General features: G+C 44.7%; 1 protein-coding gene across 2 annotated transcripts; it reads left to right on the top strand.

Annotated features, from left to right (window-relative positions):
* The first annotated feature begins 21538 nt into the window (after positions 1 to 21538).
* Positions 21539 to 71085, top strand: MOCS1 (molybdenum cofactor synthesis 1). Of its 2 annotated transcripts, none has more exons than XM_054162422.1 (10): positions 21539 to 21675; positions 33826 to 33958; positions 40616 to 40783; positions 56660 to 56721; positions 58463 to 58574; positions 58895 to 59007; positions 60170 to 60280; positions 61109 to 61229; positions 63444 to 63491; positions 69609 to 71085. In XM_054162422.1, exons 1-10 carry the CDS (start codon positions 21553 to 21555, stop codon positions 70469 to 70471), a joined length of 1854 nt encoding a protein of 617 aa, XP_054018397.1. In that variant the 5' UTR covers positions 21539 to 21552; the 3' UTR covers positions 70472 to 71085. The 2 variants fall into 2 exon arrangements, with proteins under 2 accessions (XP_054018397.1, XP_054018398.1); XM_054162423.1 differs by having other exon boundaries at positions 21541 to 21675; positions 63444 to 63506; positions 69609 to 69721.
* The last annotated feature ends 472 nt before the right edge of the window (positions 71086 to 71557 follow it).

The raw sequence follows: 71557 nt of genomic DNA, 5'->3' as shown, positions 1-71557 counted from the left end.
GAGAACGTGGTAGAGTGATGTAGTCAATCTGCCAAGCTTCACCATACCTGTATTTGGACCATCTGTCACCATACCACAAGGGCTTAATTCTCTTTGCCTGCTTAATAGCAGCACAAATGTCACAGTCATGGATGACTTGTGTGATGGCATCCATGGAAATGTCTATGGATCTGTCACGAGCCCATTGGTATGTTGCATCTCTGCCTTGATGTCCTGACGAATCGTGAGCCCACCGAGCTAAGAATATCTCACCTCGGTGTTTCCAGTCGAGATCAAGTTCAGAGTCCTTGTCTACTTGAGAAACTCTTGCAGCTAGATCTGCCTGATGGTTGTGCTGCTGTTCCTCAGTAGCTTTGCTCTTGGGAATGTGAGCATCAATGTGTCTCACTTTCACTGGAATTCTCTCGATTCGATCAGCAATGTCTTGCCACAGTTCAGCTGCCCAGATGGGTTTTCCTTTCCTCTGCCAGCCATTCTTTTTCCAGTTCTTTAGCCAACCCCATAGAGCATTGGCTACCATCCATGAGTCGGTGTAGAGATAAAGCTTTGGCCATCTCTCACGTTCAGCCACGTCGAGAGCTAGCTGGACAGCTTTTACCTCTGCAAACTGACTGGATTCTCCTTCTCCATCCTTCGCCTCTGCAACTCGGCGTGTTGGACTCCACACGGCAGACTTCCACCTTCGCTTGTTCCCGACGAGACAACAGGAACCGTCTGTGAACAAAGCATATTTCTTTTCATCATCAGAAAGGTCATTGTAAGGAGGAGCTTCCTCAGCACGAGTTACTCTCTCCTCTGGAGGTTTAGCACAGTTGGTATCTTCAGGCCAACTTGAGATCACCTCCACCAGACCAGGTCTTTCAAGATTTCCCATTCGAGCTCTCTGTGTTATCAGGGCCATCCACTTAGACCAGGTGGAATCTGTGGCATGATGTGGTGTGGAACCTTTGCCTTTGAACATCCAATTCAAAACTGGCAATCTGGGAGCTAAGAGAAGTTGTGACTCAGTTCCAATTACTTCAGAAGCTGCTTTCACTCCTTCATAGGCAGCTAGAATCTCTTTCTCTGTTGGAGTGTAATTAGCCTCTGAACCTCTGTAACCTCGACTCCAGAAACCAAGAGGTCGTCCACGTGTCTCACCTGGAGCTTTTTGCCACAAGCACCAGGTTGGACCATTGTCACCTGCAGCCGTGTACAAAATGTTCTTAATGTCTGGACCATCTCGCACAGGTCCCAGACCCACTGCTTGGACTACTTCTTGCTTTATCTGGTCAAAGGCTGCTTGTTGTTCAGGTCCCCAGTGGAAACTGTTCCTCTTTCGAGTCACATCATACAGAGGTTTCACAATCTGACTGTATCCAGGAATGTGTAGTCTCCAAAATCCCACTATCCCCAAGAAACGTAGAGTTTCTTGCTTGTTCGTGGGATTTGCCATGGTAGAGACTCTATTTACCACATCCACTGGAATGTGTCGGCGTCCATCCTGCCACTGCACTCCCAGAAACTGGATCTCTGTGGTAGGACCTTTCACTTTGTCTCTCTTGATGGCAAAACCTGCATTCAGGAGAATGTCCATGATTTTGTTACCTTTCTCGAAGACTTCCTCAGCAGTTTTACCCCAGACGATGATATCATCGATGAACTGGATGTGTTCTGGAGCACCACCTTCCTCCAGAGCATCATGGATTACTGCATGACAGATGCTGGAGCTGTGGATCCAGCCCATTGGCAGTCTGTTGAAAGTGTACTGGATTCCTCTCCAGGTGAAAGCAAACTGAGGCCTGCATTCCTCTGCTATGGGAATAGAGAAGAAGGCATTAGCAATGTCTATGGTAGCATACCATTTGGCCTCTTTGGATTCCAGCTCATACTGGAGTTCCATCATGTCTGGTACTGCTGCACTCATAGGCGGAGTTACTTCATTCAGGGCTCGGTAGTCCACTGTCAGACGCCAGTCTCCATTCGGCTTTCGCACAGGCCACACTGGACTGTTGAAAGGTGAATGAGTTTTGCTGATGACTTTCTGACTCTCCAACTGACGAATCAGATTCTGAATGGGCAACAAAGAGTCACAGTTGGTTCTGTATTGTCTGTGATGCACAGTCCGAGAAGCAACCGGCAACTTAATGTCCTGAATCTTGTGTTGTCCCACAACTGCAGATTCATCAGAAAGCTCAGGTCTAGCAGACAGCTTCAGTTTTTGTCCATCAATTTCTACAGAAGCTACTCCAAAAGCCCATTTGTAACCTTTAGGGTCTTTGAAACGCCCTTCTCTCAGAAAATCAATTCCCAAAATACAAGGTGCATCAGGTCCGGTCACAACTGTATGCTTTTTCCATTGTTTACCAGTTAAGCTTATATTAACCTCCACTTTACTTAACTCTTGAGATCCACCAGTGACTCCCAGAATAGTTATGGACTCTGATCCCTGATAATTTGATGGCAATATGGTGCACTGAGCTCCTGTGTCAACCAAGGCCCTGTACTTCTGAAAGTGTGAAGTGCCAGGCCACTGGATGTACACATCCCAATAGATTCTGTTATCTGTATTACCCCTCTCCTCCCCCTGGCGGGAGGCAGGGCACCCCTAGTTATGGGGAACATGTCCACAGGTGCAACGAGCACACTGTGCAGTGTTAGAACTGGAGCCACTGTTGGAGCTACTAGAGTTGTCCTGGGAAACTGTAGAAGTAACAGCTACCCTTCTGGTATTGCTACCTCGGGTTCTGCCACTTTGCAGTTCTCTCAGTCTCCTGAAAAGATTAGAAGTTGGTTGACCATCCCACCTGTTCATGTTCTCACCAAACTGATCACGCAGGGTAATCCAAATAGTCCTACGTGACTGCCTTGGTGGTCTGTTTTGGTTTGATCTGTTTTGGAATGACCTCCTTGGAGGATGTCTATTCCTCACAGATGAAACCTGTACCCACCTGGAGGAAGAATTGGAATCATCTCTTTGTGCCAATTGGGAGATGGTGTTTTTAAATTCATCCTTCAGCTCTTTCATGCAATTCTCCAGTTTTCCAGACAGAGTTTCAATGGCTGAAACCAAAGAAACACGTGTCATGCTATCATCCAATTGTCTCAATTGATCAGTGAATTGGCCAACCGTAAGAGGAGCTCCACCATAATTTCTTGCTACAATTCTGCTTGCCAGAATGTTTGCATAATTAGAAGGAGCAAGCTTGATGAGCTTTTTAGTAAGACCATTTCCTACAGGAACATCATCAGGATTCAGAGATTCATGTTCACCATAGAGTACCTCTCTAACAGCAAATTCTCTCAGACGCTTGATTCCCTCATCTATGGTAGTCCAGGGCTTAGGATTCCATGGAAGATCATCTCGGGAAGGGTATCTCATGAGAACCGCCATTAGAAGGCGTATCCACAGATTAACCTTACCGAGAGCCTTGCCTAGATGTCTATCTATTCCATTATCCTTCGAGAGAGTTCCTAGCTGGGCTGCTGACTTGTCTCCAACCATTAGAGCTGGAGCACCTGTATCATAACATCTACCAAGCCAAGCGAGAACTGGCTCCTTATCTGCTCTGAGATAGTCTTTTCTTACATTTCTAAGCTCCTCCCGGGGTGAAGAGCAGTCGGTTATGTCATCTTGTTCTTGCTCCTCTGCCTCCTGTTCCTCAACTTGTGGTCCCAACAACCTCTCAAGGATCCCTTTAAGCTGAGAAGCACCACCACTAGCTGCTGTCCTACCAAGAGATGCATCTCGATCCTCTGATGATCTCAATAACTCAGCTATATTTTTAAGACAGATTTTCTCTTCCTCCCCAGCAGAAGAACCTTGCTGTGCATCCCCGTCAGCTCCTGAATCAGCTTTAGTCTTACCCTTCCTTGTTGTTAAAACTGCTACTTGCTTTACTGGAGCTGTGTTTGGGTTTCCAGCTGCCTTATTATCAGAAGCTGATAAGCTTTGAGACAGATTAGTTGCTTTGGAGGACGCTTCCGCTCCTGCCATGGAAGAAGGAGGAAATGACTTTGCCTCGTTAATGGTGGCTGCCTGGGACACAGGAGCCGCCATGTTTGGGGCAACTGCAGCCCCTGGCTGCTTGCCAGAATCATTAGCAGTGCTATTCAGAGCTGCCTTGCCGATTGACTTTTTAGCTTTATCTTTAACTGACACAGATTCTCCATTATCATCCTCACTGGATGTTCCTGAAACAGAGCCAGGGTGGTGTTTTCGTCTCTTAACCCTCCGTTTTATAACAAAACATGCCTTGGACACTTTTTTCTCCCGGTACAGTGCTACCAACAAATACACATTAATTATCATCATCAGCAGGACTACACACATCAAGAAAATCAGCTTTGGATCCCAGCCATCACTTAAAATTACCCTTTCACCGAGCGGAATCTTAAACTCTTTTATCTCAATAGGGAGTGTGCTAGATGTAACATTCCTGTACTTTTTAACATAAAAGAATTCCAGGCACTGATCATACAGAAGCCGAATCTTGTACTTAAACCACAAATATAATTTTTGCATTATATATTTACCTATCTTATCGATAATCATACCCAGGCAATACTTGTAGATCAATACACCAAAGACCGAGAAGAACAGACGCTCAAAAAGCCAAAACACCTTCATGTTTGCTCGTTCGACTTAAGCAAGCAATAAATCAAACTAATTTGTCAGCAAGCCCCGAGTTGGGCAGCCAATAAATGTAGTGGGTTGAGAGAGAGCTTAGCTCTCCCTCCTCCACAGAGTAAGAAACCACAGCTAACTCAGTCGAAGAGCAAAAGCTATATATTTACAAGCATATATGGAAAGCAGGTTATATATAACACAATATATACAGGTATTTACAATATATACACAGAAATACACAGCAAAGACAAATAACACAACAAAAATCCCTCCCTCAGGGAGGGATCCCCTCTTTGGAACCCCCTCTCTCCCCCCCTTACCTCCCTTTTTTCCCCAAAAAGGGGTTAGAGAGAGAGAAAGGCAAGTTACTAAGGAAAAGAGTTGTTAGCAAGCTTCAAAAGCCCATGCAGGATTAGTGTTTGCTTATCTGAAGGCCAAGTCCAGCAGTTCGCAGAAGAAGCAGGCAGGGAGAACAGGCTGAAACACCAAACTCCCCCAACTCCCAAACCGAACTGCACTGAGGAAAAAATTTTCCAACCGCTTCACAATCTAAAGCTGAATTTTTGTTTATCAACCAATGAAATTCGTTTAGAATATCAGAATGTTTTGGTTCTAGTACCAAAAACATTAGCCAGTGTGTTCCAGCAGTGTTTGTTCTTAAAGGCACAGCCTCAAACGACCACAAATGGCTAACATCTCTCCCTGTGAAGAACTTTCTCCTCACCTCCAGCCTAAACCTCCCCTGGTGCAGCTTGAGACTGTGTCCTCTTGTTTTGGTGCTGGTTGCCTGGGAGAAGAGACCAACCCCCTCCTGGCTACAACCTCCCTTCAGGTAGTTGTAGACAGCAATAAGGTCTCTTCTGAGCCTCCTCTTCTCCAGCTAAACAATCCCAGCTCCCTCATCTTCTTCTCATAGGGCTTGTGCTCCAGGCCTCCCACGGTGACTCCACCACCTCCCTGGGCAGCACATTCCAATGGCAAACAGCTCTCTCTGTGAAGAACTTCCTCCTCACCTCAAGCCTAAACTTCCCCTGGCACAGTTGTTCCTTCTTGTATCCCAAAACAGGGGCATAATTTTTAGGTAGCACTTGAAGACAGGTGGTCTCAATAGTTTGTTGTGCCCTTTGGCACCTAAGTTTCAGGCAAGTCTCAATTCAGGTGGAGTCCCATTCCTAGTCTATTAATGCACAACTTCCAAGGGGATTGTGACTGCAGGAAGATCTAGAACAGAGAAATGAACCTGACTTGTAGAGAGATGCCTGTATTATATGGGAAGATATTCAATAAAACCACATTGCCTAGTTCAGCTGAACTCTTCCTTCTAACAATTGTTTTCCTCCTCTTCAGATTCTGCTGTTGAGTTCAAGCCAGAAGGCCACACACTTAGAATGCTCTGTCAAGTGTGTTCATGTAGTGGTGATGCATTTGTACTCAGTGTTATTTATATTGTGCTATGTAGTAATGAAAAATTAGAAGTTGATGTCAACTTCTCACTTACTAGGGAGCACAGAAAAGATTCAACCGAAATTGTTTTGTGAACCTCAGGAGTGGTATGGAAGTACACCACCTGGAAAATAAACCTTACAGATGTACTTAGCTTGCTGTTTCCCCCAGCTACAGAAGATTTCTGTGGGAATTTCTTAATAGAATAGTTGTTATTTTTGAAGAGTTATGGGGAGTCAAGGAAAAGAAAGTAAAAGATATGGATAACTAATTATGGTAAAGAATAAAATTTAAATACAATATTCAGAAGGGGATCCCCTAGAGCATCTGCTGCCATGTGCACAACTAGCTAAATGTCCCAAGCAAATTGTCAGTGTCTAATTCATTGTAGGACTTCACCTTGCCTTGTTTGAACTGGAGTTGAAGAGTCTAGCATATTTTTGGCAGATATTATTTTGTGTCTGGTACTTGTATGCATGACTTTGAAGAGCCCATAGCCAGTGTCAATATTTGCAGGAAACACCTCTCCCTCTGTCACTGAAGTTCACCATTACTACCTCAATTCTGCTTCTCCACAGAGGGATCTTACTGTAATCTCTATTTGTTTTCTGTGATGGGGCAGAAAGTACTTCTTAAGTGACTGCTATTTCTGCAGTACTAAAGACAACAGAGCAGATTCCAGAAACAGTTTCTCACTCGTAGATCATTGCCTGCTTTTGTATAGCATCAGTCATAGAATGGAAGCCCTCCTAAAATGCATCACTAATTTGATTGAGCCCGCGTGTGCCTATGCCGCCACCTAGCTGCAAACGTTTGTTTATGCTTTTTCACTTCAGCAACTGCCTTTTTAATACAGATAACACTGTCTTAAGATGTAGATGAGGTATTTACTACAAATCTACTTACCTGTTCCAAGTATTCTGCATGTGTTGGCTTATCTTACTGACCCGTCATAGGATAGCACATTAAATGACAAGTTATGTGCGCTGAGTTGGAGGAAAGAATTCAGCTGTCTAGGGATCAATTCAAAGGAGGCAATGAACAAACATGGAAGTCATTTATCTGTTAAATCACAAAATTGTGATATTAATCCAAACACACACACACACACACACAAAAAAAAAAGAATTAGGAAACTAAAACCTACTGTGATTAAAACCTGAAGCAAACAACCAAACAAAACCCACAAAGAAACAAACAAAACCAGAAGAAACCAAACCAAAAAAAAAATTTAAACCCAAAAAAAAAAAAAGCCTTTAAACCTCACAACTCATTTTTCAGTATGACTTACATGAATGCACTTAAACAAAAAGAAAAGAAAAAAAAATAAAAACAAAAGGAAAGAAACCCTGACAAATACAAATTAGTTTACTGAAGTGTGCTTTTTTGTGGAAACTAGAAGTATTTGTTACTTTAGATCAAATTTGGCTATTTCAGTTTCCCAGAAAGGAGTAAGAAACATTAAGCTTCCCAAATGGTCTCTTTTTGCTCAAAACCATGCCAAATATATTTTTCAAAAAATTTTAAAAGCCATATTTTGCAAGTTTAAATGAAAGTGTAAATACAGAAATGAAACAGTTCCTTTAACATCAGCCAGCAGTGTGCCCAGGTGGCCAAGAAGGCCAATGGCATCCTGGCTTGCATCAGAAATAGTGTAGCCATCAGGAGCAGGGAAGTCATTGTGCCCCTGTGGTTAGGCCACACCTTGAGTCCTGTGTCCAGTTCTGGGCCCCTCAATTTAAGAAGGACATTGAGACTCTTGAATATGCCCAGAGAAGGGCAACGAGGCTGGGGAGAGGCCTCAAGCACAGGCCCTATGAGGAGAGGCTGAGGGAGCTGGGATTGTTTAGCCTGGAGAAGAGGAGGCTCAGGGGAGACCTTATTGCTGTCTACAACTACCTGAAGGGAGGCTGCAGCCACGAGGGTGTTGGTCTCTTCTCCCAGCAACCAGCACCAAAACAAGAGGACACAGTCTCAAGCTGTGCTGGGGGAGGTTTAGTCTGGAGGTGAGGAGAAAGTTCTTCACAGATAGAGTAATTTGCCATTGGAATGCGCTGCCCAGGGAGGTGGTGGAGTCACCAACCCTGGAGGTGTTCAAGAGGGGATTGGATGTGGCACTTGAAGCCATGGTTTAGTAGTCATGAGGTGTTGGGTGACAGGTTGGACTTGATGATCTTTGAGGTCTTTTCCAACCTTACTGATTCTATGATTCTCTGAACACACGAAAGCATTCTTACACTATACAAACTGACATTTTTGTCTATTTTCTTTAAATAGATATTCATTTATATGTCAATCTAAACAAATGTGCCTTCCATTTTTGAGATATTTCTAACAGCCACAAACAAAGTTACATACCCTGTTATTTAGCCAGCTCCACAGAGCAACCTGGAGACACATCAAGATGCATTAATACCTTCATTGCTCTTGACAAATTTCCCAGAAACCTTGGCATAAAAGAAATAGTATTTGACGTTTACAAAATGGGGTTTGCATGAACTTGATGGCCTTGGATACACTTGCAGTCAGAAAAGGTGCTTGAGTTGTAATGGAAGGATCACTCATGGCTGAGTGATCATTATGCCATTAACAGTTTTTGTATTTGGAAAGAACAGAAAGCTGACGTTTTCCTCTGTCAGTGTTCATCTCAGACCAAGTTCAGAAAAATGGCTTTCAGGAAGATGCAGCACATGCTTTAGAGAACAAAGGAATCATTTAGGAGTTCTCTATCTTAGAGGTGGCATTTTAGATACGTCAAGTTTCCTTGACTCTTTCCAATATGGACATAAGATTCACTTATGCCATTGTGCAAAATTACTAGGAGAGACCTGTAAACTCTAGAGACTTTTCTTTTTATTTCACTTTTAAAGGTCCTGAAGAAAATTCAAAACAACAGTTTTAGCACAGTTGAACCTGTTCTTTCTTAGGATGCAAATAGCTTCTTCACACATATCCTCTGGCTGGTACTTCAGAAGATTTCTTTTAGAAGCTCAAGGAAGAAAAAGCAGGCAAAACCAAAAAGAGATTATAGTACTGTAGCAGGGAACTTCTGTTAAAAAAGATCCTTATGAGGATGGAGAGAAGGTTTGTCTTAAAGACATAGCTGAATTAATGAGACCATCACTGGATAGTGGAGATGCACGAGAGGATACAGATTTTGGTAGGGCAGCAGTTAATGAAGGTGCTTCTGAACTTAAAGAGGTCCTTAAGGGAGCAGCAGCAGGATTACGGAATGGAATGAAATGGAATGGAATGGAATGGAATAGAAAGAATAGAACAGAATAGAATAGAATTAACCAGGTTGGAAAAGACCTTCAAGATCATCAAGTCCAACACTATCTAATCAAGTAAACCATGGCACCAAGTGTCTCATCCAGTCTCTTCTTAAACACCTCCAGTGATGGTGATTCCACCACCTCCCTGGGCAGTCCATTCTAATGGCCAATAACTCTTTCTGCAAAGAACTTCTTCCTAACATCCAGCCTACACATTGGCCAGAACAACCCCATGCAGAGCTACAGGCTGGGGTCAGAGTGGCTGGAGTGCAGCCATGCAGAGAGGCACCTGGGTGTACTGGTTGATAGTAGGCTGAACATGAGCCAGCAGTATGCCCAGGTGGCCAAGAAGGCCAATGGCATCCTGGCCTGTATCAGAAACAGTGTGGCCAGCATGAGCAGGGAAGTCATTGTGCCCCTGTACTCAGCACTGGTTAGGCCATATCTTGAGTCCTGAGTCCAGTTTGGGGTCCCTCAGTTTAGGGAAGATGTTGAGTTTCTGGAAGGTGTCCAGAGAAGGGCAACAAAGCTGCAGAGGGGTTTGGAACACAAGCCCTATGAGGAGAGACTGAGGGAGCTGGGGTTGCTTAGCCTGGAGAAGAGGAGGCTCAGGGGAGACCTTCTTGCTCTCTACAACTACCTGAAGGGAGGTTGTAGCCAGGTGGGGGCTGGTCTCTTCTCCCAGGCAACCAGCAGCAGAACAAGGGGACACAGTCTCAAGCTGTGCTGGGGGACGTTTAGGCTGGATGTTAGGAAGAAGTTCTTCCCAGAGAGAGTGATTGGCCATTGGAATGTGCTGCCCAGGCAGGTGGTGGAATCACCATCACTGGAGGTGTTTAAAAGGAGACTGGATTTGATGCTTGTTGCCATGGTTTAGTTGATTGGTGTGGTGAAGATACATTATGCCCAGATATTGAATCTTGTCCCAGCAGGTGGACAAGTTCCCCCTCCTTCAGGAGGAACACAAAAGCCAAGGCATTAGCCAGGCCAGCACGCACCCCACGCATGCAGTGCTCGTGCAAATACCAAGTATGGGCTTAATTCTAGCTTCACGTTTTCTGTAGGCTGAAGCCAGTTGTCTATGAGAGTGTCCATTGGTCAAACCCAGCCTCAAGGAATCTATAAGTTTTGCCCCAGTTGGTAAACAAGTTGCCCCTTCTTACACTTTCTCTCTCTCTCCTTGCTGGAGAGGACAATGCTCAAGCTATTAACCTCTGCCACTGAGCTTAATTGTTGTTAGCTTCCCTCATTTACACACGCATGCATACTGAAAGCCTCTGCATCGTGAGAAGCAGACCTGAGAATCATTTCCAGAGGGAGGACCTTTGCTGAGCCCGAGAAGCCCAGCGTCTCCACGGCCAGTCGTACCAACCTGGAGAGCCCACCGTGCCACCGGAGGACTGGACCAGCCCCCGAGGGTAAGATCTACCCAGTTGCCAGGGAGAAAGGACTTGATCAAGACTGAGTCCACATATGCCTAGCCCCACCATAGTGGGAGAGGAGCCACCACGTGTGCTGCTCTGAGCCCTGTAAACCTCAGGCAAGACTAAAGCACTGATCATGCCTATACTGCACCAAACCTGGGACCACTCCGAACGTCCTGATATTCCTTTAAGCCCAGTAAACAATAAGCTGCCGCTCAATGCAGCTGCATTCTCTCTCCGAGGCTGCTTACATCAGCCCCGAGAATCGTCGTAGCCGGGCCAACCCCACAGCCTTGCCTGCTGTTGTGGCTGATCGGAAACATCCAAGCCCACCTATCGGCAACCGTCACCCTGCCCTGCCGTGCAAGCCGACCCCAAGGGCCGAACCCTATAGAAATAGTTCTGTAGATAGTTCAATTAAGTTCTAATCATAACACTAAGCCACTTATGGAATGTATTTCACGAACATGCACTAGAACATGTATATAAGTTAGTTATTCATTGGTTATTAATAATATTATAATTAATAAAAATACTATTTTCATAATTCACATTTCATATTCATAAATTTAATAACCTCTTTATCACAATTGGATCGTGTTGGGTGATAGGTTGGTTTTGGAGATCTTGGAGATCTCTTCCAACCTGGTTTTCTATAGGGCTCCAGAGGGCATTGTAGGCTCCATAGGCCTTCATAGGGTGCTATAGGATCCATAGGGCTCCACTGGTCTCTACAGGGCTCTGTACAGTTTTGCAGGGCTCCATAGGGCTCTATAGGCTCTGTTGGTCTCCATAGGGCTCTATAGGCTCCATAGGGCTCTATAGGGTTTCATAGGGCTCTTTAGGTTCCGCAAGAGTACATATGGCTCATTAGGGCTCCATATGGCTCTATAGGCTTCATAGGCTCCACAGGGCTCTGTAGGCTCTATAGGGCTCCATAGGGCTTATTAGGGGTCCATAGGGCTCCATAGGGGTCTATAGGCTCCAGAGGGTGACATAGGGCTCCATAGAACTCCATAGGGCACTATAGGATCCATAGGGCTCCACAGGTCTCTATAGGGCTCTATAGGTTCCAGAGGGCTCCAAAGGGATCTCTAGGCTCCATAGGGTTCCATAGGGCTCTATAAGGTCCATGGGGATCTATAGGCACCATAGAGCTCCATTGGGCTTCATAGGGTGCCATAGGTCCCTATAGGCACCATAGAGGTCCATAGCGCTTAACAGGGCTCTATAGGGTGCCATAGGAGACTATAGGCTCCATTGGACTCCAGAGGGCACCATAGGGCTCTATAGGCTGCATAGGCCTTCATAGGGTATTATAGGATCCATAAGGCTCCATTGGTCTCTATAGGGTTCCACAGGGCTCCATAGGGCTCTATAGGCTCGATTGGGTTCCATTGGGCCTATAGGCTCCATAGGGCTTAATAGGGCTCCATAGGGCTTAATAGGGCTCCATCAGGCTCTATGGGCTACACAGGGCTCCATAGGGCTCTAAGGGGCTCTATGTGCTCCACAGTGTTCTTCAGCTCCCTCAGCCTATCCTCATAGCAGAGGTACTCCAACCCCCTGATCATTTTCACGACCGTCTTCTGGACCTTCTCCATCAGGTCCATGTCCTTCCTGTATTGAGGGCTCCAGACAAATGAAAGGTAATAAATGGAGTGCAGAGATGGATGCCAAAGCTAGGCCTCTAAGTACTTTGTTTTGCAACTGAGGGATTGTCTGTGGAGGTGAATGTGCTAAAATACTGTTATTAAACTTTGACAGGAAGAATGCAAAAAGGAAATAAAGGGGAATGCTGTTATCCAGCAAGGTGCTGATTCCAAACAGTGGCAATTCAAAACTATATAGAGGTAACTTCACCTGTTTTCCTCTCTGCTTTGGGACTGACAGTCTTTCTTTCACTTATTCCCTTTTTGACTTAAATACTCTCACTGTTTTTCAGGAGGTACTGTGCTGCACTGCAGAGAGTGACAGCTGCAGTTACATAGAGAAAATAATCTCTTGTTAAAGCACATTGGAAGTTTAATGAAAGTGTTATACTGGTTTAATTGCAGAATTCAGCTCTAAAGATAGTATCTTAGGCTCACTTTTGCATCACCTAAGTGACTAAATAATGTACAACAAAGCAATGATCTTCTGTCTGAAAATTCAAATAAAATTAATCCAAGGCACTCTCACATTTTCACCTTTTTAGGAGATGCAGTTTAGAAATTTGTAATCTGGAAAACACTGGGAAGAGAAGATAAGAGAACAAAGTGAATCTGCAAAGACATCCTTTCTGTCTTTCTTTTATGAGATTGTGGTGGTTTGAGCCTTCACTGGGACTTAAGAGCTGAGACTGGGTCCAGGCTGAGAATCCATTCCTTCTCCCCCCTCTTTCCCAGTGGAGAGAAAAAGAAAGGAAAGGAGGAAATCCACCAAGAAATAATTTGGATTCGTCTTGGAAGTAGAGAGGTAAAGAATTTTCTTTAAGCAGTATGTGTGTGTGTGTGTATGTGTAACAATAACAGACAGGGTTCACAAGGGTAAGGAACAAAGATGGATGGAAAAAAAAAAAAAAAGAAAGAAATACAAAAGCAGTCCTTTGCAAAGGCATGGAGTGCAGCAGGGAGGACTGGCAGAGAAGCAGGGGAACCAGCAGCAGTCCTCGTCCAGGCAAAGGCAGGGCCCAAGAGAGCTAATGGCTGCAGTATTCTCCTTTTTACAGCCTTGCTGGGCAGGGAGGGGGAGTGGAGTGGAACAGACTAATTTAGTTTTCCAGGGGGAAAAACACCCTCCAGGGAGGGCAAAAGCTCTCACAAGCCCTCCCCCACTGCTTCCAGGATGGGCATAGCCTATCACAGATATGATAGCCAAAGATGTGAAAGCAGGAAATACTCAGTGAGATTTGGTTTTCTTAATCACAATACTGTGGTTTGAAAGAAAGAACTGAACAGAAGTGCCTAGAGAATTTGAAATGACAGACGTATCTGCAGGATGCTAAGCCTATAACGTAAAGTCTTTGATATAAGCATCTACAAGTTAAAAACCAAACAAACCAAAAAAGGAGTCCACCCAGAAAAACACTCTCATGTTTTTATTGATTTGTCTTAGTCTGTGTTTTTTTAACTGTGTGACTTTCTAACTTGTTAAAGTCCTGTTGATACAAATTAACTTTCTCAGAGTGCTGTTTGTTACAGTTTCACTTTATGGGATACCTAACAGACTGGAAGGTAGCCTTTTTCAGCAAACAATAAGCCAAGCAAGAAGCAGGAAATTAATCCTATCCTAGGATAGGCTATAAACACTACCTCCTAGTTTGAAGGGGTTGAGACATGTATACTTTTGGGCCTTAACAGAAATGAATTCATTTTCAAGTCACATCAAACTCTTTCAGAACAAAAAAGTGTTTGAATGGCTGTGGTCTTGCTTATTGTTTTATTGGGATGTGAAAAAGGGTTCTTTTGCTGCTATTGATGAAATTTCTTGCTTCAGAGGAAATTAAAAAGGAAATATTATCATATTTCATAAGATCCTATTTGACTATGTGAACACAGGGACTAGTGTCAAGAGAGCAAGGCAGCACCTGCAGTGGAAAACAGGCTTCTTTTTCTATTAATGCTTCAGGACAAATCCAGTATAAGGCCATTTGAGGTTTATTTCTCTTCTACTCACCTGAAGATCAACACATTTGTCTTGGAGCAGGGAAAGCATAAGTCCTTCTCTTAGAGTAGATGAAGACCAAGAATGATCTGCACTTTGCGGGGGAAAAAAAAATAAATAAAAAAAATAAAACCACAAACATTTTAATTCTATTTTTTTTCCCCAAATCCAGCTGAATTCTCAGGCCTCAGAATCATCCCACTGACCCCCTGCCTTATCTATCTATAATCAGCCTCTGGGTTTTGTGCATTTTCTAATTCCCTATCTGTACCATGGCTGTGCAAAAGTGTGGAGATTTATCTTTAGTGTGTAAGATCAGTTGGATTTCTTAGTATTCTACAGCTCATTACTCTAGATACTTCTCAATACTGCTCGAACCAAAAGTTCCAAAACTTTCCTCACTGTTACTTTAGTTATATTAAACAAACTTGCTTTTTTTCCTTCCTAGTTGTGAGCAGAGACATTGGACAACATCAAAGAAAATACAGTCAAGGAGGAGGGTAATGAGGAAAGAGAGGGTTTCTCCAGCACACAAAAGGTAAGGAGGGATGGGAGAAGACAGCCCTTATACCTAATTACTCACCAGGTTAGCTGGTTCCATGCCAATGATTTTCAGACCTGCTCAATTAGAATGGCTGGTTGTGTTTTGATTTCTTGTGCATTTGTGAGAGGCTGTTGTTTTTGTGGCAGTCTTGGCATGGATATTTACAAAGTTCCTTTTAGTAACTCTGTGGTTTTTGACTCATGCTTTTTAATTCCACGTTGAGTAGCATGTCCTAGAGAACTGTGGATGTTATTTTGTGCAGCCACTAGAGGAAAGACCACGACTCTTTCTAATGAGAAAAGCAAACTATAATAGAAGCCTCTGCTGTTAGCTACCCAGGATTTCTCAAGTGTGAATAAGAATAATTATGCAATGGTGCACACACACACACAAAAATACACTGAAAAATGCTGTGGTGTGCACTGAAAAATGCAATGACACGATCAACCATGGCATATCCTAGCTAGTCATTCATACCTCACATGTGTCCTAAAGTTTAACAGTGACTCTCTGTCCCTGAGGTAGTTTAAAGGTGTGCCTATGTTGCTCACTAGTGAAAATTGCAAGACATGATGTTCTGCTCTTCCAAGAAAGAGGCAAAACAATCAGCGTGTTTTTGCAAAGTCTAACAGCAAACTTACGCTCAGTTTGCAGGAAGCTGAACACAGAGGCTTTCCCTTGGCTTGCACTCCCTAAGCACTAAGCACTCCCACAGTTTTTCTTAACTGCATTTCAAGCACAAGCCCTAGCTGTGTTCCAGCCCCACTTGAGGATCAAGTCTTCCACTTTGCCTTGGTTTTTGTTCAGGCACGCAGCCTGAAGTTTCAGAAAGATGTTGAGAAATTCTTTATGGATGCCTAGTTTGGACAGTGAGGCAATGGTGATTCAGTGCAGCAGATCCACCCAGCTCACACGCTGTGAGCTCTCTTGAGACTTTTAAATTATATGTCCTTATTTAATAATTAGCATATCTTTAAAACTTCATTAGCACTAGAAGCACTTTAGCATTTTGCATTTTTATATGTTCCGGGATGGGCTCAGAGAGGATGCTTCTACATGGACTGGACTCTGCCCTTCAGCTGCTCATGTAGGGGTAATGCTCTTTGGCAAACACCGTGCAGAGCCTCTTCAATTAACCTCTGAATGTGCAAGAGTGCTGACTGTGATCTGTAATGCATTAAATGTTAACTCAGCAAAATCTTGAAACAAATAAACAGCTGAAAAAGACATGGGTTATCTAGGCTCCCATTAAATCAGAATGGAAAGCAGCAGCAGGAGAGGAAGGAAATTAGTTTATTTCCTTGGAATTTGGACAACAGAATTATTCCATGCCAAACACAAGTGAATGTCTGAAAAATGTCTAGAAAATAATCAAAATATCAGTGTCAAAAGTTTCTGTGAATCCTAAAACTGCCATTAGTAACTGTCTTGAGCTTCACTAGAGTAACAGAGGTCTCTGCAGCTAGATGGAAGTGTGTATTATTTTGCCATGGTAGAATATCACACACAACTTCAGTTACAATGCAAAGGCATGACACTGCACAGCAACTCGTGCTAAATATACAAATCTCAAATCTTTCATTCTTTACTGAGTGCTAGTTCTTCAGATAGTAGCTGAGAAAAGCAATCAAACCTCCATATACAAACTCAGACATGCAAAAAACCTTACAACGCATCTTCCTCGGGTCATGCCATATTGAGGAGTAGCTCACACCATGGGTCTAGTGAGTCATGCAAATCTCGTGAATCAGAGCGTTCCCTGTCACTCTGTGTGTTTTCCTTCCCTCTACTGGGGCTGCAGGAACCTCGTGAGTATTCTCTTCCAGTGCAGTGTTTGTGTCTGCCCAGGTTGGCAGAAGGGGATGCTTGAGAGCGTTGCTCTTCCCTTATCTGGCTGTGCGGTATCATTTTACGGCTGGCAGTATATAGCTTTTGGTGGTGTTCCTCCCTGCTGGGTCTGTGGTTCCCTTTGGAACTCTCCCTTTTGAAGGTCTTTTCCTGGATCTGTCCTTTCAGGATGCTGCAGGGTTTAGCCTTATTGGCTTCTGTGGCAGATTGGCTTCTGTGGCAGATTGGCTCTGTGGCAGCTTGGCTTTTCCGCAGTTTGCGATGATGCTGTGGGCTAGACTCACATCCAGAATCTGAGTCTGATGTAATGCTCCATGTGTCTCTGGGATCACAGTAAGCTCTCTTGCTGGGATGCTGTGCAAGCTGTTATCGAGTTGGCTTGGCTACCTTATTGCAGGAGCTTCCATTTCCCTGGTTACCTCTTGGTCTGCCATGATGTGGGAAGCTTGGTCCTTTGCTGGCTTGGGAGTCATCTATCAATGCTAAGCTGAATCTCACCTTCTTCTTGGGGATTCATTGCTGGTTGAAGCTGGTGGCTTCATTGTTATAATCCAGTGGTTTGGGGCTGGGCTTGGCTTGCTGCACCGGTGCTCTAGCTGCTGACCTGTCTGGTGTGGGTGAGATAACATTGCTCACGTGCTGATGCTGGGCAGTTGCTGAATCAGAGTCAGCTGGGTTCTGCTTGTCAGCTGGAACAGGCAAAATAGGAGACTCTGGCTCTCGTGGGTCATGTGCCCTGGCTAATTCATAAGTAGCATGTGATTGCCATTGAGTCTTAGAGGCAGACATGGTCTCTTTTATGTGCAGCTCAAATAAATCATGAAGTCTCTGGTTTTGTGCCTCTGACATTGCCAGAATACATAGAATACATAGAATACATAGAATAAACCAGGTTGGAAGAGACCTTCAAGATCATCGCGTCCAACCCATCAAACAATCAAACACCACCCAAACAACTAACCCACGGCACCAAGCACCCCATCAAGTCTCCTCCTGAAAACCTCCAGTGATGGCGACTCCACCACCTCCCCAGGCAGCCCATTCCAATGGGCAATCACTCTTTCTGTATAGAATTTTTCCTGACATCTAGCCTGAACCTCCCCTGGCGCAGCCTGAGACTGTGTCCTCTTGTTCTGGTACTGGCTGCCTGGGAGAAGAGACCAACATCCGTCTGTCTACAACCTCCCTTCAGGTAGTTGTAGAGAGTAATAAGGTCACCCCTGAGTCTCCTCTTCTCCAGGCTAAGCAACCCCAGCTCCCTCAGCCTCTCCTCATAGGGCTTGTACTCCAAACCCCTCACCAACTGTGTTGCTCTTCTCTGGACTCGTTCCAGCAAGTCAACATCCCTTTCCAATTGGGAAACCTTCTGGTAAAAAAATTTAATTTCCTCCTGCATCTGTATGATACAAGATGCCATCAGGACAGCGTGTTCATTGCTGGGTTCACTTAGCTTTGTGAAAATACCATCTATATTTTTACAATTTAATTTTGCCCACTCCAAGTCTGGGGCTGTAATCTTTTATCCCAAGTTATGGAAATATTTCACAGCTGTACACCCTGCTCGCTGTGCCATTACTGCGATGAAGAGGTTATTACATTTATGAATAAGAAATATGAATTATGAAAATATTATTTTTATTAATTATAAAAATTATTAATAACCGATGAATCACTAACTTATATACATGTCCTAGTGCACGTTCATGAAATACATTCCATAAGTGGCTTAGTGTTATAATTAGAACTCAATTGAACTACCTACAGAATTATTTCTATATTTATACAACGGAGGCTGCAGTTCCACCGCTTGGACACTAGATGGCGACGCGACTGGACGCAAGCGGCTTCTGGCTATATACAACGCTATTACAATGTTTCTGTGCGAGATTACTCTGCTAGACGCGGATACTTTGAACTGAATGCTAGTGGATGGAAAGCACGTGGAAGATACTCAGTAGCTGTTGTTTGTAGCAAGGTGGAGGTCCGGCAGACTACTGTCGCTGGATTGGTTCCTAGTCGATCAGGACAGCGGCGCTGGGTAGTTGTCTCCTCTCTCAGCAGCAGTGGAGAGGAAGTGCAACCTGGGCTTAGCCCATAAGCAGGTTCACCTCAGGACTCGGTCGATTCCCTCCAGACAATAGGGATCGGTCCTGGCTGGCCCGTGGGGTCGAGAGACAAAGTGAAAGAGGGAGCAACTTGTTTACCAATTGGGGCAATACTTACAGGTTTCCTCGAGGCTGGGTTTGACCAATGGGCACTCTTGTAAACAAGTGGCTTCAGCCTATAGAAAATATGAAGCTAGAATTATGCCCATACTTGGTGTTCGTATGAGCACTGCATGAGCTGGGTGCGTGCTGGCCTGGCTAATGCCTTGGCTTTTGTCTTCCTCTTGAAGGAGGGGGAACTTGTCCACCTGCTGGGACAAGATTCAATATCTGGGCATAATGTGCCTTCACCACAAAAGGTTCACAGAGTTGAACAATTACTACTTTTAATATGAAGCTAAAATGTTTTCTGTATTTCAGCCTTCATTATCACTTGCTGTTCAATTAAATTCAGGAAATTCTTTAATTACATTTCCTCTAGCTCTACAGGGACAAGCAATGCTTCATAAAGGCACTGTAAAGGTAAACATCAAGCTTGCTTTTTTGATAACTAATTAAAAACAGTGTTTTGCCTTGATAATATCTCTTTTGTTTTGATCTGTGTATATATTATCTTGACATCATACTGATGGGAATGATTTCAGAATGTGTATTTGGCCACACTCCAGGGCATTCAAGTCTGTATTTCTTTTCAAATGGCTTCAGCTTTGGGTTGTTTGTTTGAGGGCGTGGGGGGCTTTGTTTGCTTGTTTTTCCCCAAAGCTGCCAGTTTCTACCCAGCCCAAAGACTGAATAAAGTCTAAGGTCTAAATGCTTATGACTGAATTGGACAGAAGAAGGTGTTTTGTTACAGAGCCAAGATTTGACTATCATCTGATTAAATATTTGAATCTCTACCAGCACTTACTACTATGTCTTGAAAAAATGGCTGACACAAGTAACTACAAGGCCCAGTTAGTCATGTATCAATAAGTACACTACAGTTGAAACACCAAAGGATTAAGATTGTGCAGAGAATTGTTAGTGGTTTTTAGCCATAAGTTGCAAATACAGATACCCCAGACAGCAATTTGGCAATGGAAAACAAGATTACTTAAACTGAATGTGTTCTGGAAGAAACATGGTTTAAAGGTGTGAGTTTTAACAGCTCAGCACTGCAACAGCTCCACAGTTCTAAGGCTAAGAGCAATAAAAGTCATTTAGAGGAGCAATTGTGTCTTGGAAGAAAAGCTAACATTATTTGGGGAAGTCGTTCCATGGAAATTTTGGGCACTTGTGCCCTCGTTTCATGTGTGAAACAGCACTGGTTGGACCACACCTTGAGTCCTGTGTCCACTTCTGGGCCCCTCAGTTTAGGAAAGATATTGAGGTGCTGGAATGTGTCCAGAGAAGAGCAACAAAGCTGGGGAGGGGTTTGGAGCACAAGCCCTATGAGGAGAGGCTGAGGGAGCTGGGGTTGCTTAGCCTGGAGAAGAGGAGGCTCAGGGGAGACCTTCTTACTCTCTAGAACTACCTGAAGGGAGGTTGTAGCCAGGAGGGGGTTGGTCTCTTCTCCCAGGCAACCACTAACAGAGCAAGAGAACACAGTCTCAAGGTTCACCAGGGGAGGTTTAGGCTGGATGTTAGGAAGAAATTCTTCCCAGGAAGAGAGTTTGCCCATTGGAATGTGCTGCCCAGGGAGGTGGTGAAGTCACCATCACTGGAGGTGTTTAGGAAGACTGGATGGGGTGCTTGGTGCCATGGTTTACTTGATTAAATAGTGTTGGGTGATAGGTTGGACTTGATGATCTCAAACGTCTTTTCCAACCTGGTTAATTCTATTCTATTCTATTCTATTCTATTCTATTCTATTCTATTCTATTCACATTCACAATGAGTGCCTCAAGTTTATGTCAGAAATGGGTGACCATGCTCTGCAGACTGATTGCCCAGAAGAGGTAGACAGCAGGCCACTGGACATTTCACCGTAAGGCCCCTTGTCTGGGAAACACTGCGACTGTAGGGGAAAGGGTAGTAGGCTGTAAAACCGAAATATTTTCTTGTGCCCTATAAGACCCATTAGGTATGATTCAGTGCCCGTGCCTCCTCCTTCAGACAATGTTTCACGGGTTTTACTCCAGACTGGCAGCATGGAGGTTGAAGTCATTGTTTCTACCAGCGGCACTCCCCAGCTGAAGATAAACCTATTTCCCGGTCTGCTGCCCGTCCCTGCTGGGGCACGTAAGCCTTGTCATTTTTTTAATGCCTGCATTTCCCGTGATGGCAGCCGAAGGGTAGGGCTGGCCTGCAGGCTTCTGTCTCTACACCTGCCTTTTGGAGGGCCAAGGCAAGAGGAAAGCCGAAAAGGCTACCAGCACAGCCTTTGTCCTCGATACCGAGGGAGATCGGGCGCTCAGGAGCTACCCAGGGCCCGGGCCCGGGCCCCGGCCCCGGCCCACGGCCCCGGCCCCAGGACGGCGCATCAGTGGCGCGGGACTCGCGGGAATCTGCGGACAGCGCGTAGCCACGCCTACCCGAGCCCGCCCGCGGGGCCGAGTGGCGCAGACTGCAACTCCCGGCATACAGCGCGGCACCTACGCACGCTCTGATTGGCTGCCTCACCCCGCCCTCCTCCACGTGATGGTGTGAGGCTGGCAGCAGCGTCGGAGCCCCCCGCTTTATGGGGGCTGGCAGCCGCATGGCGGCGGCGTGGGGGCGGCTCCTGCGGGGGCCGCTTACGGCAGCCCCGGGCCGCGCTTGCAGCACGGGCGCGCCCGTGAGGGCTCCTTCTGCCGCGGCTCAGGTGAGGAGTCCTGCGGTAGGGGAATACGAAGCAATTGTCGGTGCAGAGAATAGGAGGCTTTTGGAACGAAGGTAGTCGCCGCAACTGGCGGCCAGTAGCGGGCAGGTGCCGCTGCCGCGGGGGGGGACGCTTGTGGGGCGTGTGGTCGCTGGAGGTCGTGTTTGGGCTTTTGAGTCCTGGGTCAGTGCCTTGCACTTAAAATTCAGAATTCGTAAGTTTGTGGTGCGGGTACTCGTGAGAATCCAGGCTTCGCCTGACAGGGCTCCCGCGGGGAGCTTGTCCTTGAAGGTTCTTCTGCCACCATGGTCTGCAGGTCAGGGGGACTGCAGCTGGAGCATGCTGGGTTGGATGGCACCGAGCCGCGCCTCGTCCTGTCTGGTAGAAACGCTTAATTTACCGACCTGTCCCAGACCGATAAGTAATTCTGGCGGTGAACATAGCTTGATTACATGGGGGTGCGGGGAGGAGGGTAAGAGAGTCAACAACGGGTGTAGTAATATGTAATTCGGTGTCCTTACTTTGTTGAAATCTCACCCTTACTTTAAAAGTACGTAGGACGTTAAGTCTTTTGGATCTGAACCAGTTCTAAGACAAAGAGTATTGCACAATGACACTCGGTCTACCTAGGTCAAAGTATGGGGTGGTTGTACTCTTGAGTGGTCATGCGAGCTTTGCAGTGAAGCTGCTTGTTCCTTTGCTGGCATGGAATCAACATAGGTGCTGTCCAGATCCGGCTCCTTTCGGTTCCCCAGGTCAGTTTGGTATCTTTTGTGTTCAAACGCAGGAGAAAAGGTTGCACATAAAGGCAAAGGTTCTGTAATGGTCCAGCAGGAGTAGGACATGACATGCAGAGTAATCCCAGCTGGGACATGGTTTATTGATTTACTTGCAACTGCATGGCTGGCTTTAACAAGCAGAAAATAAAATAAAGCTATCTTTGTATCTCCAGAATTTAATGCATTCACTATGTGCAGAAAGTCACACAGACTTGTGTGTTGCTTTATTGAACACTTACTTGAGAATCTAGGAAGATCATTGAATTTCTTTAGATTGTTTTCTAAACTATGTATTGTTCTATAAATTCTGATCAGAATTACTTTTGAACTGGTTTCTATGAATCAAGTTGTTCTAACGTATATTCAGGGATACTTTTGAGAGAAGTTGATTGCAAACATCCATCTCCAGAAGCGCTACTCCCCTAAGGGATGAAAGGCACAGTGGTTGGGAGAATGGGATGGGTGATTTGTGAGTTTGGCTTGGTAACTTTGAAAGGTGTGCAGGTGTGCTGGCTGATACCATGCAGGGAAATGCAGGCTAATGCAAAAGCAGAGACAATGCAAATTTAGCAACTATACATATAGTGATAATATACTGATGGCTCCTTTCTGTTCTTAGTTTCTCCCAGGATTAATCTGTAAAGAGGAACAGCTAACCTTGCAACCATAGGGGACAGGGAAACATGCTTTCAGATGACATTCAGAACAATGTTTATTACTGTTTGACTATGATCTGGGCTGGAACTAAAACTGTTCATGGGTTCTCTTTAGTTTCACAAGATTTCAATTGGGTGCAGGGGGTACAAAGGGGGAAAGAGAGCACTAAGCTGTATTTCATCTCCTGTTAAAATGGTCCCTCCAACTGTGGAAGAAAGAACTCTGTCTCAGGAACTTCAGGAAACAACTGAAAGGCTGTGTCTAAGGCCATCTATTTTACGTCTTTAGGTTACAACACAGAGTGGGGTTGGTGCAGCTACTGTATTGGTATTGTGTGGTGAATTTATATTCAGTTGACAGCCTTTTAGCCTGTTTCTTATGTGATGTGTTTTTGAGATAATGGGAGAATGTCTGTGTGCATTTAGTATCCTGCATTTGCTGTCACTACTAACACTTATCTATGAACTTCCTATGAATGCTTGGCAGGTGACTCCTTCCAATACAAACACTTTATTGCTTTTATTTGTGTTTTGAATGTTCATTAAGTTCTTGAAACATTCTCTTTAGGAGATATGTGGTGGAAAATTGTGAATTTATGGAAGTAAAATTATATTCACCAGATAATCTGGCTGAGCAGATCTGAGGCTGTGAAAATTTATGTCAGTTTTGAAGACATATTGGAAGCTTTTTCTAAACTGTTTCCAAATATAACCTAGATTTTGATCAGATTATTATGGATCAATTAATGCACATGTTTATGTATTGGTATTTAAGAAACAGTTGTGAGTCTTGGAGATGTGCATAGCTTAGAGTTCCTTTCTGTAAGACTAGATAAAGGGCAGGTAGCAGGAGGCACTCTGAAAGCAGCATTTTCGTGGTTACTTGGTTATGTATAAGAATTTCTTCACTAATACACAGTTAAAAAAGGAAAGTGTAATGCCATGTCAATTTATACACATGGATCCCTGTCAAAATGAATAAAATATCATATAGGAATATGTATTTCTACTACAAAACTGTGTATCATCCAGTACAGTAAAAAAATAAAACAAAACCCCACAACAGTAATTTGCATTACTTTAAAAAATATTATTTTAGTTTGTATTTGAAGCTGAAAGTTTACCTGCAAACATGCCAAAATGCCAGCATTTTTAAACAAAGGAGGGTGGTAAGAGGACCCTTAAAATAGTGAGTCTGGAGAGCAGTAACATGTTGGAAATTAGCCTTTTTTTATTACTTTTTATTTTTATGTTCAATCTTGCTCTAGATGTATCATCTCCAGCCAAGGTTTTGGACACCCTGATAGAAAGTTTCACTTTTGGCTTCTGCCATATGTTTATGTACCTCATGTAATTCCAGCATAACCACCTGAAATTTTGTGTGGCCTCTATTAAGTCTTCACCACTGGGATAAAGAGGATAGCACAACTTATCCAGAAGGACCTCATATGGCCTCTATTCTTGGCCAGTCGTGTGAAACTCTGTGTACTGGAGCTCCATTTTGTGGGTAGCTGGTCAAAGTCCCAGTGCAGTGCTTTATGTGCCAGCAACCAGAACTGAAGCATGCTGTCTTGGGGTCAGCTGTTGGGTAGCAGCCGCTGAGCCCTCAGAAAAAAACATTTGTCTTGGATTTCTCAGCTCAGACCTCATTCTGGCACTTGGCCTACTTAGACCCATTTCAGCCTCTGTGGTTGTCTAATTTCCAGGTTGAACAAGGACACTCTGTCACTTCCCTACGGGCTAAGATGTTAAAGGTGAGGCATGAAACAGAAAAGTTTTTCTGAGTTGTCTGTGATGCTGGTGAAGCAGGCAGTGCTGAGACAGAAACCCAACAGGGCTGCAGGAGCTGTGAGAGCCAGCAGGTGCAGGGGCAGTGCTAACAATGTCATAAGTTGTGCTGGTCCTCAAGGCCTATGCAGAAGTAGTGTTTGCAGGGATTACTGTTTCATAGTGTACAAATACCACTGGGCATAAGGTGAAGGTGGAAGGGTAGAGCAGATCTTCAGCTTGATAAATAGGTAAGTGTTCCATTCTCCTCTCCCTTTTGTTCAACTGTGCTTTTCCTGTCAGTTTGTGGTGTTCCTTATGGTTATTAATACCTCTGGTGACAGCTCTCAGTTTTGCTGCATTGTTAGAAGAGTTCTCCTGGAAATAACAGATGAATTGACAGGTCTGAAGGGTTGACAGCTTGTCAAAATATAGCTGCTAGGTACGGTCATCTAAGCTCTCATTCTTTCAGTACTGGTAAAGAACAAGGGATTGACAGCCCGGAGAATGAAACCCTTTTTTTTTCCACACATCACATAAAGTACACTGTGTGACAGGGCATACTCTTCCTATGTGCAGAAGTGCCTTCTGTCAGCTATGGAGAAGAGAGTGGGGACTTGGGAATTATAACCAACCTTTTTGAGTGAAAAAGTTATGTGACTGGGCATTGATGTGTTAAAATACTGACAATTGCACATTTTCCTACTGCAGGAAAATTAATAACCCTTTCCCCACAGTCTGGGAACTGTAGTAGGCAGCTTTTGTTTTCCATGTTCCAATACACAGGCTGTGAGTGACTAGGTCTGACCTCATCCTATTCTTCCCCTTCAGAAAATCTTACATGACTGCCCAAGAGAGTTCCTCATCAGTTGCCCTGAGTTACCAGAAAGGCAGATGAGTTTCCCCCTCTGATAGTTGGCCTTCCTTGTGGAATGGATAAAAATACAAGTTAGTGATGGTCACACTGGCAGTTCTGGTAATACAGGATCCGCTCCCGGTAGAGCTCAAGCTGATGCTACTCATCTCCTCATGGGTGTCTCCCGATTCCTCATTGCTGACATCAAACTGGACAGACACTGAACTATAATGACTTAAAAATTCCATCTCCAGTCATTTTTCCCTCCCAGACAAACCCATCTCTGTACACAACAAGAAGCTGATGGAAAGGAGCTCTAGCAGCTCTGGAAAACTTTCCTTTTTACCACTTGAACACCCACTATTTTATGGGAAGAGGTAAAGGTTAGTTATTTCCAACAGGAACTTTAAAGTATGTTGTCACCAACTGCCTTCTGAGTGCCTGCTCTTCTAATACTCCTTCTTGACAGTTCACTTTAATCAGTGAAGGGTAGTGTTATTTCTCCAGCAAGTCCTCTTACTTTAGCTTCTTTTCCTATAGCAGCCATGCAGGTGAATGGCAGACTAAAACCAGAACTGTTGTTTCCTGCATTCTGTTCCAGTGGTGGCTCCTTCCTGAAAATAGGAAATTTCTTTAAGTCTATTGTTGTCCTTGAAAATATGCAGGTTTGGCATCCATTGCATGCAATCACTAAAGTCTCCTTCTCTTGCTTCCTTTCTGTCAGAGAGGACAACTTTTCACTTCTTTCCTTCCCTGTGTCCTAGTTTGGGCTGGGTGCCCTCTGCTACAGGGGTGTTTCCTATGTCCAGAAGTCCATCCCAGTGGGTGGATGCAGGAAATTAGGTATTTCTACCATAATCCCACTATAAATTTTGCAGTGGGGTCTGGCACTTTCTCTTTCCTTCCCTCTCCGAGACTTGGTAACTGGGGGAGAGATCTCCTGGCCATGGGCCTGATTGGGCCCAAGGCCACTGGGGGATGGGCAGTCTCAGATCTGGCCAGCTGAGACCAGCCTAATAGTAGGGGGGGGGAAGGAGGAGCCCTGGGGGTTTTGGATGCACCCTCAGGTGGGGTTTGGGGTCTTTCTGGGTTTACTTTGGTTCCTTTCTTGTCTCTATGTTTCCTTTTGTGCACACTCACTGTTCTCTATTTAAACTCTCCACTACTTTTGCAATCAGTTTGTCTGAGTCATTATTTCTGCGCGTGGTGGGGAGGGGGTCTGCCCCAACCCATTACACCCTGTAATGCATACTCTAAAATAAGGAGGTGTGAAGTCTGTACTGTTCTTTCTTCAGGTGGAGTGGGTAAGGAAGGCTGATCCTGATAAAGAAACAAGAAATGAGTGCTCCTAAAATAAGGGCCAAAGCATGGACAAGCTTTCTCTTTCCATGTGAACCCCTTTCCAAAATGACAAGGAGCACATCAGAAATCCAACCAGGCCAGAGTTTTCAAGAGGAAAAAAAACCAAAACCCACAATACTTTTTGTAGTTTTTCTGAGTTTGGTGGTATTACATCTGTTCAGGGGTGAGTTTTCTAACTGGGGAAGAAGCAGAAGTGAATTTTGGATGTTTACTTGGGCTCTTTGACATAACCCTGCTTGTGCTCTGAGAAACTCTCACAGTAGGGACAGTAGAGCCAGCATTTCTAAGCAAGCAAGCTCCCAGATTGGGATTTCTTGGGTAAACTAAACCAGTGCAGAACTCACAGATAATCCACAGGAGCCCAGGCTGGAGCGTTTTCCCTTGGGGATTGATGAAACACCAGAGGACTTGTTCTGCCTATGCAAGCTGGAGAAGAGGGAGGTGTAAGAATGTGTGTGTGAGCAGCACACGTGGTTCTGCAGGGCAGGAAGGGCAGGCCTGGAGAAGGCTGGCCTTGACCCCCTTAGGACTCTGCTGTTGTGGCCACCGCTACAAAACAGGAAATGAAAGAGACTGCTTTCTTCTGGCAGTAAAGCAATTATGTGGAAGCTAGTACTGCTGTTTTATCGGGGGTAAACTGATGTTCCTTGAAACAGCCACTGTCTCCTTTGTCTTCCTTAACCCCCCACTGCTGGGGATCTTCGTGGAGATCTTATCTAACACCAGAGCTGTTTGGATCAAGAAATGTAGTGAATTGTTTAAAGCCTAGTGGAAAGATTGTGCTGCCAGAAAAGGCTGGTCCTGCTTATAAGTTTAGCAGCAGCTGTGGTATTAGCACAGCTGGAATCAAAATTGCTGCAGCTGCTGCTGAATGAAGTTGGTCTTCTCCCCAGATAACCCTTGCTGTCTGTCTGATCCAGTCACTGAAGGTGTCTTCTCTATCTTCTGCACACCCCCCAAACCTTTCTTATGATTGCTTTTAGAATGAAGTGTTTTGAAGAAGCATGCCTGGGGTGTTTAGATGACCATTTCTAGACTTCTTGAAAGGGTTGTTTTGAAGTACTGTGCATGATTAACTTCTGTGGTTACTAGTGATGACCAGAGCCAGGAAGATGCTTGCTGTGGTTCTGCCCAGTCCCTTGGCATTGACCCATACATACCCATTTTAGTATGTCTGGAGATTTCACAGGTCTGTTGGTCTGGTTTTCACTAGATGGAGGTCATTCCTTTTGCTCACTGCAGCAGTTTGATTACTAGCTATTATAATTTTGTCTGGTTCCTCATTCTGTATCTTTAGATTTGTCGCAACTTTAATCCTTTGCCTGCCACAGTCTGTCAAAGTTTGCCAGCATGATTTTGATTTGGGACACAATTCTGTAGCTGATTTTGGCTCCCCCCACTCCCCTCCACTCTTTTTACTTTGTGAACATAATGTGTACACAAGTGGGTGGTTGTGCTCTTTCACTGGAGCTGAAGTCTACTGTACCATCCAGAAATCCTTGAGCTTTCTTCCTCTGACATAAAGCTGTTTGTTAAGTGTCTCTATGTGGTTAACTAATAGGGGCATGGTGAAGGTAGTTCTTTTTACTTATTTTGCTGCTGTTTTCTCTGGTTTCTTTTGGAATGCTATGCAGTTGGCTTCTGTCAGAGTTATTAAATTGGCCTCTATGAGAAATGGGTTCCCTGCTAAATTTTAAATATAACCAGTTTATCATAAAATAAAGGCAAAACAGCACTGGGCACATAGCAGGTTTGCTAGAGGCGCACCATAACAACACGAGTTGAGCTTATATAGATGTCAAACATACATATTCATACCTTTCCCTAGTATGTTCCCACCCTTCTCCATCAGGGCTGTGACACAACCTGCACTTTTGACCTGGCCAGTCTTCAGACATGTTGACACCTCACCTTTCTCTCCCAATACACAAGGATCCCTGAAGGGTTAAGACTTGGAGGGCAGAGCTCCAAGTACTGCTAGACTGATAAGAGGAGACAGTGTTAGCTTTGATGGCTCATTAACCATGGGAACACGGTGCAGTAGTGTAGTTGGAGGAGCACAGATACCTGATTACAAATGGTTATTATGATGTGAAAGTGTAAGACTTCACACATATCATAGATTGTAATAACAGAGTCCCTGGTCTCTTAATTTTTCTTTGATGCTTGCTAAAACCCTGATAAGATACAGGTACCTGTGTGATGCATTTTCTGTAACCAATCAGAAACTGCTGCTTTGTTATGCTAATTTTTATAAAGAAAATATTTTGCATAATAAAGTGGACACCTGGCCTGAATCAGGCTGAACCCAGTCTCTTAATCGCAGCAGATCCCCACACAATAAAGACCACAATCAACCAATCAGCCCAAAGATTGAACCTCAGCAGTCCCCAGCAATTCCCCTTGCAAAAGCCAAATATTTAAAAACAATTTCTCACAATCTCTCCCCTTCTTTCTACTACATTTGGCTTGAGCCACAATAACCTAAGAAATCCTCCCAAGAGGATCCATTTTTTTCCCACCTGTTTCAAATGTGGGGCCAGAACACTTACATAACATGGCAACAATTCTGGGACAAACAAAAAGATTCTAATTTCAACTTCCTGGTAAAAGGAATGGGATAACAACTGGTGTTCCTTGCCTGAAAATATTTCCTCTTTTACTTTAATAGGTGCCATACACAGTGAGTGGGTATGGTATATATACCGATGGCTGGGTGACAACTTTCTCCCTCCGAGTGGTTGATCCTGGGAGTTAGGAGTCTGGTTTGACTTGCAACTCCACTCACATGGCCTATGGGGTTGCTGCCCACAGCCATGGTTCTAGATGTTCTTTGTGGCAATTACAGAGGTCTACCTGGCCTTGCCTCCTTCAATCCCCACCAATGCTCTGCTTGGACCATGTCTCCTTCCCTAGTCCAGGGAGGTTACATGTTAACGTTTCTCAATACCATTACCACTGCTGTTCTGATACTGGAACTCATCTCATGACCATCTTTATATTCTCCATTTGGGGTACCACAGTCCATTCAGTGGGTGGATCCACCACGCCTTTAACTCTGGTTGCGTGTGTCCATCCTCTCTCAGCCATCTGTATTGTAGTCTCTGTGGTCTCACTAGCTGAAGACAGTTTTTGGTGCTTTAACACGAAGAACATAGATGAATTAAAAACCACCCTGGAGAGAAAACTACAAAAGGAAGTTAAACACAAGCTCCATTGACCTTTGGTTGTGCAACTGGAATCTAACTGCAAGCCTTTCACAGTGTTCACTCCACTGCACCAGCTGCTCCGGCGGCAGCCCACTTAGCTTCTGCACCAACAGCAGCTGCAACCGCCGCTCGCCTCAGTGCCTCATGACACAGGGGCCACCACGGCGGTCAGGCTGTCCACCCAGCAAGTGCGGCTAACCACGGCACTCTCAGCCCAGAGCAAACCATGCAACTCCTCCTGCACCAGCTCCCACTGCCACAGGCCTCCACCAGCACCATCGCCATGGGCGGCAGCCCCTCCTGCATGCCCAGCCCCCCCCTGACCAGGTTGTTGCCCTGGATCTGCTCCAGGCTGCTGCCATAGCGCAACCAGGCTCAACTTCCTTCCAGCCCGGAGCTCTGTCATTGCCCACACAGGCAGGGTGGATGGCCAACAGCCAGGCCACCACCTCCTCTGCCTTGAAACCCGATGACACCTGCACCTCCAGGTCACCAGAAGATGCCCCGCTCCACTGCAGAGAAGCTGGCAGCAGAGACCCGACCATGCCGAACCGCTCCGGGATGCCCTGTTCCTCCTGTCCCACCACCGACACTTCCAGCAGCGCCAGGAAAGCTCTCTGCCTGCCGCTGCCGGGCTCACCCCATTCCTCCAGGGAGCAGCACCAGACCCACTGAGCCCCCAGTAGGCACAGCTCTGGCAGTGCTGCCATTTCCTGCTGCAGCAGCATCGTCCACAGCCCCGGCAGGGCTTCCAGCAGCAGCAGCCCCAGCACGGGCAGGGGGCCTGCCTCGCCCTCCCAAGGCCTGCTCCGCATATGTGGAGAAGACTCTCTGTTTTAACCCCACTAAAGCCCTGGGCAGGCACCCATGACTCCGCAAGCAGCAGCGCAGCATCTGCACACACACAGTATCACAGTATCACAGTATAACCAAGGTTGGAAGAGACCCCAAGGATCATCAAGTCCAACCTGTCCCAACAGACCCCACAACTAGACCATGGCACCAAGCGCCACATCCAATCTCCCCTTGAACACCTCCAGGGACGGTGACTCCACCACCTCCCTGGGCAGCACATTCCAATGACGAATGACTCGCTCGGTGAAGAACTTTTTCCTCACCTCAAGTCTAAACCTCCCCTGGCACAGCTTGAGACTGTGTCCCCTTGTTCTGGTGCTGGTTGCCTGGGAGAAGAGACCAACCCCCTCCTGTCTACAACCACCTTTCAGGTAGTTGTAGACAGCAATGAGGTCACCCCTGATCCTTCTCTTCTCCAGGCTAAACAATCCCAGCTCCCTCAGCCTCTCCTCATAGGGCTTGTGCTCAAGGCCTCTCACCAGCCTTGTTGCCTTTCTCTGGACACGTTCAAGTGTCTCAATGTCCTTCTTAAACTGAAGGGCCCAGAACTGGACACAGGACTCAAGGTGTGGCCTAACCAATGCAGAGTACAGGGGCACAATGATCTCCCTGCTCCTGCTGGCCACACTATTCTTGATGCATGCCAGGATGCCATTGGCCTTCTTGGCCACCTGGGCACCCTGCTGGCTCATGTTTAGGCGGGTGTCAATCATCACCCCCAGGTCCCTCTCTGTTTGGCAACTCTCCAGCCACTCTGACCCCAGCCTGTAGCTCTGCATGGGGTTGCCATGGCCAAAGTGCAGCACCTGGCACTTGGACTTGTTAAATGCCATGCCATTGGACTCTGCCCATCTGTCCAGTCGGTCGAGGTCCCTCTGCACACCCGGCATGCCAAACAGCTCAGCCAGCTACAAAGAAATAAATTCTACATCTGACTGCACCTTGCTCTGCTGCTCCAAGACAGCACAGCATGGGCTGCAGGAGAGTGCTCTGCTGCTCAGCTTCTCGGGCCTCTGGGTTAACCTGCTCACTGAGCTGCTGGCTCTTCACAGAAACCCAAAGCCACAGCCTCAGGAGCAAGTCCCCACTCCTGAGTGGACACATGCAGAGGCAGCGTCATCTGGAGCCAGCACAGCAGGAGCTCTTTGCAAACCAGAATTTAACATGAAGACATCCCCCATTAGGGCAAATACTCAGTACTTCCTGGAAACTGTTGCTTCAAGAGGAGATTGGACATGGCACTTGGCGCCATGGTTTAGTCATGAGGTCTGTGTTGACAGGTTGGACTTGATGATCTTTGAGGTCTCTTCCAACCTTGGTGAATCGGTGATTCTAGAATATGTTACAGAATTGTAAATAGAAATCAATTCAATATTGACTACATGGCATTAATAAAGTCATGATTAAAGTTCTGAATCTTTTTATGTGGCCTCGACCATGTGGAATGTTCAGGATCATACATTTTCCTTCTAGCCTTGCTGTATTGTTTTTCATCTTTTATCTGATAAGTTGGTTTTTGTTTTTTGGGGTTTTTTTTTAAGTATTCTGTTGTACAGATTTGGGAAAGAAGACCTTGTTGGAAATGTCCTTAAAAGAGATATCATGAAACATAATTCTACAGAGCAACAAGTTGGGTTTGGTGTTAACAAGATGCACATGGAGGTTGGTAGGGACACAAGCAGAGATGCAGTGTTTGATTAGCTTTTAGTTCACATGCACTGAAGTGCAGGGAGGGACCCTTCTATAAGATTTTATTTTTCCTAAGAGCTGTAGTGAGATAGAATAGAATAAACCAGGTTGGAAGAGACCTTAGAGATCATCATGTCCAACCTATCATCCAACCCTATCTAATCAACTAAACCATGGCACCAAGCACCCCATCCAGTCTCTTCCTAAACACCTCTGGTGATGGCGACTCCACCACCTCCCTGGGCAGCACATTCCAATGGCCAATCACTCACTCTATGAAGAATTTCTTCCTAACATCCACCCTAAACCTCCCCTGGCACAGCTTGAGACTGTGTCCTTTTGTTCTGGTGCTGGTTGCCTGGGAGAAGAGACCAGCCCCCACCTGTCTGCAACCTCCCTTCAGGTATTTGTAGAGAGCAATAAGGTCTCCTCTGAGCCTCCTTTTCTCCAGGCAAAGCAGCCCCAACTCCCTCAGCCTCTCCTCACAGGGCTTGTGCTCCAAACCCCTCCCCAGCTTTGTTGCCCTTCTCTGGACACATTCCAGCACCTCAACATCTTTCCTAAACTGAGGGGCCCAGAAGTGGACACAAGACTTGAGGTGTGGCCTAACCAGTGCTGAGTACAGGGGCAGAATGACTTCCCTGCTCCTGCTGGCCACACAGGCCAGCCCCATCAATTCTGGTGAGAGAATAGAAGCAATTTGAAAAAGCTGCACAAAGTCCCAAAGCTCTTGTGCCAAAAAGGTTGTATGTTAAAATGCACGAGGGAAATTGTACAATTCCATGGAATTAAGTAGGGTGTGAAACGATCAATAAAGGCCAGCTTTGACAATAAAGGCAAGTCGTGGGTTTTGCTTGTGCAGCTCGCCCTGTGGGGAAAAATGGAATAATAATTATCCATTGAGTTCAGAGTTAATATTTACACGGGATGCTGATGGGATAACTATTCAAATATTTAGCACTTCATTGTTTTCATTACAGGAGCTGCAAAGCTCAGGAAGAGGACGTTTTCTACTGGAACATGCTGCTCCCTTCTCTGCCTTTTTGACAGACAGCTTTGGGCGTCAGCACAATTACTTGCGAATTTCTTTGACCGAGAAATGCAACCTTAGGTGTAAGTGTCCACTTGCTTTCTTGCAGAGGGTTTTTAGCACCATATTGTGCAAAGGCCAAGAATCAAATCTGGATACTTTTTTCTGTGTTGGCTCTATGCCAGTTCTCATCTTCACAATGTAACAGTAACGGATAGATTGAAATTGTTTCAGGGCTGAGCTGCTGGTGGGATGGGGCAGCAGGAGCAAAACTAGGCTTGAAGCGGGAGGGAATTAAAAACAGGAGAGGAGCCTAAGGATAGCCTTCAGCCTGCCATTTCACATGAGGTGGGAGATGATGACAACATCAAAATTGTCTGTGTCAAGTGGCAGGATGACACATCAGGGTTGGAAGGATGGGGTGATTGTAAGGGCCTGCAACATGTTGCACTGAAGCATGCTGTGAACTCTGCAGCATACTGCAAACTCTTACAGATCTGAACCAAAGGCCTCTCAGGTAATAGGAGACAGGAGGGTAGCTCCCACAAAGCACCTTGGGGCAACAGTGGAGTGCCCCTCTAAGTAGGTGACATGGGCAGCAGCCCAGCTGAAGTGCCTCTATGCTACTGCATGCAGCACCAGCAGCAAACAAGGAGTTGGAAGCTGTCCTACTATAGGAAAGCCACAACACAGGGACGAATCCTGTGACTGGAGAGTGGCAACTGATGGCTGTAAGCTGTTTACAAGGGACAGGAGAGGAAGAAAAGATGGAGGTGTTGCCCTCTGTGTAAAGAAGTGGATAGAGTGCGAAGAATTATCACTAAAGAATAGCCACAAGCAGGTTGAAAGCTTATGGGTAGGTATTAGGGATCAGGACAACACAGGGAGTTTTGTGGTAGGAGTCTACTACTACAGGCTGCCTGACCAAGTGGAGCCTGCTGATGAAGCCTTCCCACTCCAGCTCAAGGAGGCATCATGATCACAGGCCCTCATCCTTCTAGGGAATTTTAACCATGCCAACATGTATTGGAAAAGTAGCACAGATGGCTTCAGGCAATCCAGGAGGCTCCTAGAGTGCCTGGACGACAACTTAAGACAAAAAATTAACAGTCCTACTTGAGTAGATGTGTTTTTGGACCTGTTGGTTACAAATGCAAGTGAATTCATCAGGGGCCTCAAAGCTGAAGGCTGCCTGGGCTGCAGTGATCATGCACTAGTGCAGTTCACTGTCCTAAGGGGTACGAAGCGCAGTTAGGACTCTAAATAGTAGGAAAGCAAACTTCCAGCTCTTCAAGGACTTAGTAAATAGGACCCTGGGGGAAATGCTGGAATCAGTGGAGCTCTACCTGAGGAGAGATGGTGAGCTGGTTGAGAGTGTATGGGTTAAAATTAAAGGCAAAACAGGGGAAGGAGATATTACTGTAGGGGTCTCCTACAGGCCACCTGACCAGCAGAACCAAGCAGATGAGGCCCTCTACAGGCAAATAGAAGCATCTTCCAGGTCACAAGCCCTGGTCCTCATGGGTGATTTCAACCACACTGACATCTGCTGGAGAGACAGCACAGCAAGGTACCAGCAATCCGGGATGTTCCTGGATTGCATAGAAGACAAGTTCCTGCTCCAAATGGTAGAGGAACCAACAAGAAAAGGTGCTGTGCTGGACCTTGTTCTCACCAACAGGGAAGGGCTGGTAACCTATGTGAGGCTCAGAGACAGCCTTAGCTGCAGTGACCATGAAGCAGTTGAATTTAATATCCTCAGGGCAATCAGGAGGAAGTATTCTAAGCTTATGACCCTAGACTTTAGGCGTGCAGCCTTTGATCGCTTCAGGGATCTGCTAGCCAAAATGTGGTGGGATGAAGCCCTAGAGGGAAGAGGGACCCAGGACAGCTGGTCAGTATTCAAGGACCGCCTCCTCTGTGCCCAGGAGCAATGTATACCAACAAAGAGAAAAGCAGGAAAGAATGCTAGGAGGCCTGCCTGGATGAGCAAGGAGCTACTGGACACACTATTACTTAAAAGGAAACTCTACAGGAAGTGGAGGGAAGGACAGCTAGAACAGGGGGTATATAAGGAAGCTGCCTGAGCAGCAAGAGGCCTGGTTAGGAAAGCCAAAGCAGAGTTTGAACTGAATCTACCCAGGGAGGTTAAAGGGAACACTAAGAACTTCTACAAATATATTAATGGGAAGAAGAAGACTAGGGAAGGTGTGGGCCCCCTCAGAAAGGAAACTGGTGAAATGGTCACAAGTGATGAGGAAAAGGCTGAGGTACTCAATAACTTCTTTACCTCAGTCATCACTGCAAGGGCCTCCAGCCACACTCCTGAAGTAATGGAAGACAATGCCAGGGACGGGGAGGAAGAACTGCCCATCGTAAGTGAAGATCAGGTTTGTGATCACCTGAAGAATATGAAAGTGTTCAAGTCCATGGGACCTGAGGGGAAACACCCACAGGTACTGAGAGAACTGGCAGATGAGGTTGCTAAACCCCTCTCTATTATATTCCAAAAGTCATGGCAGTCTGGGGAAGTCCCCACAGACTGGAAAAGGGGAAACATTGCTCCCATTTTCAAAAAGGGTAAGAAGGAAGAACCAGGGAACTACAGGTCACTCAGTCTCACCTCTGTGCCAGGAAAGATCATGGAGCAGATCCTCCTGGAGGCACTGCTGACTCAGAAGAATAGTGAAGAGGTGATTGGGAACAGTCAGCATGGCTTCACCAAGGGCAAATCCTGCCTGACAAACTTGGTGGCCTTCTATGACAAGGTCACAACATTAATAGATGAGGGGTGAGCAACTGATGTTGTTTACCTGGACCTGAGCAAAGCCTTTGACACTGTCCTGCACCACATCCTGGTCTCCAAACTGGTGACACATGGGTTTGATGAGTGGACCACTAGATGGATAAAGAACTGGCTTGATGGCTGCACCCAAAGAGTGGCTGTCAATGGGTCCATGTCCCAGTGGAGGCCAGGGACAAGCGGAGTCCCTCAGGGATCAGTCCTGGGACCAGTCCTGTTCAACATCTTTGTGGGTGCCATGGACAGTGGCATTGAGTGCACCCTCAGCAAGTTTGCTGATGACACCAAGCTGTGTGGTGCAGCAGACACGCTGGAGGGAAGGGATGCCATCCAGAGGGACCTTGACAGGCTGGAGAGGTGGGCCCATGCCAACCTCATGAGGTTCAACAAGTCCAAGTGCAGGGTCCTGCATCTGGGTCGAGGCAATCCCAGGCACAAATCCAGGCTGGGCAGTGACTGGCTGGAAAGCAGCCCTGAGGAGAGAGACTTGGGGGTGCTGGTGGATGAGAAGCTCACCATGAGCTCTCAGTGTGCACTTGCAGCCCGGAAAGCCAATCAGATCCTGGGCTGCATCAAGAGAAGTGTGGCCAGCAGGTCAAGGGAGGTGATTCTCCCCCTCTACTCAGCTCTGGTGAGACCCCACCTGGAGTACTGCGTCCAGTTCTGGAGCCCCTATTACAAGAGGGATATGGATGTGCTGGAAGGTGTCCAGAGAAGGGCCATGAGGATGATCAGAGGGCTGGAGCACCTCTCCTGTGAGGACAGACTGAAGGAGTTGGGGCTGTTCAGTCTGGAGAAAAGAAGGCTCTGAGGTGACCTAATTGTGGCCTTCCAGTATCTGAAGGGGGCCTACAAGAAGGCTGGGGAGGGACTTCTCAGGATGTCAGGTAGTGATAGGACTAGGGGGAATGGAATGAAGCTGGAGGTGGGGAGATTCAGGCTGGATGTGAGGAGGAAGTTCTTCACCATGAGATTGGTGAAGCCCTGGAATGGGTTGTCCAGGGAGGTGGTTAGGGCGCCGTTGGTGGAGGTGTTTAAGCCCAGGCTGGATGAGGCTCTGGGCAGCCTGATCTAGTGTGGGGTGTTCCTGCCCATGGCAAGGGGGTTGGAACTAGATGATCCTTGAGGTCCCTTCCAACCCTGACTGATACTATGATACTACTATGAATGGCCCTGAGGGACAAGGGAGCAGAAGAGACCTGGCAGATCTTTAAGGATGCTCTCTATAAAGCACAAAACATCTCAATTCCTACAGGTAAGAAATTGGGCAAGGAGGGCAAGAGATCACCATGGTTGAGCCATGACCTGCTGGTCAAACTAAAGGATAAGTTGGGGCTGCATAGGAAATGGAAGAAGGCACAAGCATCCTGAGAAGAGTATAGGGATATTGCCTGGCTCTGTAGGGATGAGGTCAGAAAGGCCAAGGCACAACTGGGATGTAAAGAAAACCAAGAAGGTACATTAATCAGAAAAGAAAGGTTCAAGAAAGCATAAACCCCCAGTGATGAGCAACAGTGGGGGACTTGTGTCCACAGATAAGGAGAAGACTGAGATTCTCAACAACTTTTTTGCCTCAGTCTTCACTGTCAGCCCCTCACGGCTCTTGTGTTGATGGCCCACAAGCTGGAGATGAGGGAGACAAAGTCCCTCCCACTGGAAGTGAAGACAGGGTGCGTGATCAGCTGGGGAACCTGAAAATATACAAGTCCATGGGACCTGATTAAATACATCCCAGAGTCCTCAGGGAATAGCTAATGTAGTTGCCAAGCCACTCTCCATGATATTTGAGAAGTCCTGGCAGTCAGGTGTAGTCCCTGGGGACTGGAAGAAAGGAAACATTACAGATATTTTTTAAAAGGGTAGAAAGGAGAACCCTGGGAACTACCAACCTGTCAGCCTCACCTCTGTGCCTGGGGAGATGATGGAACAGATCTCCTAGATGCCATGCTGAGGCACATGGAGGATAGGGAGGTGATTCAAGACAGCCAGCATGGCTTTACTAGGGGTGGGTCCTGCCTGACTAACCTAGTGGCTTTCTATGATACAGTGACTGTGTCAGTAGATAAGGGATGACCTATGGATGTGATCTGTCTGGACTTTCTGCAAGGCCTTGACAGTCCCCCACAACATCCTGCTCACCAAGTTGGAGAGATATGGATGTGATGGGTGGACTGTTCAATGGATATGGAATTGGCTGGATGGCCGCAACCAGAGGGTGGTGCTTAATAGCCTGAAGTCCAGATGAAGAGCAGTGACAAGTGGAGGCTCCAGGGAGACCTAATAGCAGCCTTCCAATACCTGAAGGGGGCTTACAGGAAAGGTGGAGAGAGACTCTTTACAAAGACCTGCAGTGACAGGACAAGGGGCAATGGCTTCAAACTAGAGAAGAGGAGATTTAGATTGGACATTAAGAATAAATTCTTTACTATGAGGGTGGTGGAACACTTGAAGAGGTTGCCCAGGGAGGTGATTGAGGCTGCTTCCCTGGAGATACTCAAGGTGAGGCTCGATGAGGCCCTGGGCAACCTGATCTAGTTAGGGATGTCCCTGATGACTGTGGGGAGGTTGGACTGGATGACCTTTGGAGGTCCCTTCTGGCCTGGACCATTCTGTGATTCTTTGAAATTTAGGGATCTGCTAGAGACAGGTAGGAATAACAGGTCTTTCATCAGACCTGTTGTGGTTTGAATGATGGTGCTTGTGGAGTTTTGCCTACATGCCATGTGCAGTAAGTGTGAGAGTCTGCAAAGTGTTTGGCAATATCCCACTTCAGGTCAGTACCAATTCAGGTCAGTATCTCTGAATGCAGGTTAGATAGCAAGTTTCCTTCAGAGTGGGTCCATTGTAATATTGAGACCTATCAATTGCAAGTCTTGCTTTTTCTTATGAAGGAAACCAGAAAATTGTTAGAATAGAATAAACCAGGTTGGAAGAGACCTTTGAGATCGAGTCCAACCTATCATCCAACACTATCTAATCAACTAAACCATGGCACCAAGTGCCCCATACAGTCTCTTCCTAAACACCTCCAGTGATGGTGACTCTACCACCTCACTGGGCAGCACATTCCAATGGCAAATCACTCCTTCTGTGAAGAAATTCATCCTAACATCCAGCCTAAGCCTCCCCTGGCACACTTTGAGACTGTGTCCTCTTGTGCTGGTGTTGGTTGACCTGGCTACAACCTCCCTTCAGGTAGTTGTAGACAGCAATGAGGTCTCCTCTGACCCTTCTCTTCTCCAGGCTAAGCAACCCCAGCTCCCTCAGCCTCTCCTCATAGGGCTTCTGCTCCAAACCTGTCCCCAGCTTTGTTGCCCTTCTCTGGACACATTCCAGCAACTCAACATCTTTCCTAAACTGAAGGGCCCAGAAGTGGACACAGGACTCAAGGTGGGGCCTAACCAGTGCTGAGTTCAGGGGCACAATGACTTTGCTGCTCCTGCTGACCACACTTTTTCTGATCCAGGCCAGGATGCCATTGACCTTCATGGCCACGTGGGCACACTACTGGCTTATGTTCACCCGGCTGTCAATCAGCACCCCCAGGTCCCTCTCTGTTTGGCAGCTCTCCAGCCACTCCAACCCCAGCCTGTAGCACTGCATGGGGTTGCTGTAGCCAATGTGTAGAACCTGGCACTTAGATGTGTTCAATCTCATGCCCTTGGACACTGCCCATCTGTCCAGCCTGTCAAGGTCCCTCTGCAGAGCTCTTCTACCCTCTAACAGATCAATACCTGCCCCTAGCTTGGTGTCATCTGCAAATTTACTGATGATGGACTCTATAGGACTATGTGGTTGATCTTACCTGTATTTCAGAAAAGATGAGTCATTTGATAGCTATTGAAGACAGCTGCAATTAGTGCAATTTGCCCATCAATATTAGACTAACTGCTGATGGTTATTGTTTACTCATATATTTCTGGATTCTTTGTTTCAGGTCAGTATTGTATGCCGGAGGAAGGTGTTCAGCTGACCCCTAAATCAGAGCTACTTACTACTCAGGAAGTAATCACCCTAGCCAGACTGTTTGTGAAAGAAGGCGTTGAAAAAATTCGACTGACAGGAGGAGAGCCGCTTATCCGTCCTGATGTGGTTGATATTGTGGGTGAGTTCCCAATAAATACAGTGTGCTTCAGAGTGACTTGATAGATATTGATGCAAGAACTGCTTTTATGTCTATCTGGCAGTACAGTCTAGCAACCTGAGGAATAGCTATGAATTAAATAACAGTGTCTTCTCCCAACGTTCAGAAATGCAAAATGGTTCACAGAATCACCAAGGTTGGAAGAGACCTCAAAGATCATCGAGTCCAACCTGTCACCCAACACCTCATGATTACTAGACCATGGCACCAAGTGCTATGATCAATCCCCTCTTGAACATCTCCAGGGATGGTGACTCCACCACCTCCTTGGGCAGCCTATTAAAATGGCTAATGACTCTCTCTGGGAAGAACTTTCTCCTCACCTCAAGCCTAAACTTACCCTGGTGTAGCTTGAGACGGTGTCCTCTTGTTCTGGTGCTGGTTGCCTGGGAGAAGAGACAAACCCCCTCCTGGCTACAACCTCCTTTCAGGTAGTTGTAGACAGCAATAAGGTCTCCCCTGAGCCTCCTCTTCTCCAGGCTAAACAATCCCAGCTCCCTCAGCCTCTCCTCATAGGGCTTGTGCTCAAGGCCTCTCCCCAGCCTCATTGCATTCTCTGGACACGTTCAAGTGTCTCAATGTCCTTCTTAAACTGAGGGGCCCAGAACTGGACACAGGACTCAAGGTGTAGCCTAACCAGTGCTGAGAACAGGGGCACAATGACTTCCCTGCTCCTGCTGGCCACACTATTCTTGATGCATGCCAGGATGCCATTGGCCTTCTTGGCCACTTGGGCACACTGCTGGCTCATGTTCAGCCAGCTGTCAATCAGCAGCCCCAGGTCCCTTTCTGTTTGGCAGCTCTCCAGCCACTCCGAAACCAGCCTGTAGCTCTGCATGGGGTTGTTGTGGCCAAAGTGCAGCACCTGGCACGTGGATTTGCTGAATTCCATCATGTTCCTTTCTAAAAGTTTCCAATCCTTCATTCCTTTTTGTATGGAACTTAGGACTCTTCATATTACAACAGCTGAATTTACAATTGTCTTCATATTCAGCTTCTACTTGAATAGCTTGTAATAGTGCAGCCTTGGGGTGAAAAATCAGGAAATGATATGACCAGGTCCTCACTGGGAAGGAACAGCTGATGTGTGCTTATATACAAGATGGTTTTCTTTTGGATTTTCAGAGGAGTTTTGCTTTTGTGTTTTCATTTTGTTTCCTTGGTAACAGATGTCACTTGCTTTTCAGTGTTTAATAAAGGATGGTGAAAATGTCTATCTTTTTACTGTTATTGATGAAGATTATTACTTCAATGAAAGATAAATTATTGGGTAATTTTTAGCATTCTACCTCCTTCAAACAGCATTGAATTGACTGACTGTGCCCATTTTTTCTTGAAACAGATGCTTTCTTTCCCTATCCAAAGCCTCATGTGTTTTCAAACATTGCAGTAGGTTTGTATAGTGGCAAGGTATTAGACTAAGGTTATATAGGTGGTTGTACTTTTGTGTATTCTAGGCAACTGAACTTGCCTGTTTCTGCACCTCTATCTTCATAAGTTATTGTATATAAGAATGGGTCCATATGCAAGATGAAGGTCTTCAAAGTAGAGTAAACTGCCTATTGATACAGTGAGCTTTGATGCAGGAAGCTGCTGGTCCCTAATTCTGCTCTGTTTTGCTCAGGATTTGGAAGAGCTTTATGTTCTTTTCCAAAGGATGCAGCAGAGCTGTGTAATATGTTGAACTGACGTGTTCATAGCTGGAAAAGGCATGGCTAGAGTGACCTAGCTTGGGTCTCTTTGACCCTTGATTGTGAGGAGTCCTGAAACAATGCTAACTTCTTTTTGGAACTCTGGAATACCATTCTCTAGGACATTTTGCCCATGCACAATGGGTTATTTTTAGTTTGGATTTGAGAGAGTTATGTACCTTTTAGGAGACCGGTCACTTCCAAAAAGGGACTCCTCATTTATGGTGGTAATAGGTGTAATGAATTTTTGATGACTTTTACTAGCCTGTGATGGGTTACACCCATCCTGAAAGCCAGGGGGGAGGGGTCTCTCAGTCCAGAGAGGGAAAGAGACTCAGTTCTTTTGAATATTCCTGTGTTGTGAAATGAGGGGCACAAACGAGGCCAAAATATCAACAGCTAGACTATTTATTACATAAATAAAGTGTATGGATCAGAAAGGGAGAGAAAACAGAGAGTGAGAGAGAGAAGAGGAAAGGAATTATATTACCACACCACTCACCCCCCAAGACAGTTTGAGTCTGTGGAGGAAAGGTGCTGCAGGAGATGTTGAGTCTGTAGAGAAAGGATGCTGAGGCTTTGGCTGTAAAAGAGAGGTGGTCCTCTGGGCAGCCTCTTCCACTCCATGAGTTGCAGCAAGCGGACCTTAGGACACAGAGAGAGGGTTCACTCTGCTTCATCCAGGCTCCATGGCCTCTTTTCTTCGGAGCAGCATTGTCCTGGGCTTTTCCTTCTCTCGTGCTTTCCTTTTCAGTGGCATTGTCCTTCTCCTGTGTTTTTCTTCATCTGTGTTTTCCTTCTGTGTTTTTGGTTCTCTGTTTTTCTTCTCCTGTGTTTTTGGTTCCATATTTTCCTTCTTCTGAGCCAGTAGTTGCTCAAGTCTTTTATACAGTTTTTTAGTCCTTAGCTATGTGTCCAAGTATTGTCCCTCAGAAAATCAGGGCACAGGTGGTGAATCCATTATCTCACCATCCTACCTTTCCAGGGTACTTGATGGGTGGAGATTATCTTGTCTTATGCATATTCCCGAAGGTGGCCTCGGTCGTTGATTTTATCTTTGTTGAGTCACATCAGACAAGCTTTATATCTCTCACAAGGGGGTTGTGAGAGCATTGCCCTCCCTGGAGGGGGTTTTCCCCCTGGGAAACTCAGTTAGTCTGTTCCACTCCCCCTCCCTGTCCAGCAAACCTATAAAAAGGAAGACACTGCAGCCATCAGCTCTCTTTTTGTCACCTGCCTTGCCTGGATGAGAGCTACTGCTGCTGGCTTCCTGCTTCTCTGCCACGTGGTCAGGCCTAGTCTTCTCCCTGCTACATCCATTCTGGTGGACTGGTTTTATATGCTTTTTTTTTTCTTTCCCCATCCATCCTTGTTCCTTACCCCTTGTGAACCCTTCCTGTTATTGTTTTATATAATATATTGTTTAAAGAAAACTTCTACCTCTCTACTTCCAGACTGACTCCAAATTATTTCTTGGTGGATTTTCCCCCCTTCCCTTTTTTTCCCCTCTCTATTAGGAAAGAGGGGAGGGGAACGTGGGAGGGGTTCTCAGTCTTGCCCCCAGAAGGAATGTTAGTTCTTATCTGCAAGTTCAGCAGCAACGATTAAATCCTCCCCAGCCACGCTGAAACAGCCAAACAGCCAGAGAAGAAGGAAAGGAATGAAGTGGAATGTGAGGGATTGCTAGGGTACATCTCACACATCTGGCCAATGAAGTTTGTTTAGAACAAACTGTTGTTTTCCTTTTTTACACCCAGTTCTCAATTGTTTATATTTCTCACTGCAGCTAACTTTTAAAGGCATAGCCTAAAACTGCCCCAGGCTGGGATAGAGTTAATCAGATTTCTAGATCATTTATAGAGGCTGGCTACACTATCTCAGGTGCTGAATAGGAATGAGACTTAAGTTAGGTTTTGTTTTCACCATAGTCTGTGAAATGAAGCTCAAAAATATTAATGCTGGAGTCCTATTGCCATATTTTTCTAATACTTAACTTGAACCTTTTTTATTATTTCAGTAAAGAAATGTGATTTGAAGCTAGTATAGAATAGAATAGAATCAATAAGGTTGAAAAGGACCTCAAAGATCAAGTCCAACCTCTCACCCAACACCTCATGACTACTAAAACATGGCTTCAAGTGCCATGTCCAATCCCCTCTTGAACACCTCCAGGGATGGTGACTCCACCACCTCCCTGGGCAGCACATTCCAATGCCTAACAACTCTCTCTGGGAAGAACTTCCTCCTCACCTTGAGCCTAAACTTCCCCTGGCACAGCTTGAGACTGTGTCCTCTTGTTCTGGTGCTGATTGCCTGGGAGAAAAGACCAAATCCCTCCTGGCTGCAGCCTCCCTTCAGGTAGCTGTAGACAGCAATAAGGTCTCCCCTGAGCCTCCTCTTCTCCAGGCTAAACAATCCCAGCTCCCTCAGCCTCTCCTCATAGGGCTTGTGCTCAAGGCCTCTCCCCAGCCTTGTTGCCCTTGTCTGGACATGTTAAGAGTCTCAATGTCCTTCTTAAACTGAGGGGCCCAGAACTGGACACAGGACTCAAGGTGTAGCCTAACCAGTGCTGAGAACAGGGGCACAATGACGTCCCTGCTCCCGCTGGCCACACTATTTCTGATGCATGCCAGGATGCCATTGGCCTTCTTGGCCACCTGGGCACACTGCTGCCTCATGTTTAGCCAGCTGTCAATCAGTACCCCCAGGTCCCTTTCTGCCTGGCCGCTCTCCAGCCACTCCGACGCCAGCCTGTAGCACTGCATGCGGTTGTTGAGACCAAAGTGCAGCACCTGGCATTTGCACTTGTTGAATGCCAGCATGTTGGACTCTGACTGTCTGTCCAGCCTGTCAAGGTCCCTCTGCAGAGCCCGTCTGCCCTCTAACAGATCAACACCTGCCCCCACCTTGGTGTCATATGCAAATTTACTGACGATGGACTCAATCTCCTCATCCAGATCATCAATAAAGATATTGAACAGGATGGGGCCCAGAACTGACCCCAGGGGGACACCACTAGTGACTGGCTGCCAGCTGGATGTGGCACCATTCACCACCACTCTCTGGGCTTGGCTCTCCAGCCAGTTCCTAACCCAGCTCAGAGTGCTGCTGTTCAAGCCATGCGCTGACAGCTTGGCCAGGAGTTTGCTGTGGGGGACAGTGTCAAAGGCCTTGCTGAAGTCCAGATAGACTACATCCATAGGCTGCCCGACATCCACCCAGTGGTCATCTGATTATAGACAGAGATCTGAAGACCATGTTATTCAGAGACCTGCTACAGGGTTTTAGGTTATTTAAAATCTTGTTTTATGCATGCACATACACAAACCATGACTTGTGACTAATGCTAAACGCTAAATCATGTCCTGGGACGGCTGAAAACATGGCTCTGAGACTTTTCTGTAGCAGCCGATGGAGCATCCCAAAGGAGATTGGTTCTATATTGCACTAAGTTTAAATTAGCACCATGTGATGAATATACTAGTGATTTATGTTAAAATTATAAGACTCAGAGTGCACTGGGATTAAGGGTCAGGATCTTGTGGGGCCTGTTTTGAGAGCAAAGGGAAAGAAACATGTTTGGCAGACTTGCACGGAGACTGTCTGGTTAATGGGAGACGTCAGGGCTGAGAAGGTGTTGTCTTAAAGATAAACATTCAGAACTAGCAATTTGTTTTCTTCAGATAAGAAGCCTGGACGACTGAGCATGTGTGAAAGTGGATGCTTTGACCCTTACTACATAGAATGTAGGGAGTAGGGATTTGATCACCTATTCTGAAAACTCATTATCATATGCCTGCCTTCTATTTAGCATAAGCTTGTTTATGTAGATGATGTGACTATATAAGATGAAGAAAGCTATTGTAAAGGTGCTGTGGGGGTGGAGTTTTGTCCCCTCTCAAGCCTAACGCACTGCTTTGCTTGTCTTTTATTGCCCTTTTTTACCCTTTAATGCTCTTTTAGTGCCAATAAAACTATTACCAAAAACTTTTACCTGGAGTCATCTATAACACACCAAATCCAAACTATATGACAACCATTTATTATTAATCATCTGAGAAGGACACGTCGCTACTGACAATCATTTGCCATGAATGACTTTACAGAAAAACACATTTCAAGACAGAAGTAGTGCAGGGTAGATGTTTTAATTAATGTATGGTGCCATGGTCCAGTCATCATGAGGTCTTGGGTGACAGGTTGGACTTGATGATCTTTGAGGTCTTTTCCAACCTTATTGATTCTATGATTCTATGATCAGGAGCTATACATATGTTTTTCTGGAATCAGGCAGGAGAAATGTAATTAGGGGAAAAAAATGGAGGAGAATATGTGAGAAAGTTCTATTTAAGAAGATGTTTCTGACCTTGAAGAAAAAAGTGAATGTGAAAGGATTTACTTGATGGCTTGAACCTGACATAAAAGCTTTTATCTTTATGCTGGTGAATTATAGTATATACTCTATTTCCTTTTCCGCTTGATACTTTTATCAGTTGCCTTTGCTTGTGCTGATTGTTGCTAAAGCAGAGAGCAAAGGCCACCAAACAAACTCTACACAGGTACAAAGTGCATTATAAAGTTATGAAATCTCTTTAATCCCTTTTGATTTTAGAAGTCAACAACATAGGAACTCAAGCAACTGCAAATGTTCTGCTTCTTAGCTTGCACGAAGCAGGGAGAGTGCACCAACTGGTCCTTTTTTTTTATTTCCTTGTGTTTTTTTCTTTTAACTTGTTGGTATTAATGTTAAGTCTCCAACTCCAATATCTCTCAGCTGGCATCTATCCAACTTGCTATTACAAGTGTTTCCACATATTATTGTATTTCTGGGGCCTTATCTCTTCCTGTCTGATGAGAAAGAATATGCTTTGATAACAGCTGCTGCCTGCATTAACTGGCCTAATCTGCTGGTGCTACTTTTAATTCTCTTTTTCTTTGCAGCATGGGTTTGCTTTTATTCAACACCTCTTTTTTTTGCAATTCACATTTCTAGTAATGCATCCCGTGTGGCAGTTGAGCATTCAGATGATGTAAATAAAAGTAGTGGTGTTCTTATACTTTCTTCTGGCTGCAGTCTGTATCCTATGCTCTCACAAAGATGAGGCTGCTAGTGGTAGCTAGTGTTAAATAATCTTGGCAAATTTGGGCCAGTAGCACACCTTCTAAGAAGAGGTTATTCATGTTCAGTGGAAAGGATTTTGAGATGTGAATGCTGGATAAAGTCAAAACTGCTCTTTTATTAACACCTCAGGTTCTAAATGGCTTCATGAAGCTCTTAATCACAGAATGTTTTGGGTTGGAAGTGACCTTTAAAGGTCATCCAGTCCAGCCCTCTTGCAGTGAGCAGGGACATAGTCAACTAGACCAGGTTGCTCAGAGCTCTGTCCAAGCTTGCCTTGAATGATTCCAGGTCTGTGGCTTCTACTACTTCTCTGAGCAACCTGTTCCAGTGTTTTATCATTCTTTTGTTAAGGAAATCCTTCCCTTTATCTGGCCTAAATCTCTACCCTCCTTTAGGTTAAGTCTTGTGCTGTTGCAGCAAACCCTTCTAAAAAGATTATCCCCATCTTTCTTATAGGCCTCCTTTTAAGTACTGAAAGGCTGTAATAAGGCTTTCCCAGAGCTTGTGCTTCTCCAGGTTGAACAACCCCAGTTTTGTCAGCCTCTCATCACAGGTGCTGCAGCCCACAGATCATTTTTGTGGCCCTCCTCTAGACCCACTCCCACTCCAGTCCTGTGCTGAGAACTACACTAGAGCTGGGCACAGTACTGCAAGTAGGGTTTAACTAGAGCAGAGTGGCAGAATCACCTCCCTCACCTGTTGGGCACACCACTTTTGATGCAACTCAAGTTACAATTGATATCTGGTCTGTGAGCTTGCATTGCTGGCTCACATCCAGCTTGTCATCCACCAGTACTCCTAAGTGTCTCTCCACAAGGCTGTTCTCAACCATTCATCCCTCAGCCTGTATTTATACAAGGGATTGTCCCAGCCCAGGTGCAGGACCTTGCACTTGTCCTTGTTGAACCTCATGAGGTCCACACAAGCCCACTCCTCAAGCTTGTCCAGGTCCCTCTGGATGGATCTCATCCCTCAAGTGTGTTGACTGCACTACATAGCTAAGTGTCTTCTGCAAACTTCATGAGGGTACTTCATGAGCAAGGGACCTCCTGCAAACCCATTCCTGCCATGCCTGCAGTAGATGTTACATTACCACCACTGAATTGTCCTGACACTGAGTTTTCCCAGCACTGGAAAATGAGCTGGGCCAGCACTTATCATGCTGCAGAATGTTACTGCTGTGAAATTCAGCGTCTTTGCTGTGACTTGGCTTGTCCCATTCCAGAGGTTTTGGACCCAGCTTAGGGTGAATACTTTTGAGAATAGCTGAGAAATGACATAAAGCAGAAGTGAAGCCCATATCAGCGTGAACAAATAGAGGCAAAATAGGGAGAAAAGAAGTGACTATGAAATATTCATGTTGTAATTAAAGCTGCCTCAAGTAAGAGCTCTTCAAATACTTTTCACCTAATTAGGATAGAGGTTGTAAGAGAAGAGTGGAGGGAAAATAAGAAAAGAAAATTACTTTGTTATGGCTCTGCTTCTGCAAGTGGTTTATGAGTTTTCTTTCCTATTTGTTACTGAACTGATAACTGGAGGTTTGAAAGCCTGCCCCTGGGAGATTTGGTATGCAGAGGAATTCTGCATTTGGTATATGAGAAGGCAGCTATTTTCTAAATCTTAATCTCCTGATATTAACTGTTTCTTACGTGCTTTTCTGTTGTTAGCCATTTTTTTAGTGTCTTCTTGTCTTGATCTGAAGGCTGGGAAGGAAACGTGCTTCCTTTTGAAACATTCCTGTGAGTGAAATTAAGGCATAAATGAAGTCATATATCACAATGAGGCTATTTATCAAAGAGAGAGAAAATGGAGAAAAAAAAAAAAAACAGAGAAAGAAAGAAAAGGAAGGGAGAGGGAGTGAAAGAATGGGAAAAGAGAGAACAGAGAGAAAAGAGAGAACCCTATGGTCCTTCTTTGGTGGGGATGGGGGGGAAGGAGAGATGTTCTGGGCTGCTGCCTGTGGCCTGAGTTGTCTCCAGTGATGTTTCACCCCCACCCTTTAAGCTGGCATAGCCCAGGGCTTTTATTATGTTCCTGGTTCATTCATTGTAGCTCCTCCTGGTCCATACCCTTGTCACATTCCAGGGGGTCTTCCCGTGTGCCTGCAGGGGTTGGTGTGGAGCAGCTTCCACCCCTCTTTGCGGTCCACTGTGCATCACACCCCCTGGGCGTGATGGGGGTCCCCTGGGGCATCCACCCCACTGTCTGGATGGATGACACATCAGTCAGTTTGTTCAGGATGATCTTATGTTTGTTGAGACAATTCTCAGTTCTTAATGTAGTTGTCACAATCACAAGGTGATTTACATGTTCAAGAAAGGATTCCCTCCTTCCCTCTTCAATTGGCTTGTCTGTTATTGTGGGTAATGGAAGTATTTCAGTTGTTAAATGCAAGTATTTTGTCCCTTAGATGTTGTTGCCTTGGACTCTCTATAATGGTCTAATATGTTGACTTTTTTTGTTTAGTTAGGAGTATATGTGGTATTTCTTTCAGCATTTTAAAGTCAATACTGCTGGCAGCTACCTCTGGGTTACAACTATTTTTTGATAAAGCATAGTAGTGTTAATGTTGCTAGTTCAGGTGTCAAGGATGAAAGAGGTGGATTGCTGCTTCTTATTGCAGAACACAGAATTCAGTTTGCAAAGTTAAATTGAGGAGAAGAAAGTGAATAAAACCAGAGGCTTTCTTCCAACAGTAAAGGAGCTGTTTAAAAAAATGGAGAACAAAATGAGTGTGCATTTTCAGTGTTGTTTATAACCAATTTCACTTGCAATAAACTTTCATACCTTTTGAAATGGATTTGAACTCAGCACTGGTTAGGCCATACCTTGAGTCCTGTGTCCAGTTCTGGGCCCCTCAGCTTAAGAAGGACATTGAGACTCTTGAATGTGTCCAGAGAAGGGCAACAAGGCTGGGGAGAGGCCTCGAGCACAAGCCCTATGAGGAGAGGCTGAGGGAGCTGGGATTGTTTAGCCTGGAGAAGAGGAGGCTCAGGGGAGACCTTATTGCTGTCTACAACTACCTGAATGGAGGTTGTAGCCACGTGGGGGTTGGTCTCTTCTGCCAGGCAACCAGCACCAGAACAAGAGCACACAGTCTCAAGCTGCACCAGGGGAAGTTTAGTCTTGAGGTGAGGAGAAAATTCTTCCCAGAGAGAGTTGTTAGGCATTGGAATGTGCTGCCCAGGGAGGTGGTGGAGTCACCATCCCTGGAGGTGTTCAAGAGGGGATGGGACGTGGCACTTGGTGCCATTGTTTAGTCATGAGGTCTGTGGTGACAGGTTGGACTCGATGATCTTTGAGGTCTCTTCCAACCTTGGTGATTCTGTGATTCTGTGCTAAAATGGTTGTCTGATACCAATACAGCTGGAAGAAGGCTGAAGCACTGAGGTGTCCCATGTTTTCCTCAGATTTTTTTTTTCCACACATCTTTTGAGTTTTCTGTGTAACTTACAGTTGAATTACTTCTTTTAATGTGCTGTTGTTGTTTTTTTTTACCTTTTCTTTTCATAGGTCAGCTGTACAAACTAGAAGGCCTGAAAACTATTGGTGTCACAACAAATGGAATCAACTTAACCAGAATGCTGCCCCGATTGAAGGAGGCAGGACTGAATGCCATTAACATTAGCCTGGACACTTTGGTCCCAGCTAAATTTGAGTTCATTGTCAGGAGAAAAGGTACAGACTTGTCTTCTATGGCATTTGTGTTATTACTTGTGAAGTTGTGAGTCATTTGACATATTTTTCACTTCGTGAAGGGTTCTTGTGAGGCTAGGAAAAGTAGTCTCTACTAGCCCATCTTTTTTCTTTTTAACCCTCCTTAAGAAGTAGAGCCCCTTTAGTTGGAGCTGCTGGAGGAGAAGATGCTCAGCTTGCCACAGTCAGTGGGACTGTGACCACAACTGGCAGTAAATGACTGATTACTGGTTAATCTTGTATATCAAGAGGATTCTCCAATTCTTGTTTTGGTCTTGTGTGCTGCTCTTTCTTAATACTGTTCAAAAACACACTATAGTTGCTGAGGCCTAATATGCCAGAGAACTGAGCTTCCTGTCACAAATAGTGGCGGTTTCTGGTAGGACATGCTAGCAGTGGTCTCCCACATGATTGGTGATGTTCCCTATCTCCACTTCTTTTTAATAGGAATAAGCACAAACTCTGCCCAAGATCACTGGAGATGGGATCCTGGCTCAAATGGAGCTAATAATACCAAAAAAGCTTCAAAAATGCTTGGATGCACCCAGTGTTTAAAATTCACATTTAAATGGATCCTAAAGATCATCATGAAACTTCATGGTTAGGTTTACTTCCAACCTAAAACTGATTTGATCTGGTATCGTTCTGTTTCTGTCTGGTAGTGTAACTTGGGCAGCCTGGGAACTTCTAATTCAGACAAAAATCTCCAAGTAGCCACTAGATGGTGGAACGATACAAGATAAACGTAGAGCAAAGGATCCAGAAACGTGGAGTGCTGTGAGAAGTATTCTCAACATTTGAATCACTCCACTATCAAATCAAAGTTGTTCTGGCAGATGCAGAAAGGTGTCCTAATCTTCAGCATCTTTGAGAACACTTCATGTTTCTACATTGTGGTGCAGAAATCCCTTCCTGTCGTAAATGTAGCTGGAGCATTATTCTTCCAGCATAGGCTAGTCCATCAATCTGATCGTCTCATGTCACAGTTGGCTCCCAGAGAAGTATCTGCGAGTATCTAATCACAAGCTGGTGTTGGTTATGCTCTTTCATTCTGCTTTCTGCATTTGACCATTACCTGGTTTGTGACATTCTCTGGAAACAAGCCCTTCCTTTGCTACAGAAAGAGCAAACCTGATCCTCCACCTTCTTGAATTATATGGCCACAGCTCTTTGTATCTGATTGAAGCTGTTAGGAATGTGATGCTTATAAAGTAAAGTAAAAGTTATTGGAGGGTAAGGGTAATTTTTATTTATATAAATGTTCTCTTCCTCTCTTCTTCCTTTAAAGAAAAAAAAGGCCTTTATCCACAAAGACAGTTGAGAGAAATGTCTCAACCGAATAGCCTAGAGATTGAACAGAGACGTTTCTATGACAGTATTTTTAAGGATGAAAGACTCCAAATAATATTTAAGTGGAAATTAGTGAAAATAGTAACACTCAGTTGGGGTTTTTCTTTTGTTAAGGGCTGAAATTATGTAAAAATACCAGGTTTATTGGTTTTGAGGGCTTTTTGTTTACTAGGAGATTTCCAAGTGTGAAATGAGAAGAGAGTGAAGTGCCTGCCCTGTGCTAACCTGTCTGTGACAGTTCCACAAGCAGCAAGATATATCTCTATTAAAGGGAGGCATTCCTGGTCTTAGACTTCTACAGGCTGGTAAATACTGTAGAAGTAAAGGTGGCATCTGATTATGGAGTTAATCAGGAACTCAAGAAACTTGTAATCAATTTTTGTGCTTATCTGGAAACTCATCCTAGGGATTCAAGAAAGAGCTTTCTGTCTGTGGTGCGGCTGACCTGCATTACCCCTGTTTTTATTATCAAATGGCTTGGATAGAGGGAATGACTGTAGGATGATAGAGAATTCACTAATGTTTGAGAGCACATAAGAAGACCACAATATTTGCACTTCCACCATTTTACCACCTTCTAAGGGATGAATGAATGAGAAACACTTCCCAGCTAGTAGCTAGTCTAACCACTGCCTGTGCCTTCCTTTTTTTGCTCAGTACAAGGAAAATGAGATAGTACTGTGCTATAATCGAGTCACTAAACATAGACTTCACGTTTTTCTTTTTCCAAGGATTAAGTATTGGGAGGCATTGTTCCACATAGGATTGTTCTGGATGTCTCTAAGGTTCCCTGTGCTTTAAAGTTGGCTAAAGTTATGATTTCAGAATGTGGTAGTGAGAAAGGGCAATCCTCCACCACACAAACCACAGCTAACTCAGTCAGAGAAGCAAATGGAAAAGGCTGTATTTTACAAGCAGAATGAAATGCAATGAATATATACAAAATATACAGTATTTACAGTATATACAGAAATATACAGGAAAGAATGTAACACAGAAACTCCCTCTGGGGGAGGGTTCCCCCCAGAACCCCTTTTCCCCCTTCCTCCCCTTTTCCCAAAAAGGATTAAAGAGAGAAAATGGATATTAAGGGAAATTCTGTTAGTTCAAAGCAGTTGTTAAGGGAGAAAAAAAAATTAGTTTCTTATCTCATTAGTCCAAGGTCAGCACCACCAAGAACAGAACAGACAGAAAGCAGCTGCACAGACTGAACTCAGACTAAAATCCTTAAAGGCACATTCCTACTGATCTATCAATGAAATTAATTGAGAATTATCTTTGTATTCCTTTTTACACCAAAACATTCAGCTAGAGTGTTCAGTAGCTGTCCTTTCCTTAAAGGCACAGCCTAAAACTGTCACACAGAAGAAACCTAAAATGGTGAAAACACTGACATACTTTGGAAGAAGAGAAAGGTAATTGGACGTGGCACTTGGTGACATGGTCTAGTAGTCATGAGGTCTTGGGTGACAGGTTGGACTTGATGATCTTTGAGGTCTTTTCCAACCTTATTGATTCTATGATTCTATGATTCTGAAAGGTCAAGAAAAAATTGGAGAATTTCTGATCCTTGACAATATTTCACAATGCAGTGATACCCTAGGGTTCATTTCTGCCCTAATATTTTGAAAGGTTTTGAGTTTATTCTTTTCGTTGTTCCATTACCACATAAGGACATTGAGCTAGAAGAGTTACTTCAGTATGTATGGTAATACAAATGAATTCCTAACAGAGTTCCATACACAAAACCAGGAAAACAGTTAATACCAAAATATGAAATGCAGTTACAGGTATTTTTTTTTTCTTTATTGTAACAAATGATTACTTTAAATAATTACCCTACCTCCAAAATCTTGTCGTGGAAACAAGCTCATAGTTGTTTTGAATCAGAATAGTTTACATTTTTTTCTTGGTGGAGATTTTTGATAGCTCTTCTAAACCACGCTCCTGTACTGGAGTGGTAGAAGGCAGAACCTGAAAAGACCTTGAGTTACATTTTTAGCTGTAGTTGTGTTCCATGCACCTTCAGCTTCAGCTTCTTCAGCTGAAGGTGAGTATTCAAAGATGCAGAATTTTTGATCTGCTGCTTGCTAGTGATTGCTTCCTGCCCTTTTTGGTTATGCTCAGTTTCACCATTCTGCAATCCTGAAGTGACACATGAGGTTTTCTGAGCTGTTGCAGGGCTTTTTGATTCCTTTTGTGGCTCTGGGACATGCTTACAGCAGTGTGTCATTATTTGGTTCAGCCTGTGGACAGACTTAATTGGAAGGAAAGCTACCAACAGTGCTGCAATCTTCCTGGGCATATGCAAAACAAGTAGGTGATGAAGGAGAGGGTGAATAAACCATAACTTCAAACAGTTTCTTACAGGAGTTATTTCACTGTGTTCTCCTTGCTCCTCACCACTCTTTTTGCAGCCAGGACTAGTATTAGGACCAGTTGATAAAGAAGGTAACATTTCTCTGCTTTCCTGAGTCCATGCTTTCAGTGCCTTCACCAGCCACAAAGCATTTAAATGAAACTTTCTTCTCTCTCCTTTTCTTTTTTTTTTTTTTTTCTTTATTTCCCTCCTGATCTTGAATGCATCCAGTACAAAGCATGCAAAGAATGTTATTCAATATTGCTTATTTCTGGTAAAGCACTTACAGATTAATGAAGGTATGATGTCTTCACTAGAGAATCCGAGTTCCAGTAGATAAGAGGTAGGTGATGCTGGACCTACACAGGAAAATGTATGAATAGCACACAGATTGTTAGCATAAACTTCTGGAAGATATTGCCCTTTTGCAGGGATGTGTAAAATATTTGCTCTTGGAGACCATGGCTTTGGAAGAAGGAGCTCAGTCTCACACTGTTTGGTCTTTGGAGTTCAGTATTCAGATTCGGGAGGCAACTTAGTCTATTACCTTACAGGGTAGGAAGGACATTGACAAACACTGTGCTAGCAGCTGAGTACACACACTCACCAGAAATGAGTACCTAGAGCTGGTCGCTTTCTGTCTCCTCCTTGCAACTATCACTTTGGTTTTTTGCCATCTGGTGACTGTAGCAGGGAAGGAATATGTCAAATCTAAAATTGATAGCTTGATGAAAGGTCTTAACTTTGTTTGAAGTTGACAGAAGGTGTGGTTTGAATGAGATGATTAAGAGGCTTTGCTACAGGCCTTTATAATTTCAAAATTACATTGTAGCTTTCTCCCCCCCCACCTCCCAGTGCAAATTGAGGAGGGTAAAAGGCAGGGATGAAGATACTTGCCGTAAGTTAACTATATTTGTATATCCAGGAGTAGCTGACTAGGCCACATTAAATGGCATAGTGAAGCTAGGCACTTAATTCCTTGAGGTCACTGCAGCTTTTGACACTTTTCATTTGTTTTCAAGGGTCAAAGGCCCACTGAATTGTTATCCTAAATGCTGTAGTCTCCCAACATTGTGCTGACCAATTTCATATGTTTAATCATAAAAATGATGATCCTGTAAAATGCTGCCTGTGATCTTCAGACTCGTAGATAGCCAGTAGCTTTGGGAAGCCTAAATCAATAAACATTAATTTATTATTTTTGTCTTCATTGCATCTGCAGGCATTTCACAAATGCTTTCCACCCCCTTTTAAGAAGAATTTAGTACAAAGCAGAGCTGAACTGTGGGAAAGTGGAGAATCATCTGCTCATGACACATGGATATTCAAAGATGCAGAAAACTTTACCAGTATTTTTAACTACCCAAATAGCAGTTAAAAATTAACCTCAGTGATTTGTGCCCTGGTGGCCTTTGGGAGTGTGGGGGAAGTGTAGAATTGAAGTCTCTTTACTTGCAACTCTTTTGACTTGCAGCCCTATCTGCTGAAACAGACTGGGTTTTATTTGTCATCGGGTTTTTTTGTGCTTAATAACCTCCTTTTGTATTCTGTTGTTAAACAAACACTTTATTTATTTAGTTGTTTTTTTGGTTTTTTTTTAAATTCTTGTAATATCTTAGGCTTTCACAAAGTAATGGAAGGAATCCACAAAGCTACTGAACTTGGCTACCATCCTGTTAAGGTAAAAACAATGTCTATTTACTCTGAAACTGTTGTGTTTTACCATAAATTGTGATAAACAATACAGTTCACCTAGTGAAGAATTTACTATTCCATTCTCCCCCTGTAATTAGTTCTTGGTAAAACTGAATTAAAATGTAAGTAGATCAAAGATCACATTATGAGGGAAGTTCACATAATCTCCTTGTGCAGCTGAGGGTGTGTGATTATACTGCCACACAGCCCATTGACTGCTTACTTACAGACTACCCCATGGTTCTGCTCTGTATTTGACTCTTCCTGCCCTCTCTGATTTGGCACTCATCTCACCAGCTGTGAACTTGGCCAAGGGACATAACTGGCAGAACACTAACCTGCAGAAAGATGATTTTCTTCTGGTTTATCACCCTCAGCTGTTTGCAGCAGTGTCTGAGTACCAGTGTGAAAGGGAGTCCTCTTTTGGAGGTGCAGGTAGACTAACTTATCAGTAATCTGAAATGTCAACCTAGCTTCTCCGTTTCAGTTCAACAGCTATGGTTCCCTTCAGTTTCATCAGTGTTTTGGAAGATCTATTATATGTAAGTGGTTTAGGCTATAGAGCAATGAAAAAAACTTGAAATTAAACTAGGTTTTAGTCTTCCCTGAAAAATCTCAAGAATCGTGATGCACAGTGCTTGGACACTCAAGTCAGCCATACAGTTCCTAAAACAGTCCCTGTTAGCAAGGCAATCTGTTGCTCTGCAGACAAAACACAAAGGGCCTGAGGCCCCAATGTAAATATTGTTAGAATAGAATAGAAGTAACTAGGTTGGAAAAGATCATTGAGTCCAACCTATCACCCAATACTATCTAATCAGTTAAACCATGGCACCAAGCACCCTATCCAGTCTCTTCCTAAACACCTCCAGTGATGGTGACTCCACCACCTCCCAGGGCAGCACATTCCAATGGCCAATCACTCTTTCTGTGAAGAACTTCTTCCTAACATCCAGCCTAAACCTCCCCTGGCACAGCTTGAGACTGTGTCCTCTTGTTCTGGTGCTGGTTGCCTGGCAGAAGAGACCAGCCCCCGCCTGTCTACAACCTTCCTTCAGGTAGCTGTAGACAGCAATAAGGTCTCCCCTGAGCCTCCTTTTCTCCAGGCTAAGCAACCCCAGCTCCCTCAGCCTCTGCTCATACGTTCCAGCAACTCAGCATCTTTCCTAAACTGAGGGGCCCAGAGCTGGACACAGGACTCAAGGTGTGGCCTAACCAGTGCAGAGTCCAGGGGCACAATGACTTCCCTGGCCACCTGGGCACAATGCTGGCTCATGTTCAGCCTACTATTGACCAGTACCCCCAGGTCCCTTTCTGCCAGGCCGCTCTCCGGCCACTCTCCATCCACTCTGACCCCAGCCTGTAGCACTGCATGGGGTTGTTGTGGCCAATGTGTAGAACCTGGCACTTAGATGTGTTAAATCTCATGCCCTTGGACTCTGCCCATCTGTCCAGCCTGTCAAGGTCCCTCTGCAGAGCTCTCCGACCCTCTAACAGATCAACACCTGCCCTCAGCTTGGTGTCATCTGCAAACTTACTGATGACGGACTCAATTAAAGATCATCTATACCATTTCAATCCTGTCAACTTCTCTCATCATCTTTTCTTTTTAAAAACATAAATGTTCTATTGACACTGCCTTCTGCAAGGGGTGTGAAACCTTGTGTGAGAGCCTTGAAGAAAGTCATGCTGTGCTCACTTATTTCAGATGTCTGCTTTTCCTGAAGGTAAACTGTGTGGTGATGCGAGGTTTCAATGAGGATGAGCTGCTGGACTTTGTGGATTTCACTAAAGATCTGCCCCTTGATGTGAGGTTCATAGAATACATGCCCTTTGATGGTAAGTAGTCCTGCTTTGAGATCCTTCATGGCATGGAGTGTGCCTTGGGCATGGGTGATTCTGGTTGATTATTTTGTTTATTTTACTCCTTGGGCTTGTCTCTGGAAGTTTTAGTAAGTTCTTTTGGGGAATTGGGAATTGCCATAAGTTTTGTGTTGAATCTTTTGCAGCTTCTCTATCTTCCCTGGGTAAGATGGAGGAGGATTAGTAGCAGGATTGTTTGACCTGGGGCACCTACAGGGAAAACAGATTTGTGGAGGCAGTAAAGGCAGTTCCTACCAGTTAAAAAATAGTAAAATCTGTGGTTTTGTTAATTCTAGGCAATAAATGGAATTTCAAGAAGATGGTAAGCTACAAAGAAATGCTTGATACAATTAAACAGCGATGGCCTGAACTGGTGAAATTGCCCTGTGAGACTTCCAGCACAGCCAAGGTAGGGTTAGACAAAGAACATGTGAAATGTACCACCATTCTTTCCCAGCTGTAAATGCCCAATTTTTTCCAAGTAAATTCAAGTAAATTAAAGTAAAAAAATACTTAGTGTAGTAACTCTGAGATTTTTGGATAGGATTCCTACATGTGGTTTGACCCTTACTAACGGCTGGTCATAGTCTACCGTTCCAAATACAAACTGTTCACTAGATGCCTCAGTCAGATAAAAAGCTTGGTAAGCTTGTGTCCTGTTTTTATGGCTTTGGAAACTTTTGTCAGGCTATGTCTGTCTATGACTGCACATTTACAAACCTAACAAAACAGTTGTTCAGTGAAATAAAAGTGTCACATAGGTGCTGTCTAGCCTGCATCGATCTGCGGCTCATGGCTGCCTGTGTAAGAACATGACTGCTGGCATCACCTGTCAGTTGATAACTGCAAGAGCAAACATTTAACAAGTGCTGAATTTCCTCCAAAGGGGCAGAGTATAGTGGAACACCTGACAAAGCTGCTTGTGATAGTTTTGTTTGTGTGTTTGTTTTTCTCTTTTTTTCCCTCTCTGTGAGACCTGAAGAAAGCACATGTTAAAATATCTTCTACTCTTTGGGCAAGAGGGATTTAAAAATGAATGGCCTATACTTGACTCTGGGCCCCTCAATTTAAGAAGGACATTGAGACTCTTGAATGTGTCCAGAGAAGGGCAATGAGGCTGGGGAGAGGCCTCGAGCACAAGCCCTATGAGGAGAGGCTGAGGGAGCTGGGATTGTTTAGCCTGGAGAAGAGGAGGCTCAGGGGAGACCTTATTGCTGTCTACAGCTACCTGAAGGGAGGTTGTAGCCAGGTGGGGGTTGGTCTCTTCTCCCAGGCAAGCAGCACCAGAACAAGAGGACACAGTCTCAAGCTGTGCCAGGGGAAGTTTAGGCTCGAGGTGAGGAGAAAGTTCTTCCCAGAGAGAGTTGTTAGGCATTGGAACATGCTGCCCAGGGAGGTGGTGGAGTCACCATCCCTGGAGGTGTTCAAGAGGGGATTGGACGTGGCACTTGGTGCCATGGTCTAGTAGTCATGAGGTGTTGGGTGACAGGTTGGACCTGATGATCTTTGTGGTCTTTTCCAACCTTATTGATTCTATGACTCTTCTTTTTTTCTCTTCTGCATTTCTTTAGAGTTATAAGGTGCCACATTTCCAGGGGCAAATCAGCTTCATCACCTCCATGTCAGAGCACTTCTGTGGATCCTGCAATCGACTGAGGATAACAGCAGATGGGAACTTAAAGGTTTCTAGTGAAACCTAATTCTCCTTGCTTTTGTACAGTGAAAGTAGTGTTGAAATTCTTCCCTTAGAAGGAGCTGGGATGTAAAGTAGGATGGAAAGATGCATATTTATTACCAGCCAATTCCTGTTTATTTATCCTATGTGCATTCTTGTTTGCGCTTGTTGGGCTGGGAGATGTGACATCACCTTTTTTGTTTTGGTTTGGTTTTTCCCCTGTTTTGCTAACATAGTTAACTTCAGCTATGAAACATGGTTGGAAGCTCACCAAATATAAACATTTGTTTTAATCTTTGATTCAAAATCATCTTAACCATGTGACAAGCAGATGATGTCCCATTAAAAAGGGTCCAGGCAGCTGTGAGGGCTTGACTTTTATGTTCCACAAGAATCCTGTCGTGTTTCACCAAACATGTTCTTACAACTCTTCTCCTTCAAGAGCTGCCTGTACATTTGTTCAGCAGCTGTAGAAAGGAGAGGGATAACCATTTCCTGCCACGTTGAAGCTGGCAGTTTCAAGGGGAAAATTGAAGTTTTCCATTAAAAATTGGCACTTACGCATTGTCACCTGATACTGACAACAGCTGTGCTGCTGCCTAATGTCAGATGACTGAAGCAGCCTGAAGGCCTAATGAGCTTAGGTTACATAAACATCCCAGGCTCTCTTTGTGTGTACATGAAGAGAAATAAAAGAAAACAATCTTCATAAACATTTTCTTTCTTCCACAGAATAGGCCTTTTCAAACACTACATTGAGGTTAGTACAAAATACAAAAAGACATTTATTTTATTCTTCCTCATTTCCTCTTTTGCTTCTTTGGGTTGGCTGCAGGTGTGCCTTTTTGGGAATTCAGAAGTGTCCTTGAGAGATCACCTACGTTCAGGTGCCTCAGAGGAAGAGCTGATTCAAATCATTGGAGCAGCAGTAGGCAGAAAAAAGAAGCAGCATGCTGGTATGTTGTTTGTACCTGAGAAATAATGTCAGTGACTAGGAAAAAAGTGTCCTGGTTCTGCTATGGGATGCAGATGGAAAAGCTTCTTGAATGAAGCGGCATTAACTAAGGAAAGACTTTTCCCATCTGATAAGAGTGTTGTCTGGTAGAAAGCTGGTAACATACCAGCCCTGCATTTTCTCCAAAATCTGGATGTCAGCTCTAGTCCTCCACATGAGACTGACTTTTGTCTTCAAAGAGATGCAAATACCACTGCTCACAATAACGACAGTAGTGATGAATCTCTTGAGTATGCAGAAATTTGTAGCCACTCATGTAGTGCTCTGCATAAGGTCATGACAAAAGGTCCATGACAATGCAGTCACATCCTCAGGCTGTATTAATCCTTTCTGAATTTCCATTGATATAAAATATATTTCAGTCATAATTGAACCTGACCCTATTTTAATAATCTGGCTGCAGTTGTGACTGCTGACCTCATGTATTGGCTTTGTGATCATAAAATAGTCTCTTTTACACTAAAAATAGATTTTGGCCCTTTTGTTCCCTTGCAGATTCTGCCAGACTATTAAAGTGGTAGCTTTTAAATCTAAGCATAGACTAACTTGCAAAGACATTGGACTCGCCCAGATAAAAGAGAGCTTTCTGAACATAAGTGAAGGGGTGGAGGTGGAGGGATTTGCTCCTTTTAGAGCATTCATTTCTAAATTTCTGATTTGGGAAATGTCAGGGGTGGGAATAGGGAGAGTGTTTTCCCTTCCAGTAAAGGCATTTTGCCATAAGCCTGACATAAACTGGGATTGTTTAGCCTGGAGAAGAGGAGGCTCAGAGGAGACCTTCTTGCTCTCTACAACTACCTGAAAGGAGGTTGTAGCCAGGAGGGGGTTGGTCTCTTCTCCCAGGCACCCAGAACCAGAACAAGAGGACACAGTCTCAAGCAGTGCCAGGGGAAGTTAAGGCTTGAGCTGAGGAGAAAGTTCTTCACAGAAAGAGTAATTGGCCATTGGAATGTGCTGCCCAGGGAGGTGGTGGAGTCACCATCTCTGGAGGTGTTCAAAAAAGGATTGGACATGGCACTTGAAGCCATGGTTTAGTTGTCATGAGGTGTTAGGTAATAGGTTGGACTTGATGATCTCTGAGGTCTTTTCCAACCTTACTGATTCTATGATTCTATGATTATCTCTCTTCTCATTATTGTTAGTCCCAGTATTGCCTTGGGGGCTTTCGTGATTGAACTTCTTTCAACTGGAACTCTGTTAACAGCTTATCCATAGAACTAGTACAGTTAAATGCTAGTGTAAAGAACCATAGAATATGGTTGGAAAAGACCTCAGAGATCATTAAGTCCAACCTGTCACCCAACACCTCATGACTACTAAACCATGGCACCAACTGCCACATCCAATCCCTTTTTGAACACCTCTACGGATGGTGATTCCACCACCTCCCTGGGCAGCACATTCCAATAGCTAACAACTCTCTCTGTGAAGAACTTTCTCCTCACTTCGAGCCTAAACTTGCCCTGGTGCAGTTTGAGACTGTGTCCTCTTGTTCTGGTTGTCTGGGAGAAGAGACCAGCCCCCACCTGGCTACAACCTCCCTTCAGGTAGTTGTAGACAGCCATAAAATCTCCCCTGAACCTTCTCTTCTCCAGGATAAGCAATCCCAGCTCCCTTAGCCTCTCAAGCACAAGCCCTATGAGGAGGCCTCTTCCCAGCCTCGTTGCCCTTCTCTGGACATGTTCAAGTGTCTCAATGTCGTTCTTAAATTGAGGGGCCCAGAACTGGACACAGGACTCAAGGTGTGGCCTAACCAGTGCTGAGTCCCGGGGCACAATGTCTTCCTTGCTCCTGCTGGCCACACTATTCCTGATGCAGTCCAGGATGCCATTTGCCTTCTTGGCCACCTGGGCAAACAAGTTGAAACAAGTTGATTAAATTTTGTAGTAGGTAGACTGTGGCTGAGATGAGAGAGAGCTTCTGGGAAGGGTTCTGTAGTGTAATAGCAACATGGGGGGTTTGGAGGCTGTGGCAGCTATGGTTTTAAGCAAAACCATGCTACATTCCCTCTCCTCCAGCCTCCTTGGTCTTTGTTTGGCTTGGGTTTTCCTAGCTTGAAGGTTGCACTGTGGAGAGCAAAAAACTAAATATGTAAACCAGATGCATGACTTAAAACCTAAAAAAACCCCTATTTTTATGTGTTCCTTATTTCTAGGTATGTTTAACATTTCCCAGATGAAAAACCGGCCAATGATCCTGATTGGTGGGTGACAAATCAGTACGTAATACCTGCACGATGGCTTTGTTTGGGTTTTGTCTTCTGGGGAACAGAGTGGATTGAGCTTTTAAGTCTAATTTCTGTTTGCTTCTGGCTTCAGTTTTAGGCAAAGAAATGGGTTTCTTAAAAGGCAGTTGTGGTTAACATGCAGAAGTGGAAGAGAAAAAAAAGGTTTAATGCTCCTACCAAGTCTTATCCAATCTTCCAAGTGACAGCTCTGGTTTTCCAAAGGCATGGCTAGCTTTTCCATCTTATTTCCTATATGGTTTCTTTATACTTAAGAATAGTGTGTTAACTTATAAGGCCATTTGGGGTGAATTTTATGGCATTGACCAGATTACTGTATAAACGTAGAGGGTGTGGGATGGACCTTTTTCCCTGGATGAAGAAATTGAAATTAAACTTACAATATTTAATGCCAGGAACTTGACAAATGCAAGTTTTCCACCCCACTATTACTACACTTCAGAAGCTAAAAGTTGGGGCTTCATGATTTTGGAAATGTCCTCTTATTGCTTCAAAGTCTTTGAAAACAACCCTGAAAACTGTAGTATCTGGTATCTGACCAGCCCTATGGACAGAGAGTGCTTCTTTTCCTTGTTGTCCCTACTGAAGATGTTTGCTAACTCTCCCTTCTGCTTGAAGCTCGGTTCATGAGTGATGTGGCATTCCTGTGGTTGGTTATGAATTTTTTATGTCATCTTCAGTGTGGTTTAACCTTCTGTATGCCTTCCATTTCATAAGATAGCTATCCTCCCAAATACCTTCTTTTTTCCTTCCTTACATCTTACACCAGGTTTAGGCTGGATGTTAGGAAGAAGTTCTTCATAAAAGAGAGTTTAGCCATTGGAGTGTGCTGCCCAGGGAGGTGGTGGAGTCACCATCACTGGAGGTGTTTAGGAAGAGACTGGATGGGGTGCTTGGTGCCATCATTTAATTGATTAGATAGTGTTGGATGATAGGTTGGTCTTGATGATCTCAAAGTTCTCTTCCTACCTGGTTAGTTCTGTTCTTTTCTGTTCTATCCTACTCTTTTCTATTCTATTCTTAGACTTAAGAAATGTTTGCAAGATTTAGCATTGTTGGATTAATTGGAAGCTGCTCTGTTGTTTCTTATCAACAAGGGCAGAAAAATGCGAGTAGAAGAGATGGAGACTGTTTGAAATTGAGACTCTCATTCTCCCATTGGAGTATCTTAGCTGCTCATCAGCTTAAAACACAGCTTTTCAAACAGGTACTCCAGGGGAAGGGGAGTGTCACATGAATTAACTTGCAGGTCCTTGCTACAGGTAATATAGTAGTAATTCCTTGGTTTTTCTAACCCAAAATGTTAGTGTTTGTACTTCAGTTGCCCTTATGTGGTGGTCTGAGCCTTAAATGGGACTTAATGGTGCCATGGTCTAGTAGGCATGAGGTCTTGGGTGACAGGTTGGACTTGATGATCTTTGAGGTCTTTTCCAACCTTGTTGATTCTATGTTTCTATGATTAAGAGCTCAGGTGGGGGCAAGGCTGAGAATCCTTCCCCCCGCCCCACCCTGCTCTTTCCTAATAGAGACAAAAAAAAGAAAGGGAGCAAATCCACCAAGAAATAATTTGGTGTCACCTTGGAAGTAGAGAGGTGAAGAATTTTCTTTAAACAATATATATATGTATATATGTAACAATAACAGGTAGGGTTCACAAGGGTAAGGAACAAGGATGGATGGGAGAAAAACTAAGAATACAAAACCAGTCTCTTTGAAGAGGTGTGGAGGTAGCAGGGAGAAGGATCAGGCCTGACCATGTGGCAGAGAAGCAGGGAGCCACCAACAGTCCTTATCCAAGCAAAGGCAGGGTCCAAGAGAGCTAATGGCTGCAGTGTCCTCCTTTTTATAGCCTTGCTGGGCAGGGAGGGGGAGTGGAGCAGACTAATTTAGTTTCCCAGGGGGAAACCCCCCTGCAGGGAGGGCAACGCTCTCACAAGCCCTCCCCCCGCCCTGCTTCCAGGATGGGCATAACCCATCACACCTTATTACAAAACAGGCTCTACAGAAGTCTTTTAACATAGGTTATCACTGAGAGTATTTTTCACTTGATGCCCTCCTTTAAAGGGCCATCATTTTCCATGTTGAGTTTTACAGTGAATGGATTTAGTGGTGCAAGGTTGTCTCTCTGTTTGCTTTTGCGCTTTTGAATTTGGCTGCTGCTGCATTGTGTTCCAGGAAAACATAGGTTGGACTTGATGATCTCAAAGGTCTTTTCCAACCTGGTTAATTCTATTCTAAAAGGGGAGAGAAGACCTTTTCTTTTTGAAGTGTGCATTGACATGAAAAATGCTGTATTAAACTCTTGATAGCTCACTTGGGCCTACATAATTTTTCAAGATTCCTTTGAAAGAATCCACACACACCAAAGTTAGCATTTGTAGCAATGTTTGGATGTCTACAGATTAGATCCATCCAATTTCCTTTTGAAAAATGCTTTAGCATTGTCATACAGTAAATGAAGCAGCCTGTCCAGGTCCTCCTGCAGCTGTTCCACATCCTTTTGAGACTAACTGCTGGCAATCACCTCATCAGTGGAGAGACTGGCGATGAGAGAAGAGTATTCCACTGTGACACATGAGGAATCATTAGGAGATTTCCTTATTGTATTTTGAATTACTTTAAAACTTCAAATGGTGCTGGCATGCAAGCAGTCAGTGGGGGGGGAGATGTGTGGAATTAATTTAATGAAAAGTAATGAATGATGTGGAAATCACTAATTGGTTTTTGCTAGTCCCAGTAAGCCAAACCAGGCTTCTTCCCTGCACTGCTGTTGTCTGATCCTTTCTATATGGTTTGTATCCTATTTCCCTTAATCAAAATATTCCTTTCTGCACATTGCTCTCCTCATGGGTTCACTTCAGTTATGGGAATTTCCTCCTTAATTTAGGTGTCTCCTGCCTTCTTTTCAACTCCTCAGATTAATTGGTTTAGCTTCCAACTAGCACAAGCTTCAGGTGCAGTTTGTCACATGGTTTCATAGAACAGCTTGAGCTTGAAAGGATCTTAAAAATTAACTAGTTCCAACCCTTGCTGCCATGGGCAGAGACAGTTCCACTAGACCAGGTTGTTCAAAGCCTCATCCAGTATGGTCTTAAACACTTCCAAGGATAGAATAGAATAGAATTAACCAGGTTGGAAGAGACCTTTGAGATCATTGAGTCCGACCTATCATCCACCACTATCTAATCAACTAAACTGTAGCACCGAGCACCCCATCTAGTCTCTTCCTAAACACCTCCAGGGATGGTGACTCCACCACCTCCCTGGGCAGCCCATTTCCAATGGCCAGTCACTCTTTCTGTGAAGAACTTCTTCCTAACATCCAGCCTAAACCTCCCCTGGCACAGCTTGAGACTGTGTCCTCTTGTTGTGGTGCTGGTTGCCTGGGAGAAGAGACCAACCCCCACCTGGCTACAACCTCCCTTCAGGTGGTTGTGGATGGGGCATCCACAACTTCTCTGGGCAGCCAGTTGTGTGCTGTAGAAAACTTACCTATTTTTTGTTATGTATTTGAGCAATTTAGGTGGAAGATAGAGGACTAGGTATAGGTTGAAGAAAATGTAAGTTGTTAGGAAATACAAAAATGGTTTGAAAGGTTTACTGTCTATTACTGTCTTTTTACTTAACACTCTGCTTGAGCAAATAGTACTTCTCTTCCCTGCTGTGGTGGGTTGAAATTCCCCCCAACATTAAATTGCGAGACCAGCTCAGGTGAAAGCAAATGCAGCTGTGTTCACAAGCAAAACTACAATCTAAATATTAAATGCGATGTATATGTACAAAATATACAATATTTACATATGTTTACAATTTATAAACAGCACAAGAACCCCCCCTGGACAAAACCAAGGGGCTACCAACAGCTTCCCTGCTCCCTTCCCTCCCCCTGTATATGGGACAAGAGAAAAGAGGAGAAAAGCAGAGAGAGCTTATTAGTACTTAGCCACAACAAAGCAATGCAGCCAAGGTCAGCAAGCCAGCAGAAAGCCAGAAACTAGCATGTGCTAGAGTGAAGAAGCCAAAAAGAAAGTTAGTTTGCCCAGCTTCTCTTATGTTAGATATCAGACCAATGGGATTATTTAGACTTTAGCATTATTTTCCTTTTTAGATCCAATGGTGATTTATTTACATTCTATTCGTTTCTACTCAAGATCTGTGGAAAATTTTCTAGGCACAGCCTAAAACTGCCACACCTGCTCCCCACCATGTGTGTTTACCCTATTTGCCTCTACCCTCCAGCTTCTCCTGAGGACAAGACACCTTGCCAGTGGTTTAGCTTCAGTTTTAAAGCTAATCAAGGAATCGGAGTATTCCTGGATTTTTAAAGGCATATTCACGTTAGGCTAATAAAGAAAGAAGGAAAGAAAGGAGGAATAAATCACAACTTTGTGGTCTTCTAAAGCAGAACAATGTTGCACTCAGAATAGTTATGTCCATTATCCCACTCCTCTGAATGTAAACACATTACCACTGAACTTGCTGGAGTCTTAATTTTACCGGATAGGCCAGCAGCTGTAGATCAGAACTGGCCTTTGTCTGAATTTAGATTGCAGTGCTTTACAGAGGGAGTTGTTGGCCATTGGAATGTGCTGCCCAGGGAGGTGGTGGAGTCACTGTCCCTAGAGGTGTTCAAAAAGAGATTGGACGTGGCACTTGGTGCCATGGTTTAGTAGTCATGAGGTGCTGGGTGACAGGTTGGACTTGATGATCCTTGAGGTCTTTTCCAACCTTATTGACTCTATGATTGAAAAAAAAAATCAATTTTAGCAAAATCTATGGTTGATTTAAGCTGCTGGCACTTTCAGATCAGTGTTTGGAGGGTACTTGGGGTGAAAAAGTACTTGGCACATCAGTCTTCTTGTAGCAGAGAGTGGAACTGACAAAAAAGTTTATTTGTTAAACAAAAAGAGTGGGGTGAGTGTAACCAACAGATTGTCAATACTGTTACTGTCATGTGGACAAGGTGATACCTGTAGGCTGGGGAGGCAGAGGTAGCTCAGCAATGTGCAGAAGGGCCAGGAAGCTGCTTTGATTCACCTGTGGGCAGTCCTACAAACTCATTAGTAAAAGTCCTCAAATACTAGAGCTACCAAAGTGAGGTTGGTAAAGCCTAATTTTAAGTTTCTCACAGCAAAGAGTGCAGAAGTTCCAGAAAAAGAGAATGATGCTTATCAATGAGCCTGTTAAAGGAGGGCTTAGCCACTTCCCTATATACTGCTTTCTCTTTACTTACAAAACACGTTATAGGAAAAAGACTCCTTCTGTCTTGACACTTGGCATTTAGCCCTGTGCAAGTGCCAAAACTGAGGGATTAAATGGTGAAAAGGGGCAGGAGGCCTTACTACCTCTCTGCCAGTTGGGAGTTCTGCCAGCTCAACTTGGAACATACTTCTGAGCAGATTCAAAATCTGTCTGTCAATGAGAGGAGCGTGGTTTTCCCAGTGATTAAATTTCAGCTGTCATTAATGTGGTAAGAGCTGGCAATAATAAGAGAGGCTTCCATCACAGAGCCACCCTCTGAGCTTGTAAGCAGCACAGTTGCAGACGCATTGCTTCTGGTCCCTTCTGTCCTCAAGTGCTGGCCTGACCCTGCAGAAGTTGATGAAAGAAGGAAGTGCAGCTGCCTGTGCTGGGAAGGAGGTGTTTGGAAAGGCAGAGTTGAGAATCTGAGTGCAAAAAAATCCTGTTAACCCTGCTAGGCTTCTGAAAGAAGACTGGTGCTGGGACAACAACAAATGGAGGCTGAGAGATGCTGTGACTTGCTTTTCTTCAGAACTGATGTACCTACATTCTTTCTTAGCTGCTGTTTCTTTGTAAGTGTCAAAAATTTTTGAAAGCAAGTTGTTTCTTCTTGTCAGGGACCTTGAAATTAAGTGCTTTGAGTTTTGTGGATTGCAAATGCAGGGAACTAATGAGACAAAAAGGAAAGAGCTTGAAAAGTGGAGGTTCACAGGCTCCCTGAGGTGTTTGCAATACAGGAAGTCCCAAACACTGCTCTGATAAGATTCTCAGGTAGCTTAGCTTTCCAGTTAGTAAGATGTATTCTTATGTTACTTTTCTTTTTTTCCCTCTAAGAGCCTGCACTGATGTCATTCCCACTACGCCAAGACACCCTACAGAATCCCTCAAATTCGGAACAGTGGGGCCACACGTTTAGCCGTTGGCTGACTTTGAGAGCAAGTTTACCTGAAAAAATGGGAAAAGCATTAATTAAAAAGAAGCTTACAGGACCACTCTTCCTGCCAGGAACTCATCCAGAGCAGCATTGGTCCACGAACCCAGGAATTCTACAAATGCTGCTCAGAAGTTTCCATGTCTTCCAGAAGGACCCAAGCTCCACATTTGACACAAAGTGCCTTGAAGCTTTTCCTGTTGGCCAAGTTTCTGTTTCCAAAGAGGGAGGTCCAGGGTCTGAATTCTGTACCAGGGATTCAGAATCTTGCACCAAGGTACCACGTGCCTCTGACAACTTGACTCACACTGATGAGGAAGGGCGGGCTGCAATGGTTGATGTTGGAGGGAAGCCAGATTCAAGAAGAAGTGCTGTTGCTGGTGCTGTTGTCCGCCTGGGTGAGAAGGCATTTGGAATGGTGAGGCAGAACCAGGTGAAGAAAGGGGATGTGCTGGCAGTAGCCCAAATTGCAGGAATTCAGGGAGCCAAGCTGACCAGCCAGTTGATCCCGTTGTGTCACAACATCTCCCTCAATCATGTTGAGGTATCTCTGAGCCTGGATGAGGCCAGATTTGCAGTGGTGATTCGCAGCTCCTGTCAGACCTGGGGGAGGACAGGTGTGGAGATGGAAGCTCTAACAGCTGCCAGCCTGGCTGCTCTGACTGTGTATGACATGTGCAAAGCAGTTACTCAGGACATTGTGATTGAAGAGGTCAAGTTGCTTAGTAAGACAGGTGGGCAGAGAGGAGACTTCTTGAGGGTCTAGATCATATCCAGATACCTCCAGGTGACCACTGTTCATGATCAGCCTGTTACAGAACTACTTTTGCCCAGCTAGTAGGCTTGGAGACCGCAGCAGCTCTGCCATAAAACAACTCTACAATTCCAGTTTTCCCATCTTACTGATGGGAAACAGTCACTTATTCCTGTTGATAACAATGTGCATATTTTAGAGGACAGATTTCTCCACTCTGCCACTACCTTAATTTCAGAGTCCCCACTGTGAGCTTGAGCAAATGTTCCTAGTTGTGCCAGAGAGCTGGTCAGTTTTTTCTTTTCTCCTGTGAAATATTCACAGCTGCTGTCATCACCCAATACAACTGTGAACACTGGAAACGAAGCAAGTGCTGTCAGTTGGCAACTCTTTAAGTTAAGGTTTGAGATTTTAGAATGGTGTCTGTCAGTCTGTCCTCATGGCCTCTGTAGCTGGGAGGTGGTGACAGTAGGAAGAACACAGGTTTGGAGTATTACCTTATGGCAGAGGTTTAACAGTGAAACAGCCAGTGCCGGAGGGGCAGCTCCCGTTCTTGTGTATTGCTACTGTTTCATTTGTCTGCAAGTGGGAAATAACAGGTTCAAAAGAAAACCAAGGCAGCAGCCGTCCAGCTCTTTGCAAAATGTGCGGACAGAGGATTTCTGGGCTCAGAAGAGTTATTTTTGCTGATCTGAAGGATACCTTTCACAATGCTAGAAACATGTTCCAAGCATTTTCACCTTGCCATTCTAGCACATCGATGCCCTGTGTTTGTATGCCTAAGGGCTTAATTATGCCATGCACCGAAGTATGTCACCTCTCTCCCCCTGACTTTTGAAACAGATGTCACACCTCCCAGTTTTTTATTCCTACAGTGAAGCTCTTAGGAACCATGAGCCTGCATCCTCCTGACAAATATATCACACTTTAAGACTAGTAGCCACACTGAAGAATAAGGTAGTTGCCTTGGCTAGTGTTTCCTGCATGTTTCTCTAATTTGCTTTCATGAAGTCTTCTGGCCTCAGAGCACTTAAGTGTCCCCCATAAATGTGCCAGTGGCCACTGTCATGTAGCATTAAATAGCTTTGATAATGGACT

Source organism: Dryobates pubescens, chromosome 6, assembly GCF_014839835.1.
Source record: "Dryobates pubescens isolate bDryPub1 chromosome 6, bDryPub1.pri, whole genome shotgun sequence".
NCBI classification, from domain to species: domain Eukaryota; kingdom Metazoa; phylum Chordata; class Aves; order Piciformes; family Picidae; genus Dryobates; species Dryobates pubescens.
This window is presented reverse-complemented; position numbering and strand designations above follow the sequence as displayed.

Excerpts from the sequence above, each read along its gene's own strand:
- MOCS1 (XM_054162422.1), top strand. The coding sequence starts at position 21,553 with ATGGGGGCTGGCAGCCGCATGGCGGCGGCGTGGGGGCGGCTCCTGCGG. Across the intron at positions 61,230-63,443 it reads AAAAAAGAAGCAGCATGCTG|GTATGTTTAACATTTCCCAG; the intron begins GTATGTTGTTTG and ends CCTTATTTCTAG. Across the intron at positions 63,492-69,608 it reads CCGGCCAATGATCCTGATTG|AGCCTGCACTGATGTCATTC; the intron begins GTGGGTGACAAA and ends TTTCCCTCTAAG.